Source organism: Miscanthus floridulus, chromosome 17 (genome assembly GCF_019320115.1).
Source record: "Miscanthus floridulus cultivar M001 chromosome 17, ASM1932011v1, whole genome shotgun sequence".
In the NCBI taxonomy this organism is placed as follows: domain Eukaryota; kingdom Viridiplantae; phylum Streptophyta; class Magnoliopsida; order Poales; family Poaceae; genus Miscanthus; species Miscanthus floridulus.
In genome coordinates, this window is record NC_089596.1 from 33,079,079 (window position 1) to 33,150,751 (window position 71,673).

General features: G+C 46.2%; 4 protein-coding genes, 1 non-coding gene and 1 pseudogene across 5 annotated transcripts; 4 read left to right on the forward strand and 2 right to left on the reverse strand.

Moving 5' to 3' along the window:
* Positions 1–6,612: 6,612 nt before the first annotated feature.
* On the forward strand, positions 6,613–6,751 carry LOC136519255 (small nucleolar RNA Z247). The gene has a single exon (XR_010774810.1). It is a non-coding gene; the product is annotated as a small nucleolar RNA Z247 (small nucleolar RNA).
* Positions 6,752–11,032: 4,281 nt separating this feature from the next.
* LOC136519090 (small polypeptide DEVIL 17-like) lies at positions 11,033–11,667 on the forward strand. Its single transcript, XM_066512747.1, has one exon. The coding sequence runs from the start codon at positions 11,133–11,135 to the stop codon at positions 11,421–11,423; it is 291 nt and encodes a 96-aa protein (XP_066368844.1). The 5' UTR covers positions 11,033–11,132; the 3' UTR covers positions 11,424–11,667.
* Positions 11,668–13,274: 1,607 nt separating this feature from the next.
* On the forward strand, positions 13,275–15,906 carry LOC136517274 (large ribosomal subunit protein eL13y-like). The gene is made up of 5 exons (XM_066510811.1): positions 13,275–13,389; positions 13,739–13,872; positions 14,631–14,764; positions 15,220–15,378; positions 15,476–15,906. The coding sequence occupies exons 2-5, from the start codon at positions 13,764–13,766 to the stop codon at positions 15,698–15,700; spliced, it is 627 nt and encodes a 208-aa protein (XP_066366908.1). The 5' UTR covers positions 13,275–13,389; positions 13,739–13,763; the 3' UTR covers positions 15,701–15,906.
* Positions 15,907–37,635: 21,729 nt separating this feature from the next.
* LOC136515511 (protein JINGUBANG-like) lies at positions 37,636–39,063 on the reverse strand (annotated as a pseudogene).
* A 1,836-nt stretch (positions 39,064–40,899) lies between these two features.
* On the reverse strand, positions 40,900–43,140 carry LOC136517097 (acyl transferase 7-like). The gene is made up of 2 exons (XM_066510618.1): positions 42,349–43,140; positions 40,900–42,246 (listed from the first exon to the last, which is right to left on the reverse strand). Exons 1-2 carry the CDS (start codon positions 42,799–42,801, stop codon positions 41,380–41,382), a joined length of 1,320 nt encoding a protein of 439 aa, XP_066366715.1. The 5' UTR covers positions 42,802–43,140; the 3' UTR covers positions 40,900–41,379.
* A 12,643-nt stretch (positions 43,141–55,783) lies between these two features.
* LOC136515512 (uncharacterized) lies at positions 55,784–57,468 on the forward strand. The gene is made up of 2 exons (XM_066509079.1): positions 55,784–56,228; positions 57,329–57,468. Exons 1-2 carry the CDS (start codon positions 55,784–55,786, stop codon positions 57,466–57,468), a joined length of 585 nt encoding a protein of 194 aa, XP_066365176.1.
* Positions 57,469–71,673: the final 14,205 nt, after the last annotated feature.

Below are 71,673 nucleotides of genomic sequence, written 5' to 3' on the forward strand. Positions count from 1 at the left end.
AAAAAGGAGGCTATTAGGGTAGAAGTTACATGGCTTTTAGCAGCCGGATTTATCAAAGAAGTGTATCATCAGGAGTGGTTAGCCAACCCGATTCTTGTACGTAAAAAGAATAAGGAATGGAGAATGTGTGTTGATTACACTGATCTCAACAAACACTGCCCTAAAGACCCCTTCGGCTTACCTCGCATAGACGAGGTCATAGATTCAACTGTGGTTGCGAGCTACTTTCCTTTCTCGATTGCTACTCTGGTTATCACCAGATCGCTCTCAAAAAGGACGACCAGATCAAGACATCCTTCATCACGCCCTTCGGCGCCTACTGCTACACGACCATGTCGTTCGGGCTCAAGAACGCTGGGGCTACCTACCAACGTGCCATACAGGCCTGCCTCAAAGACGAGATAAAAGACGACCTCGTCGAGGCTTATGTTGACGATGTAGTTGTTAAAACCAAGGAAGCATACACCCTTGTCGACAATCTAGAACGTACCTTTGCAGCCCTTAACACATTCCAATGGAAATTAAACCCAAAGAAGTGCATCTTTGGTGTTCTATCTGGTATACTGCTCGGCAACATTGTCAGTCACGATGGCATATGACCTAACCTAGAGAAAGTAAAAGCTATCTTGGATAAGAAGCCACCCAAAAAGGTGAAGGATGTTCAGAAGCTTACCGGATGCATGGCTGCCCTCAGTCGTTTCATATCTAGATTAGGCGAAAAAGGACTACCATTTTTCTAGCTGCTCAAAGCATCCGAGAAGTTTGAGTGGTCGGAGGAAGCAGACGTTGTCTTTACACAGCTGAAACAATTCCTTACATCACCATTGGTCCTCACTGCTCCCAGAGAAGACGAAACCCTCCTGCTTTACATTGCGGCAACTAATCGAATGGTCTCCACTGCCATGGTGGTCGAGCGCGATGAGCCCGACCACGTCTACAAGGTACAGCAACCAATTTATTTCATTAGTGAGGTGCTCAATGAATCCAAGACCAGGTACCCATAGATTCAGAAACTGATCTACGACATAACATCCCGAAAGTTGAAACACTACTTTGACGGATATCGTGTGGTGGTCATGACCGAGTACCCTCTGGGAGACATCATTTGCAACAAGGATGCAAATGGGCGCATCGTCAAATGGGCAGTGGAGCTATGCCCTTTCTCCTTGGAATTTGCAAGCCATACTACAATCAAGTCTCAGGCACTTGTCGATTTAATCATCGAGTGGACAGACTTAAGCACACCTGCCTCTTAGGGGCCCACTGAGTATTGGAAGATATACTTCGATGGCTCTCTCAACATTGACAACGTAGGAGTAGGAGTCCTTTTTGTATCACCATCCAAGGAGCAGCTCTGATATGTCCTCAGGATTTATTTCCCGGCGTCTAATAACGCCGCCGAGTATGAAGCATGCCTACACGGTCTGCGCATTGCGGTCGAGCTCAATGTCAAGCGTCTCTATGTCTACGGAGACTCAGCTCTGGTCATCAACCAACTCAACAAGGACTGGGATACGACCAGCGAAAAGATGGACGCATACTGCAAAGCGATCAGAAAGCTGGAAGGCAAGTTCTATGACATCGAGTACACACATGTGGTCCGGGACAAAAATCAAGCAGCAGATGCGCTATCAAAGTTAGGATCATCCCAAGCCAAAGTCCCACATGGCGTATTTGTTCAAGACCTGCTCATGCCCTCCATCAAAGAAGAAGATCCCATGGTCGATAAGCCTCTAGACCAGCCATTGGTGGCTACGGTTCCAGCGTCAAACACCACCAAACCACCTCCGACCACTAAGAAGCCCGACTAGAGAGTACCTTTCATCAAGTGCCTGACAGATAGTAGCGGTTACACCGATCGGATAGAAAATGAATGCCTAATGCGTCGTAGTAAGCAGTATCTGCTCGTTGATGGCAAATTGTGGCGCAAGAACACGAAGGAGGAAATCTTGATGAAGTGTATAACCCAGGAGGATGGTGAACATCTCCTAGACAAAATCCACTCTGGCTCCTACGGCAACCACGCGGCCTCGAGAACACTGGTCGGCAAGGCTTTCTGAGCAGGGTTCTATTGGCTGTCAGCCATAGCTGATGTAGAGAAGCTAGTCCACCATTGTGAAGGTTGTCAGTTTTTCGCCAAGAGAATCCACGTACCAGCACACAAGATTTAGACTATACCAGCCTCTTGGCCCTTTGCATGCTGGGGACTGGATATGATCGGGCCTTTCAAATCAGCCCCTGGAAAATTTACATGTGTCTTTGTGCTGATCGACAAATTCTCCAAGTGGATAGAGTACATGCCCCTGGTCAAGGCATCTTCAGAAAAGGCTATCGCGTTCCTCGACCAGGTCATCCACCGCTTCGGCATACCCAACAGCATCATCACTGATCTGGGTACTCAGTTCACCGGGAACGCTTTTTGGGACTTCTGCGATGAAAGGAGCATAGTAGTAAAATACGTCTCGGTGGCACACCCTAGAGCTAATGGACAGGTCGAGCGGGCAAATGGTATGATCCTGGATGCACTTAAGAAGAGGATGTACAGAGAGAATGACAAAGCTCCTAGAAGATGGCTCAAAGAGTTACCAGCCGTGGTCTGGGGTCTCAGAACCCAGCCCAGTCGCAATACCAACGTATCACCATACTTTATGGTTTATGGCGCTGAGGCAGTGCTCCCAATAGATATAGCCTTCAGATCAGCATGGGTAGAGAACTTCGATGAAGACAAGGCCAATGAAGTGCGGGAGCTAGAAGTGAATAGTGTAGAAGAGAAGCGGCTTGATTCTTGCATACGTATAGCCAAATACCTTGCTGTTTTGCGCAGGTACTACAACAAGAACGTCAAGGAACGGTTCTTCATGGTCGGGGACCTGGTCCTGAAGTGGAAGACGAATCAGGCTGGTGTCCACAAACTCGCAACCCCATGGGAAGGACCCTTCATGATCAAGGAGGTTACACGCCCTACATCTTATAGGTTAGCTCGCCTAGACGGCACAGACGTACCCAATTCCTGGCACATCGACAAGCTTAGGCATTTCTATGCTTAGCTACTAAGATATGTACCCCTCTTGTACTTTTGATTTATTTCAATAAAGCTATTATGATTTCTCCGACCACTCTAATGTGTCACTTTGAAGTCTATTGTTATTCTAACTCTACCAGTTAAAACCGACCACCATTCCTTCTTGGGTTCTCGGAGCAGGCACTGTCTCCGGTTCCTCCCAATGCGTGCATGGGATCCGCTCTCTACGCTACGGGTGATCGGCAGGTGCTCTCTGGTTTCACTTGTGTGTTTCTACGTGTGCACAAGCTACGCACCTTACACTCTGACCGCAAGACAAACCAGGGCCATACAAACCTTTCAAGATGATGTGTCGACTAAACTGGTACAACTAAACAGAACACCAACACGTTCTAACTTAGTTACATCAACACGATATCCGAGCTTAAACAAGTTTTCTACAAAACAAACAAGCTTATGTTGATATACAAGTACGTTATTACAAGCTTGCCTGAAAAGGTCCAAGTTTACAAAACAAACAAGCTTATCTTGCTTGTGTTCTCAATTCGCTTGCAGGAAAGCCTTCTCAGCGAGGTCAATCGCGTTCACGTGGTTGATAACCAACGGATGAAAGGTCCTAATATGGCTAGAGGGGGTGAATAGCCTATTTAAAAATCTACAAATCAACTAGAGCAATTTGATTAGTATGACAAATAGCGAAATGCAAACTTGCTCTAGCTCTACAAGGGTTGCAAGCCATATATCCAACAATTCTAGTTGCAATGATTACTAGGCACACAACTTGCAATGTTACTACTCACTAAGAGCTCTCAATCTTGCTACTCTAAAGAGCTCCACTAGATGAACTTAAAATAACAAAGCAAGCTCTCAATTCTAATTACACTAAAGAGCTTGCTACAACTAGTTTGCAAGAATATAAATGAGTGAGTAGAGTGATTATACCGCCGTGTAGAGGAGTGAACCAATTACAAGATGAATACTAAATCAATCACCGGGAGAATACCAAAGGGCAAGAGACAACCAATTTTTCTCCCGATGTTCACGTGCTTACCGGCACGCTAGTCCCTGTTGTGTCGACCAACACTTGGTGGTTTGGCGGCTAAGAGGTGTTGAACGAACCTCATCCACACAATTGGACACCGCAAGAACCTACCCACAAGTGAGGTAACCCAATGACATGAGCAATCCACTAGAGTTACCTTTTGGCTCTCCACCGAGGAAGGCACAAGACCCCTCACAATCACCACGATCGAAGCCGGAGACAATCACCAACCTCTGCTCAACGATCCTCGCTGCTCCAAGCCGTCTAGGTGGCGGCAACCACCAAGAGTAACAAGTGAATCCCGCAGCGAAACACGAATGACAAGTGCCACTAGATACAATCACTCAAGCAATGCACTTGGATTCTCTCCCAATCTCACAATGATGATGAAACAATGATGGAGATGAGTGAGAGGGCTTTGGCTAAGCTCATAAGGTTGCTATGTCAATGCAAATGGCCAAGAGAGTGAGCTTGAGCCAGCCATGGGGCTTAAATAGAAGCCCCCACGAAATAGAGCTGTTGTACCCCTTCACTGGGCACAACTCGGGGTGACCGGATGCTCCGGTCAGTTCGACCGGACGTAGGACCCCAGCGGCCGGTCGCCCGATGCTTGCCACATGTCATCGGCTTCAAACGCCGATCGCCCGATCTCAACGGTCAAGTGATGACCGGACGCATCAGTTAGAAAGTGATAGGACACAGGACCCCAGCGTCCGGTCATTTCTAGTAAGGTTCCAAACGCGAAATTTCACGACCGGACGCGTCCGGTCATGCACGACCAGACACACCCAGCGTTCGGTCACTCAACGTTTTCTCTGTGTGCCTCCCGTCAACGTACGTCAGCACTAACCGGACGCACCCTGCCAGCGTCTGGTCACTCTTCGCGCCAACGTCCGGTCACAAGACCGAGACGCGTGCTCACTACTGCTACTAATCGGACTCAGGACCCTAGTGTCCGGTCATAGCGCCACCAGCGTCCGGTCACTCTGTGAACCCCTGTCTTTTCTGTATAGGGCGCCGGTGAAGTTTCCAACCCTTGCTCAAATGTGCCAACCACCAAGTGTATCACCTTATGCACATGTGTTAGCATATTTTCACAAATACTGTCAAGGGTGTTAGCACTCCACTATATCCTAAATGCATATGCAATGAGTTAGAGCATCTAGTGGCACTTTGATAACCGTATTTCAATATGAGTTTCACCCCTCTTAATAGTACGGCTATCTAACCTAAATGTGATCACACTCGCTAAGTGTCTTGATCACCGAAACAAAATGGCTCATACTATTTATACATTTGCCTTAAGCCTTTTGTTTTTCTCTTTCTTCTTTTCAAGTTCAAGCATTTGATCATCACCATGCCATCACCATCGTCATGATCTTTGCCATTGCTTCATCACTTGGAGTAGTGCTACCTATCTCATAATTACTTTGATAAACTAGGTTAGCACTTAGGGTTTCATCAATTAACCAAAACTAAACTAGAGCTTTCAATGGAGCAGTGGTGTAACGATTGCGGGGGTCTGAATCAGTCTTAGTTCGAAGCCTAGATCGTGAACGTCGAGTCTCCACCAATTGACACTATCATACCTTTCAGAAGATCAGGCCTAGTCTACATCACTTGGATGGCTGAAAGCTTTTAGGCCTAGTGCTTTAGTTTCTACTGATGTTTGTGAGCTCTAGATTCCTTTCAGTGAGCTATGAGTGCTAGTTGTTTTAGACTTTCATCCTTTGGTTTGAATTGTAGCTAGCAACCCTAGCAAATGATTGTACCACGCTTGCTTTCTTAAAAGCAGAGTTATAAAATCTTTTTTTTTAAAAGTCTAGGTGCATCTAGGTACATAGCATGAGGTTGTTCCTACATTGTAGGACAAATATCTATTGGATAGAGATCTCATTGATCGATCTGTTGTAACAACTTCACCGTGTAAACGCCACGCTAGGGGTTGTTCCCGTGCTTATTTAACATGGAGCCAAGTGCCTAGGGAGGGCAACTTGTTTAACCCATTTTCACATGGTATCTAGAGCCAGTCTCCTAGTGGACATCCATGGCATTTGCTTCCTCCTCCTCCGCAGTGCATGCTGCTTCCTCTCTCGGCATCTTCCTCCTACCGGTGAGCAAGAAGCTAACCCGTAGCAACCATGTTCTCTGGAAAGCTCAAGTTCTCTCCGCGCTGAAGGGGCTGCAACTCGCTGGGTTCATTGAATCCACGGCAAAACCACTGGAAGAGTTTCTAGAGCCCAAAGGAGATGACAAGAAGGAGCCCCACGTGCTGAACCCAGAGTACGCAACCTGGATCGCCAAGGACCAGACGGTCCTTAGCTATCTCTTGTCCAACCTTGGGCGAGAGATCCTCGTTCAGGTGTCCACATATGTCACGGTGACCACTGCTTGGGCCGCCATTGAAGGGATGTTTGCATCCCAGTCGCATGCGCGTCTAATTAGTACCAGAATGGCGCTTGCGACGGCATCTAAGGGTACGTCCTCCATAAGTGAATACTTTACAAAGATGAAAGGTTTAGCAGATGATATGGTGTCTGCTGGAAGAAGGCTTGAAGATAAGGAACTTGTTTCCTATATCCTCACCGGGCTGGATCTAGAATTCAACCCGATGGTCTCCGCAGTCACCGCTAGGGTTGAACCCATTTCTGTGGGGGAACTCTATACCTAGTTGGTGAGCTATGAGAAGTGGATGGAGATGCACGACGGCGGTGAGCAGTCCTCTACCAATGCCTCCACAAAAGGAGGCCGCGGAGACGGCAACAACAACAACAACAATCCATGTGGTGGCCGTGGCGGTGGCTGTGGTGGTTTTGGGCGTGGCTACAAGGGTGGTCATGGTGGCGGCCGTCTTCAGGAGGGGCGCCTTCAGGCGTCATATGCCAGCTCTATGGCAGGGAGGGCTACACCATCCTACGGTGCTTTAAGAGGTTTGATGCTTCATTTACTGGCCCTCCACAGAAATCTGCGTCCACTGCTATGACTTCATATGGAGTAGATACAAACTGGTATATGGATTTCGGCGCCACGGATCACATTACTAGTGAGCTGGAGAAACTCACCATGCGTGACAAGTATAACGGCGGTGACCAAGTGCACGCTGCAAATGGAACAGGTATGGAGATTTCACATATTGGTCATAGTACTTTGCATTCCCCTTCGAGTAAGATTCATCTTAGGAATATCCTACATGTTCCTCTTGCTAGCAAAAGTCTTGTATCTATCAATTGACTCACTCGTGATAATAATGTATTCTTTGAATTTCACCCCAACTATTTTTCTATCAAGGAGCAGGTGATGAGTAAAACCCTCCTCAGAGGCAGGTGTGAGGGAGGCCTCTACCCCATCAAGTCATCATCGCTTAGGTCGTCAAGGAATAAAGAAGCTCTTGGTGCTATCAAGCCATCAGCGTTGTTGTGGCATCATAGGCTAGGGCATGTTGCCGCTCCTGTAATTCAGCAAATACTTAGCTGCCATAAACTTTCTTTTATTAGAGATGTGAACAATAAACAAATTTGTGATGCGTGTCAACAGGGCAAAAGCCATCAATGGCCATATCCAAGGTCAACTAGCATGTCTACTAGTCCCTTGGACCTTGTTTTTTCAGACGTTTGGGGTCCTGCTCCGGCCTCTAATGGTCGTTTTAATTATTATGTGAGTTTTATTGATGATTACTCTAAGTTCACTTGGATCTATCTCCTGAAACACAAATCTAAAGTTTTCCAATGCTTTCATGATTTCCAAAACCTTATTGAATGTCAATTTAATCACAAAATTTGTGCTATGCAGACGGATTGGGGAGGGGAGTATCAGGCGTTGAACTCCTTTTTCCAGCGTGTAGGCATATCCCATCATGTTTCTTGTCCCCATGCGCATCAACAAAATGGCTCTGCTGAGCGCAAACACCGCCACATTGTAGAGATGGGCCTTACTCTTCTTGCTCATGCATCCATGCCCCTAAAATTTTGGGATGAAGCTTTTCTCACTGTAGTTTTTCTTATTAATCGCCTGCCCTCAAAGGTCATAAATCAGGAAACTCCCTTTTCACGTCTGTAAGGTCATGAACTGGATTACACTTTCCTTAGAACCATTGGGTGTGCATGTTGGCCGAATTTGCGTCCCTACAACTCACGGAAACTTCAGTTCTGTTCCAAGCAATGTGTGTTTCTTGGCTATAGCAATTTGCATAAGGGTTTCACGTGCTTAGATCCTACTAAGGGGCGAGTCTATATTTCTAGAGATGTCGTCTTTGATGAACATGTCTATCCTTTTGCATCCCTTCATCCAAATGCTGGTGCCCGACTCCGCGCCGAGCTCACCCTCCTTCCTGAAGTTCTCCTTAAACCATCTTCTAATTTCGGGGATGCATTGTTACATGATAAACATTTGATTTCTCTTGGATCTAATGATGCTCCATGTAGCTCTTTCTGGTGGTGTATTGGTTGCAGGTGAAAATTCGACGTCTACTGGTGAAAATCCGGTGCAAAATGGTGCAAAAACAGGTGAAGACGCCCCATATTTCATGTGCCTACCCAACGGGAGCAGCACGGGCACCGAGGATGATGCACCTGATGCTACTAACAGATCTGGCAGCAAATCTCCATCGGGATCCGTTCGGCGGCTGTCGACTTCCAGCGCTCGCACGGGTGAGATCTCTAGTATAGGATCTTCTGTGCCGGCGGTGTTGGATCCCTCCTCTAATGGCGGTGGTGTGGCTGCTCACCCTGATCCGGTCGACGAGGGGCAGCTGGATGCATCGACCGAGGCTGATTCGCATGGATCAGGTGTGGCTGGAGCTGGATCAGATGCAGGCGGTGTGCCTGTGCTCCCTCATGATGCTTCACAGCAGTCTTCAGCACTTGGACCTACAACACGTGCATAGAGAGGGATAATCAAGCTGAAGCAGTACACTGATGGTACCGTATGGTGGTGCATGGTGTCTACCACTGTTCCAGAAGAGCCCACAACTGTTGATGAAGCTTTCAATGATCAGAAATGGGTTTCGGCGATGGATGCTGAGCATCAGGCGTTACTACGCAACAAAACATGGCACCTAGTGCCATGTCCCAAAGGAAAGAATGTAATCAGATGCAAATGGGTTTATAAGGTGAAAAGGAAAGCTGATGGGTCCATTGATCGTTACATGGCTCGTTTGGTGGCAAAGGGATATAAACAACGGTATGGCATCGATTATGAAGATACCTTCAGTCCTGTTGTGAAAGCAGCTACTATCCGTCTCATCATGTCCATTGATGTTTCCAAGGGGTGGTCACTTAGACAACTAGATGTTCAAAACACATTCCTTCATGGGATCTTGAATGAGGAGGTGTATATGCATCAACCGCCAGGATATGCTGACAAATCTCATCCTAATTATGTTTGTAAGCTTGATAAGGCCATCTATGGTTTGAAACAGGCTCAAAGAGCATGGTATGCACGGTTGTGTGCAAAGTTGGAAGCTTTAGGTTTTGTTCCATCTAAAGCTGATACCTCCTAATTTTATTATAACCGAGGGAAGCATAGTATATATGTGTTGGTTTATGTTGATGATATTATAGTGAATAGTTCTTCTCCTACTGCAACAGATGCACTCCTTGCTGATCTGCAGAAAGATTTCGCTCTGAAGGATTTGGGTGATCTACACTATTTCCTGGGCATAGAAGTTAAAAGACGCCAAGGGGGCCTGGTGCTTACACAAGAATGGTATGCTGCAGTTATTCTTTCTCGGTCAGGAATGGACAAATGCAAATCTATTGATACACCCTAGTCAAGTACAGAAAAACTAAGTATGGTTGAAGGGAATAGTCTTGGTCCAGAAGACTCCACTCGATACAGAAGCTTAGTTGGTGCTTTACAATATCTGACACTTACCCGGCCAGACATTTCTTTTGCTGTCAACAAGGTGTGTCAATTTCTGCATGCAACGAATTCTATGAAACGAATTGGAGTGCTATGAAACGAATTCTACGGTATGTACGTGGAACCTTTAATCTTGGACTCAAGATAGGGCCTTCCAAGTCTATGATGGTCGGTGCTTTCTCAGATGCCGATTGGGCATGGTGTGTTGATGATCGACGCTCCACTGGTGGGTTTGCCGTCTTCCTTGGAGACAATTTAGTTTCATGGAGCGCAAGGAAACAACCCACAGTGTCCCGATCAAGTACTGAGGCTGAGTACAAATCACTTGCCAATGCGACGGCAGAAATGATATGGGTTCAAAAGCTACTGACAGAACTTGGGGTGCCTCATCCTCCCATGGCTCGGCTTTGGTGTGACAATTTAGGTGTAAAATATCTTTCTGCCAACCTAGTGTTTCATGCTAGAACTAAACACATTGAGATTGATTTTCACTTTGTCAGAGAAAGGGTTGCGCAGAAACTACTAGACATACGGTTTATAAATTCAGGTGATCAAGTTGCAGATGGATTCACCAAAGCTCTTCCCCGAGTAAAGCTATGAGAATTTAGAGACAATCTTATGTGGCTGAGATTGAGGGGGAGTGTTAGACAATGTATTCTTCACGTATAAGTCTAGGTGCGTCTAGGTACATAGCATGAGGTTGTTCCTAGATTGTAGGACAAGTATGTATTGGATAGAGATCTCATTGATCGATCTATTCTAACAACTTCACCGTGTAAACGCCACACCGAGGGCTCTTCCTGTGCTTATTTAACATGGAGCCGAGTGCCTAGGGAGGGCAACTCGTTTAACCCATTTTCACACGCATACGTCATGGATCATACTAATAAACAACGCAAGAGGATTTCAAATGAAATGAACCACTTAAATTTTCAAGTGAAATGCATGGTTTGGTTTTGGTGGGACGAGGACAGAATCATCGGTGGAGGCTCCCCATGTCGGCCTCCCGATAACGAGCCGTCGCAGTCATGTGGGCCCGGGGCATCGTCCGTGCCTGGCCTATATGGACGCCCTTCCCGTTCCGGAGCAGGCCACCTCGCCATCTGCACCCAATTCGTCGTCCTCCTCCTCTTCTTGTACTCTCATCGCCTCACCTGCGCGCCACAACTGCCAAGCTCCTAGCTCCTCCTGTTCCTCTTCCTCCGTCCCATGGAGCTCGCAGCGTCCGCTTCCGCCTCCGTCTGCTCGGCGGCGTACCACCACCTCTCGGCGGCGGCGGCTGACCGCGGTGGCGATAGCGGCGCGCAGGAGGAGACGACGACGACGGCGACGCGGCTCGATCGGCGGCGGAGGAAGCGCGCCGCCGGCAGTGGCGGTGGATGCGCGGGGCTCCGGCGGCGGTGCTACGCGGTGCTCAAGCAGCAGCGGACGCGGCTGTACATCCTCCGCCGGTGCGTCACCATGCTGCTCTGCTGGCACGAGCACGACCTGTCAGACTGAGCGTGGGCCGGGCCGCCGGCGAAGCCGGGGCCCCCTATCCGCGCTCGATCTGTTTCTTGTGTAGCGTAGGCTGCCGGCCTGTGAAAATGATCAAATGCTGGTGGAAATGGCATCTGGTTTTCAATTTGGTGTGTATTTGGACATGAATGAACAGCGCAAATATGGAAGATTTCTGATTCGACGAAACTGCAATCCGTGTCATGCATGTCGGATCCTCCATAAATCCCCTTTGTGCATTTCACCGGAACTGCAATGGCTATGCTTGTCAGCACATGTTTTTGTCGATGAGGGATTGCACTAGAAACTTGCACATCCTTGTGAGTTGTGACTACCGTTTGGAAAAGAAGTTTTTGGAAGGGCGATGTTGACAATTAAAATTGTCAAAATGGGCTGATCCAATATTTTTCTAGGAGCAACAGATTTAGCCGGTTTCCTAAGTCAGTTAAGTAGATTTTGGTAACTTTATCAAAATACATATTGGCCTCCACAACCGCGAGACAATTGAAAAACATATATAGAATGTCCAATTTGAGGTTTGGATGGTGAAAATGCAACTTTGGGAAAATCATACAACAGAAGCCGGCTAAAGACAATTTTGTAAACTTCTCCAAACCGAGGAATGAATTTCACAGTTGTGTTTCTCTCATCGAGATGATCGAAAAACATATATAGAACATCCAAATCGGAGTCCAGATGAAGAAATTTGGGTATCGGGATTTCACCCCATAAAAACCGACTTAGGCTTACGTGACGAAGAATGGCTAGTTTCGTCATAAAGCGATAGAATGCATGGTTATTCACTACATTCTTCGGTCTGTTTTGTGATCCATGCATTCTAGTGCTTTATGTATGGGACCGATATTCACGTCAATAAGTGACAAAGGTTTACCATAATTTTTATTAGGAGCGCTAGCTCAGGGTTTTTAGTAGGAACCGAACCAGGAAACAACATAACTTAGAGCACATTTACAAATGATTTCTAAGCTTCTAAAAATTCCAAAAAGATATCCTAAGGATAGATTAGGACTCGAGAAACTTAAATAAAAATATTTAGAAATCATGAAATATATCTAGAATCTTCTACAAATTAGATTTAGCTCTTTTTTAAAAAAATACTTAGAAACAAAAAGTATAAAACATTCTAATCAATGTCTAAATGTGTTTCTAAAACTTTCCACAAGAAAAATAAGAGATGCAACCAACATAAACACAACATACATTAAAGTTAAAGGTATTCACGCTGGTTGCATCTTGTGTTTTTTGTTGTGAAATTTTTTAACACATATTTAGAATCTTTTGGATTTATTTTAGATTTTTGGATAGTTTTTCCAGTTTTGTTTGAGATGAATCTAATTATGAAACCTTCTAGATGTATTTTCATTATCTTTAAATAGTTTATTTGAATTTATCGTATCTTAATCTATCTCTTGGATTTTTTCTTGAGACTTTATATATTTTTCTAGTTAAAATATTTTTAGATGTTTACTAGAATTTTTAACTACAAAATGACCAAACCACCTTGAAAATCACTTCTAACCTGGCTAGTAAGTTAATTTAAATCATTTTGACTTTAGGGAGGTATCCCCCCCCCCCCCCCCCTAAGGCTTGTGGAGAAAATTGGAGTACAACGACGATAATTAGTACGCAAAAACAACTTTAAATCTTTTCCTTATATCCGAAGAAAACCCAGAAGTAACTGCCCCATTGCCCATTGGGCTGTCACCTTTTCCTCGTCAGAAAAAAACCACAACTAACTGGCCCATTGCGCTATCTCAGCCAACCGTAAATGGGCTTCACGTGTCCAGGATGGCCCGTTAGGCCTGCTCTTACTCAGCGGCCGTCCAGTCTAGGGTTCGCGGCACCCGCGACCCCACAATAAGCACGGAACCCTAGCCCAAAACCCCCTTCCTCCACTTCACGCCCCTCCCCGTCTGCTCCTTCCGCCGCCGCCGCGTCTCCTCTACAGGTACGCTCGCTTGCCACCTTTCCCCTGCGCCGCCGTCCCCCGCACCGTTCTGCGGGTGGATGCGGCGCTCGTTTCTTATGGGTGACGATCCGATGCGCGCGCTTATCTAGCTCCGCGAAGGCTTCGGGTTCTGGATCGACTGGTTAGCAGTAGGCTACGTGATGCACTTGATTGGTGTGCCTGGCGTGTTTACGTGCGTCTACTAGTGACCATGCCTGCTTTGATGCTGCAATCTGCCCGAGATCGTGCTGCTGCGCTAAGGATGGAGCTTTGGCGGCTCGTTAATTCTTGTTCCCCTTTGTTGTTTGGCTGGCTCCTCTGATGGCGTGGTTATTGCACTGACGTGCAGGTAAGAAGGAGAGGAAGAGGGTGAAATGGTGAAGCACAACAACGTTATCCCCAACGGGCACTTCAAGAAGCACTGGCAGAACTATGTCAAGACATGGTTCAACCAGCCCGCTCGCAAGCAGAGGCGCCGCATCGGTGAGCTCTTCGCCCCTTCCCCTCTTTTAGCATTCCAATATGTTGCGTGCTTGAATTCAAGACTTAGTCGTTTAATAATTAGTTTGTCTTGCCCAGCAAATTGCAATACTTTCTCTCAATGTCGTCGACAATAAATCTGTGCATGTATTAGTTTGTTGCAATTTCGTACATTTGGGCTTCTATTTGGTTCGTCAGTTAGTTATTGATACACAAGAAATACATGATTGTATAGTTTGCCATTCTGAAAAGTACTAGTTTGTTGCAATTTCGTACATTTGGGTTTGTATTTGGTTGGTCATTTAGTGCTAAAAGGATACTGTGGTATCCGTATTGATACACAAGAAATCCATGATCGTATAGTTTGCCATTCTGAAAACTGTAACACCAGTTAGCCGTTCCTTGTTCCTACCACAACACCTTCACCTTGTAAGGAGGATGATAGCTACTTATCTGTGTTTACCCTCATTATTTTTGTGTCTTTTTACTTTGTTAGTTTGTGACTTAGTGCATACACTAGTACCAATCATGATGCCACAAGATGCTAATTGGCCTCTGCATGCATCGAATTTGCAGTACACTGGTTTCTTTGCTATACTACTGTTGTGCTATCAATGAACGAATCAAAATAAAAGTTCCCTTCACTTAATAATTGCACTCATGTTGCATCTTTACTGACTACTTGTGTGTAATTTGCCCCCTTATCTTTCACATGCTTATTAACAACTTTCTAATTCGACCCTGCTATGTTCTGTATGCAGCTCGTCAAAAGAAGGCTGTGAAGATATTCCCACGCCCAACTGCTGGCCCTCTTCACCCCATTGTGCAATGCCAGACTCTCAAGTACAACATGAAGTCAAGGGCTGGGAGAGGCTTTACCCTTGAGGAGCTGAAGGTGATGCATTGCTTTGTTGTTGTCTTTTCATTTGAGTTCCTCTTGAGCTTTTTTGATTGTCCTAGTTTTTGTTTTCGTTGTTCTGATATGAAACAATCTGCTGCTGTATACAATTTGTATGGCACATCTTTTTTTTGTGCCAAATGCTCTGCTGAGGTTGATATACACTCTCTTTGCATGATGACAAGTCTACTTATGTTTGCAAAAAAAAAAAATTGTACTCAAGTAGCTTGGAGTTTTTCTTTCCCATTCTGAGTATCAATATGTCGTTTACGTTTTGTTTCAGATGTGGCTTGATTGACACATTTTTTCCATTGATCCTCATTCAGTTACCTTCTGAGTAACAATATGTTGTTTATGTTTTGTTTCATTGGAGATATAAATGTTACTCTTTTCGTCGATGTATTGTGTTACATCCTTGGAGTTGATGTTTAGAGTTATCTTATTGATTGCAGGCAGCAGGCATTCCAAAGAAGTTTGCCCCGACCATTGGCATTTCCGTGGATCACCGCCGCAAGAACAAATCCCTTGAGGGACTGCAGGCCAATGTCCAGAGGCTTAAGACATACAAGGCCAAGCTGGTTATCTTCCCAAGGCGTGCTCGCAAGGTCAAGGTATGGGTAGAAATCTTTTCCTGAATGTCTCGTCTCTTGAAGAAGTACGTCCTGTTTGCTTTGACCTCTAATCCCCGATCACCTACCTTCAATGCAGGCTGGTGACTCTACTGCGGAGGAGCTTGCCACTGTCACCCAGGTCCAGGGTGACTACATGCCAATTACTCGTGGTGAGAAGCGCTCAGTCGAGGTCGTGAAGGTTACCAACGAGATGAAGTCGTTCGCGGCCTACGGCAAGCTCCGCCTTGAGCGGATGAACAAGAAACACCTCGGTGCCCGCCAGAAGAAGGCGGCTGAGGCGGAGAAGGATGAGAAGAAGTGAGGCAGGTATACGTAGTAGATAATACCCTGTTTTTTTCCCCGATGCCGCCACTAGTGGATGATACTACTGTCAAGTGCTTGTTCTTAAGTTTTGTTTTGGTGCTGGAAATAGAGACCAGACCATGTTGCCAACTGTTTGATACCTGGTACTTGGTTGCGAACTCATCAGCTATATTCTTATCTAATGGCTCTTAGGATTCTTGCCAACTTGTGCGTTTCTGAAATTACTTCTTGTTTCATGTACGATAAAAAATAGTCGAGCAAAAGATCTAGTCAACAAAGGTGTTAAACTGCTGCGGTTTCATCTGACGAGGAAAACTGCGGGTCTTTTCCTCTTGTTCTGTGTAGAGAAGACGAAACAGCGAGTCTACAAGGTGCTCCATGGTGTGAAGATATCCATATTCCATCCGTGTTTGCGTCAGAATCTAAATTGTTGGGAAATCTCTAGGCGACGACCCCGACGGTGCGTCGTCGCGTAGGATGAGATATGAGCACATTGCTCATATAAATACATACCTGCGCAATTAGGCAACACAAACTCAATACCACCAAGCTAGTCTAGGAAACTCTTGCTAGCTCTCATTCGGTTCCTTGTGCTCCTGCATTTTGAGCTCGATCCATTGATCATCAGCTAGTGTGATTCTGTCCTCGCCATGGCGGTCACCGCCTCTGGTCGCAGTGACGGCACTCCATCCTCCAGACCGGCGCTGCTCCACCACACATCCGACGACACGACGGCGAACGACGGGAGCTCACTGGCGCTCGCGCTCGACTTACTCCCGGCACTGCCGGCGCTGCTGTTCGGCCTGTTGCTCGCGTGCAGCCTGGTCCGGCGGCAGGTGCACGGCGACCGCCCACGGGACGACCTGGCGTTCGTGGCCTTCGCCTACGCTGACCTCGCTGCGCTTTTCTGGTGCGCCCGCCGTGTAGAGCGGCTGACGGCGGCGGCGCCGTCTCCTGGCCCCGTGCGTGAGCGTGACGAGAGACGGCGGCGTCTTCAGGTCGCCGTGTGGGTCCTCTCCACCGCACTGAGCTGCGCGTTCGCTTACCGGGTGTCCCTGATCATGCCGCCCGCGTTGGTGCTCCTTGTCTGGGCCATGGCGTCGTTCGTCGTGCTCGTCGGTTTCTATGTCTTGGTACTTTGCGAGGATCAAGGGTACCGTCTCGTGGAGGCTGCCGGAGACGGGGAAGACGGCGGCCTCGTCGACAAGAAGAGTGGCGCTGGTGGCGGTGAATTTGTTTAGGACGAAGCAAACAATGGATTTGGAATGTTTTTTGGCTCGTGTTAGCTTGGGTTGTAATGTGCATATTGCAAGCCTGGAACTACTTCATCAATGGTATCAAGCAATAATTGTATTTTGACACGTCCATTGTTCTATCTCCAAAACGCACATCCCAATCACATAGACCTTGGAGAGCCCAAAATGTGAGTTCACTCATACGGACTATGTTGCTATGGCAACGTCTAATTGCCGGCACCATTTGTAAATTAAGCGCGGGTAGATTTCTCATGGTGAAATCTGTCCGTCTAGATTTACATCCTTAACTTAATATGGGTGCTTGTATTTTTTTTTTATTCTGGGTTAAATGGTACTATTCTCTTAGCGGTAAGTTACATGTATATTAATCGCGAGACGTCTGTGGTGACTTTATCAATATATATTGATTTAGAGACGTGCCAGCTCAGTCCAAGTATGCACTATGATTTGGAAAAAATACTGATACCAATTATTTTATAAGTACATAAGATATTGCCAATATGGAATGCAATCATACAATGGTAACAAGTGGGAAGGGAACTCCAACTCGTAGCATCAAAAGCAAGAATTCTCAGACTCAAAAAATGAATATTATCACACAAATCATTTCCAGAGGTGATATATATATATATATATATATATATATATATATATATATATATATATATATATATATATATATATATATATATATATATATATATATATATATATATATATGTTAGCACCTGGTGTCCCACCCGCCTCTATCTAAGTATGTGTAAAATAAGAGATTTACAGAGGCGTATCTAAAAGCACTTAGAAATTGATTCCCAGGAGCGGTTGAAAACATGAACTGCCTGATGGGACATCTTAGAAAATCGTTTATATAACTCTAGTTAAAGTATGAGTGCTCAAACACGAATTATGCCACGATGCCTGTACGTACGTATGACGTATCCGTACGCGGGAACCCGTGACGGCGCACGCGGCTTGGTTCTTGTTCACTGATATGATATCCCTCTGCAATTTCAGAGCTTAATTCATGGCACTGCATTCTGACGCGGTTCCGCGTGGGAGGGAGGACCATGCACGGCAGGTCGGCAGCATCTCTCAGCGTCATGTTTTGCTGCAGAGACCCATACCACACCGCATCAACTCTGTCAGAGATCGATTTGTGAGAGTTTTGTTGAGGCCCGAACGCACGGTGTATCCTCGAATCTGAAGCAAATTGTAGCAGAAAAAGATAGAAACTACAATCAGTCAATCCTAACGGATTCTACACCGTTACAGTCGTAACGTGAGAGCCGGATGTTGATCCAAAGTCGCCTATTTCCGCCAAGGTAGTTGAAAGCAAAGGTGAGAACGAATTGGATGCTGATCCAAAGTAACGACCTCAGTACCCGCGCGGACAAATTCATCTGGTTGATGCTGCGAAAAGCCACAACCGGCAGCACGCCTGGTGGAGATGGTGTTTGGTTAGTGAAGATGTAACATTATCTGATTACTGAGGGAATGAAAAGCGACAAAATACGATAAGACGAGTTAAAGATGGATTGGGGAATCACGTGCAAACAAAAAAAAAGATCAAATTTAGATTAATTTCGACCAAATTGGCATTTTTCAGGTAGGGTCTTCGTATCTGTCAGTAAAAACTAGCCCAAACTCGTATCTGATTACTGCAGCGTGCGTTTGATTCCTAGAGCCAGCAAACCAATAGAAAACAATAAAAGAGTCAAAGTGCAGAGGCTCATCTACCTCTTGTCTCTCTAACACTCCATTCTCTTTCGTCCCTATTATTTATTGAACGGGGCACCGATGCTTCTACTTGCTTTGCTCCCATTTTTTCTGAAGCTGGCATCACATACTGTAGCGTGTCTATTGATGCTTAAATATCCTCCTCTCTTTTCTAGCATCACTTAGGGGCACATTGTGGAGGGCATTGACAATATGCTGAAGCATAACGGTGTTATAATACCCTAATGTACTCCCTTTGATTTTTATATATCGTATTAGCTCGGTCTTACATTTAATATTTATGTCGTTGACCATCGATTTTAAAAATATTGTATAGATTCATGACATAAGATTTATGCTTTCTGAAGTTGTCTTCTCATGGCCTTCATCAACTTGCTAAATTTTAAAAATATTGTATAGTTGTCTTTGTAGATCGTCGAAATGAACATCTCCAACAACTTGCTAAATTTGAAAACCACAGCTACGGAGTATATTTAAACCTAGCAAGGTGCCATCTCATCCAGCGACGGGTAGGCAAATGCTCATCCTGCCTGTGCATGTCACGTCACGGCCACGTGGCCTTCGGTTGCTTGTTGACTTGGCGTTATAATTTCACTGTCTAAATTGGCAAAATTGCTAAATCCTTTTCAGGACATTTATATTTGCAAATAATAAAATATCAAAAATATATAGATCACATATGTATGAATTGTAAAGCTGATGACAGGGCTCTTTGCGGCCCAGTAGACCAAGACACGTAGGAATTGGCCTATCTCGTATATTCCAAGGTAGGAGGAGCACGTCCAGTCAAACGGAAAGGAACAGATAGCGGCCTCAGAGCCTAAAAGAGCCACTTGTGGGGCGACAGTGATTTGGCCCATAGGGCCACTCCTGGGCCAGTCGTACTCATGCTAAAGTGACCTCTCACGAGTCGTGATCCAGCATTTATTGCCCATCACATGAAAGAGATTATTTGTCTGATTTTGCCATCTTTAAAGTGTTGGAAAAATATGCATAGAATCAAGTACGGATATTCATATTTACTTTATGTTTCATTAGGATATGAATACAAATACAAATATTATCGAATACTAATACAAAACTGATACTTCAGATACGGATTCACATCCAGATGTCCATTTAGCTTTTTAGTCTATATAAATATCCACCAAATGGTTTTAGATAAACAAATCATGTAATGTGAGATCAAAATATAATAAATATACTATACTCTACACAGAACATTTATAAAAGCACATTGTTAGTCATATTAACTATATAATTATAAATTGATAATCATATAAATTATACCTCATTTGTATTTAAAATAAAATACGTGCTACTAATTCCTCATGGACACAATTTTTAAATAGCTTTAAAATTTTAAAGTGGAATACCAATTATATATCATTGGTAGTATTAATTAAAATTAACATAATTAGCCTTTTGAAATTAATTTCATTATTTATATAAAAATTAATTACATGTTTTCTTTCATTATATTGATGTTAATATTATTAATCAACACGTTTAAATAGTTTCAATTGTACATATTAGTAATATCATAAAATTAATATAATTAGTCATTAGTGACAACAATAACTTTTGGATAGTTTCACCTAATAGTATATTCATCACGGACACGTATAGTATCGGATATCCATCTATTTTTAATACGGATAAAAAAATCAGATAGAGAATAATAAATAAAAATAGCGTGTCTATTGATGCTTAAATTTTTTTTAGACGAAAGGTTTCCCCTGCTTTATTTGCATAAAGCACTCCACAGCGTTTAGCACAGCGTACCAGGCGCGCCCGCCAGAGTTTACAGTTCAAAGCACAAAGAACAAGCCTAATGGCCAAAACATCATAGACGAGCACCCAAAGAACACTCGCAATGATTATTACACATCTTTTCTTGCGTCTCCTCAGACTGAATCACAGCTATGGAGTCCAGAGCCGAAGATTGCAATGCCAATGTCTCCAACCTTGATCTCCTTCCCCCATCTCAACAATTTCCTGGTGGCTGGCTCGCTTTGCTCTCCAGATCCAGCCTCACTGAGTCCACCATGGTTTCCAGTTCCGCTGCCAACTCCTCCTTCCAATCGATCTGTGCCGGGCGCCTTGACACTTCTTCCATCCTGATTATTCTGTCCTCCAGCAACACTCCAGTGTCCTGCTTGAACATTGGAAGCCAGCCTCTTAGCATCTTTGCGATCCTGATCAGCACCATCTTTGTACCTAGCCAAAACACCCCCCTAAAAGCAAATTTCATTTCTTAACTTCCATAAGGACCACAAAACAGCAGATAAAATCACATTAGTAACCACATGTTTCTTATTCGCAACCCACAACTTAGCTACAGACTCATAATCAGCACCGATATTCTCCCCTAACACCACAGCAACCAAACTCCACACACTCACAGCTACACAGCATTCAAAGAATAAATGCCAAATGGATTCCTGTTCACTACAAAAAAGGCAAGTGGGATCCAAAACATCCCTTCTTTTTTGCAAGTTGTCCATCGTAAGAATTCTGTTATGCGAGAGCAATCACAGAAAGAACTGTACTCTAGGTGGAATCACAAGCTTCCATATGGCGTGAATATAAACCGGAAACACACCTCTACAATTAATCCTAGCATACAAGGATTGGACAGCGTAAGCGCCATGAGAGGTATAGCTCCACACTATCTGATGAGGACATGGCACCTTCGGATACGAACAATGATTATAAGGTTCAAATGTGTTTCATAATGGAAGTTAATCAAAGTTGAACTTTCGGTTCGTCGGCAGCCCGACAGTGCCTCATTGGGAAGGCCATAACTCATCCATCCGGAGTGCGATCGAGGTCAATGAGCACTTGATGGAAAGCTTGTTTGATAAGCTTTCAAATAGATCTTCTATCTCAATATCACATCGGCAAGACCTCCAAATCACCAATATATTCTATCATTGTTTCTGCTGGGAGCTACACTGTCGTTATGGGCTTGTTATTCATCCTTGGGACCCTGGCCCAAGTGGGAGCACACCCCAAGGACTTGGAGAACCTACCAAGAAAGCCCTTGGACGTCCTCCTCCTTGGCCACCACCTTAGGAGGCCAGCAAGGACGTCCAAGCCAAGCCAGAGGCCCAGTCTAATCCGAGTTCGAGTCTGCCTCAGCTATCAGGACCAGTCTGCAATAAAATGGACGTCCAGGTCGCATACGAACTCCGTTTTTGATGATCCACATATGGATGGAAAGATAATTTCATAAGAAAACCAATGGAAGTGGTCCCACATCAAAATTCCATCAGAATCAATGGGAATCGTCGAAATAAGTTGACGTCCAGAATCTGTCACGGCGCTGCGTCGTCGTCTTTTGGGCCGTTGGGCCTTGTAACGTGTTGGGACATCTTTAGGACGTGAAGAGGGATCCTTGGACATCCCTTAGGCTATATAATCAGTAGCCACCACCTACTTTAGGGTTTGGGTTTTGCTTAGATTATTCTGTCAAGAACAGTTTTGCCATTCATCGGTTTGTGAGACCCCAACTCGTGAGATTAATCATTCATCTGCAATTTGGTTGCTTTCTTTCTTGTTCTTGCTTGTGTTCTTCATTGCGCAGGCAGAGATTAGCCTTCTTGGCGAGGTCAACCTGGTCCGTGACTTGGTTGATAACCAGAGGAGCTGTGGTGCTAAGATTACAGGGTTTGATCTTTCGATCTGAAGCCGGATCGGTGTGTCACTCTCCGCCACAACGATAGTTACCATCACCTGACGGAAGATCGGGATCCCCGTCTCCATTAAGTGGTATTAGAGCTTCAGGTATACCGTCAGGTTCACTTTTATTCCCTAGTTTGAGTATTTCGCATTCGTCCCATAGTCCAGTGCCATACTCGTTTTTCCTGTCCTAGAACCTTCCGCGCCATAGCCTTTGTATGATTCAGTTTCAGAGTCTGCTTTGTTGAGTTTGTGTCCTAGGTCAAAGTCTTGTTGCTGGTTTAGATTATGTTCTTTTCTAGTTTGTGTTGATCCCTTCACCCGCCGCTATTCTGTATCACCATCGGTTTGCATCTTGTGTCCACTAAATCCCTGATTCGAGCAGCTTCCTTAAAACAGTCATAACTTTTGCATCCGAACTCGAAACGGGACAAATTTTATATCTACGAAGAACACCGAAAAATTTTAGATCTATTTCATCCCAGCAACGCTGGGTTCACAAAAATTAGATTTGCAAAATTCGATTAGGAAAGTTGAGTTTCTGGACCCACAAGTTTTGGTATGCTTTTTAGAGCACATTCCTAATTTTCTATAGGCCACATCTTTTATTTAATTGAGCTCAAATTTTTTGTGGTTTATTCTTGTGTGCTCCTTGCTGAGAAAAAAATATCAAAAGAGCAAAAGCAAGAAAAAAAGATTGGACAAAAAATAAAAGAAAAAAATAGTAAAAGAGAATAGAAGATATCAAAAAGGAGCACATAAGGAACACTCAATAGCTCTATTGTTTGTGGTATCTTTTGCCTTGTTCATATCCGTTGCTACCTTTAATACTTGTTTCCTTTCATCCTTGTTTCCTCTTTTGTTTATCACAACTGGTGATAGAAACACGTATAGGCCAGCAACTAGGACAAGTGCTCTGGATATTTATTTAATATTACTATCTGTCACTGACTTGTGTGCCACATATATATATATATATATATATATATATATATATATATATATATATATATATATATATATATATATATATATATATATATATATATATATATATATATATATATATATATATATATATATCGTGCCTCCCAAGCTCCACATATATACTTCAGATCAGTACAGAAAAAAGGTCCTTGCAATCTTGGTACCACTGCCTCACAGGTATCATGAACTAGTCACCGGTTGTACCGCCCACTGCTTGCATTGGTAAGAACTTTGTAAGAGCTTGGTAAGACGCTTGCACTTACTGTCAAATGTGACACCACTGCAACCACGTAGTCATTTGGTAGGGATAATATTTTTGTATTGTCTTTTGCTGTCTTCTTACAATGATAGGTTGTTCGTATCCACCGACTTATGATGGTATAGGTGCTGATGAGTACATGGAGTGGGAAATTGCCATCGATAACATATTTGCTACTCGCTTTATGTGTCCAAGGAGAAAGGTAAAAAAATGCAGCTAGTGTTTTGCTACATTCTGCTTTATCTTGGTGGGAGTCTTTAGATCCTTCTGATAAGCCTCAAACTTGGAATGATATGAAACTTCTTATGCGAGAAACCTTTGTTAATCTACCTCCTGTTTTGACTTCATATGATGAGGTGCACCATTTAGAGGAAGAGTCTGTTATTATTCCTCCTACTATGCCTAACCTTTTGTAGGACAATGTAGAAAAGAACAAGGATGACGTGACAGAAAATGAGAAGCTCACAGCCTCATGTGAAAATTCTGAACCATCAACTATTACCCCTGCTGAACATGAGAGCAAAGGTAATGCCCATGATGCTAAACTCATAGAAGGTGAGAGTTCTCTTGATGTGCTGAACTTTTCCACCAATCATGCTATGATTGAGCAAATTTTAGTGGAGCATTCGTTTGATTTACCTTTGTCACAAGATGATTTGCTTGATGTTTCTTATGACGAAGATGACTTGCATGATGATATTTATGTTATACCCATGCAATCATTGAAGAATGATCACGCTATATGTGTGCTGAAAATGAGTACTTGTGCTGAAAATAGACTTGTTATTCATAATGCTAGTGAAGTTGATGAGCTAAAATTGTTGTCTTCTTTAAATACTTTGGGTTACAATGAATTTGATGTTCCGTGTAATCTTAGTTCTTTAGAGTAGAAACTTTATGCATATGCTGATTTGCCATGGTTCTCTAGACATACATATCATTTTATTGGAAAATATAATTGTAAAGGAGAGTATATGGTGTATCATGTCTATATTTGTTCAAATCTGAAATCTCCTTATATTGTGCAAAAGTATGATCAACCAAAGGATTGCAATTGCTATAATCTTGTCATGTTAAGTTCCCCTAGTTTTGTTATAAAGAAACATGTTAAATTTCAAGAAGGGGAGCAATGTTGGCTACTACCGACAACTTGTCCACCAACTAAGCTCAAACCAAGGACGGTTTGTTGTCAAGAAGGGGAGGATGATGAGGACATGGCACCTTCGGATACGAACAATGATTATAAGGTTCAAATGTGTTTCATAATGGAAGTTCATCAAAGTTGAATTTTCGGTTCGTCGGTAGCCCGACAGTGCCTCATTGGGAAGGCCATAACTCATCCATCCGGAGTGCGATCGAGGTCAATGAGCACTTGATGGAAAGCTTGTTTGATAAGCTTTCAAATAGATCTAGTTCTATCTCAATATCACGTCGGCAAGACCTCCAAATCACCAATATATTCTGTTGCTATTTCTGCTGGGAGCTACACTATCGTTATGGGCTTGTTATTCATCCTTGGGACCCTGGCCCAAGTGGGAGCATACTCCAAGGACTTGGAGAACCCACCAAGAAAGCCCTTGGACGTCCTCCTCCTTGGCCACCACCTTAGGAGGCCAGCAAGGACGTCCAAGCCAAGCCAGAGGCCTAGTCCAATCCGAGTTCGAGTCTGCCTCGGCTGTCAGGACCAGTCTGCAATAAAATGGACGTCCAGGTCGCATACGAACTCCGTTTTTGATGATCCACATATGGATGGAAAGATAATTTCATAAGGAAACCAATGGAAGTGGTCCCACATCAAAATTCCATCATAATCAATAGGAATCGTCGAAATAAGTTGACGTCTAGAATCTATCACGGCGCTGCGTCGTCGTCTTTTGGGCCGTTGGGCCTTGTAATGTGTTGGGGACGTCCCTTAGGCTATATAATCAGTAGCCACCACCTACTTTAGGGTTTGGGTTTTGCTTAGATTATTCTGTCAAGAACAGTTTCGTCGTTCATCGGTTTGTGAGACCCCAACTTGTGACATTAATCATTCATCTGCAATTTGGTTGCTTTCTTTCTTGTTCTTGCTTGTGTTCTTCATTGCGCAGGCAGGGATTAGCCTTCTTGGCGAGGTCAACTTGGTCCGTGACTTGGTTGATAACCAGAGGAGCTGTGGTGCTAAGATTGCAGGGTTCGATCTGAAGCCAGATCGGTGTGTCACTCTCCGCCACAACGATAGTTACCATCACCTGACGGAAGATCGGGATCCCCATCTCCATTACTATCTGATCCTCATCATCGTTGAGGATGGTATCCTCTATCACACCACAGAGTTCCCACCACATGTTCATAAGAGCCTCAGAAACATTCTTTCTAAAAGTGAGCATAAGCTCATGCCCATCCCAGACCTAGCTTATAGCCTTACCATGCTGTTCATTAATGACATACAACGGCCAGAACATAATGGCCAAACTTGTATTTCCTACCCATTGATCTTTCCAAAACCTTATCTTTCTCCCATTCCCTACTACCCATCTGACACCCATATGAGCTGCTTGGGCTGCCCAGAGGACCCCTTTCCAAAAAGGGGAAGATCCAAGATCTGGGCAGCAAAAAATGTTCGGATTAGTGGTATTATACTTAAAATCTACAATTTTAACCCAAATAGCGTTCTTATGCAGATGGTATCTAAAGATCCATGAAGCTAACAAAGCTAAATTGAAGCTCCTCAGATCTGGGATACCTAGCCCTCCTCCTTTCTTTTGAGCCACTAACTGCCAGCTGGCTAGGTGATACTTATGCCTATCATCAAAGTTATTCCACAGAAAATGTCCCATCTGAGAGTTTATCATTTTGATAGCTCACTTAGGGAACTTTATAATGGACAGCAAGTAAATTGGAATACTAGCCAGACAAGCTTTTAACAAAACAATCCTCCCAGCATAAGACAGAAGCCTACCCCTCCAACTAGCTATCCTTTTGATAATTTTATCTACCACAGGTTGTAGGTCTTTCCTTGTAAGCTTACTATAATGAAGAGGAACTCCCATGTATTTAATGGGAAATTCACCTTTTTTGCAATAGAAAAGTCTAGCAAACTCATTAGCCTGATCCTCTTCTAAACCCACCGTCAACAAATCACTCTTATCATAATTAATCTTCATGCCTGACATTTGCTCAAAGCAAACTAGAAGCCATTTCAAATTACAAGCTTTTTCTAGATTATTTTCTAAGAAAAGTAATGTATCATCAGCATATTGCAAGCTGATGATACCACCCTCTACCACTTGTGGTAATAACCCAGTAACCAGTCCATGCCTAGCTGCTTTCATAAGCATTCTAGAAAAAACGTCAGCTACTAAGTTGAAAAGCAAAGGGGATAAAGGGTCTCCCTGCCTCAGACCCTTCCCAGACTTAAAAAAAGATACTATTCTCATCATTAATACGAATACAAATAGAACCTCCTCTAACAACCTGTCTAAGCCAGCCTCTCCATCTTCCACCAAAACCCCTAGTCTCAAGCATCTCATCAAGGAAAGACTAGCTGACCCTATCATATGTTTTTTCATAATCTAGTTTCAACACCACACCTTCCTGTTTTCTTTTATTGACCTCATGAATAATTTTATGGACAGCCACAACACTCTCCAAAATAAACCTTCCTTTAATGAAGGTAGTTTGGTTGGTCGCCACTAGCCTATCCGCTACTCTCACCATTCTATTATTCAACAATTTGGAGAAAATTTTAAAACTACAGTTAATTAGGCTAATCGGCCTGAATTTCTTCAGCACCTTAGCCTCAGGTTCTTTAGGGATCAACGTTATCATGGCGTAATTCAACCTGTGAAGATTCAGATCTCCTTGTTCAAACACTCTTGTAAGCTTCATAAGATCCACCTTAATCAGATCCCAAAAGACTTGATAAAAAAGGAAAGAGAATCCATCAGGGCCTGGGGCTCCTTCAGCATAAGAGCTAAAAACAGCCTCTCTAACTTCATTTTCAGTAAAAGGAGCCTCTAACAGTTCATTTTCCAAGGCAGTCACTTTCTCATCTACTCCCCAAAAATCTTGTCCTAACTTAACACCACTATCTTCTTCTTTACCAAACAAATTTCTATAAAAATCAACAGCATGCTCAAGCATGCCTTTATTATCATCTATCCAACCATCAGGGCCTTCCAACCCAGAAATACGTTTTTTCCTATTTCTTTGATTTGCCACAGCTTGAAAATATGCTGTGTTTCTATCACTCTCTTTAACATTTCTATCCCTAGCTCTCTGTCTAGCTTTAATCTCCTCTAACTTCCAAATAGATTCTAGGTCTTTAACAATCTCCTTCATCCTGTTTCTTTCCATCTCAGTAATAACAAAGTTCTCATATTTCAAGTCTAGCAGATCATACTCCTTAAGGAGTTCTAACTTTTGTTTTCTAACTTGTGCATTAATATTTATGGCCCACCCCTTAACCTTCTTTCTAACCAATCTAATTTTAAACTGCCAAATATCTAAAGGGTCCGTGAAGGCACAAGAAGTGTTCCATAATTTTGCAATAAGCTCCTTGAAATCAGGCTGTTGTAACCACCACTTCTCAAATCTAAACATACTAGGTTTCCTTATCTCCTCCAAGCCAAAATTAAGGATAAGAGGAACATGATCACTGCTTGCTCTAGAGCTAGTAGACACAAAGGCAAAAGGAAACTTATGTTCAAAATTGGTTGTGCAGAAAATTTTTTCAATAGCAGCCAAAATAGGCTGCTCTTGATTATTTGTCCAAGTAAACGCTCTAGATGAAGGTTTTAGTTCAATCAAACCAAACTTGTTAACCTAGTCCATGAACAGATCTGCCCATTTGTGGTTAATGACTCCATTACTTTTATCTCTAACATTACAGACTAAATTAAAATCTCCACCTATCACAGTAGGTCCATCCCAATTATCAAGTAAATTTTCAAGTTCATTAATGAACTCTTGTTTCCCTTCATCATAAGGTGAACCATAGACCGTAATCAACCTCCACACAAAATTGTCATGACAATTTCTAACTATTGCAGTTACACTGTACACTCCTATCTTCTAGGCCAAGACCTCAAACTTTGTTTCACTAAAACCAACAAGGATACCACCAGCTGGACCCTCCGCAGGGAGGTAATTCCAGTTAAAGTCTTTTTGCACATATTTTAGGAAAGAATCTTGAAAACTCTCTTTTTTTTTGTTTCTTGAAAGCCAACAAAATCTAATTGATTCTCTTTAACAAAATCCATGATACATTGCAACCGGCCTTCTTTATTAAGGCCTCTAATATTCCATAGAGCTCCTATCATTTCTCAACTTAAATGGACTCTTATCGCAGCTTTTAGAAGCTACTCGCACCCAAGACTGTTCCTTCCAATCTAACTGATCCTTTAGAGGGTCAGAATCAGAAAACAGTGGAGGGAAATCCTCACAACTTAAAACACTATCAAGATTTGCAGGTAAAGTAGTCTCAGGTCTACTTTCCTCAAACTCTCTTCTATTAGCTAACTCTTTCTGCTTCAATAACTCTATCTTTTCTAATTGATTACATGTATTAATACCCAAAGATATATTAGCAATATTAGCTTTTTGAAGTAAATTCGTAGTGCTTTCAAAAGCAAAAGAAATATTGATGCTTAAATATTAATCAACAATTTTAATACGGAGTATATTTAAATCTAGCAAGGTGCCATCTCATCCAGCGACGGGTAGGCAAATGCTCATCCTGCCTGTGCATGTCACGTCACGGCCACGTGGCCTTCGGTTGCTTGTTGACTTGGCGTTATAATTTCACTGTCTAAATTGGCAAAATTGCTAAATCCTTTTCAGGACATTTATATTTGCAAATAATAAAATATCAAAAATATATAGATCACATATGTATGAATTGTAAAGCTGATGACAGGGCTCTTTGCGGCCCAGTAGACCAAGACACGTAGGAATTGGCCTATCTCGTATATTCCAAGGTAGGAGGAGCACGTCCAGTCAAACGGAAAGGAACAGATAGCGGCCTCAGAGCCTAAAAGAGCCACTTGTGGGGCGACAGTGATTTGGCCCATAGGGCCACTCCTGGGCCAGTCGTACTCATGCTAAAGTGACCTCTCACGAGTCGCTATGACGCTATCCAGCATTTATTGCCCGTCACATGAAAGAGATTATTTGTCTGATTTTGCCATCTTTAAAGTGTTGGAAAAATATGCATAGAATCAAGTACGGATATTACTATTTACTATATTTTTCATTAGGATATGAATACGAATACAAATATTATCGAATCCTAATACAAAACTGATACTTCAGATACGGATTCACATCCAGATGTCCATTTAGCTTTTTAGTCTATATAAATATCCACCAAATGGTTTTAGATAAACAAATCATGTAATGTGAGATCAAAATATAATAAATATACTATACTCTACACAGAACATTTATAAAAGCACATTGTTAGTCATATTAACTATATAATTATAAATTGATAATCATATAAATTATGCCTCATTAGTATTTAAAATAAAATACGTGCTACTAATTACTCATGGACACAATTTTTAAATAGCTTTAAAATTTTAAAGTGGAATACCAATTATATATCATTGGTAGTATTAATTAAAATTAACATAATTAGCTATATGAAATTAATTTCATTATTTATATAAAAATTAATTACATGTTTTCTTTCATTATATTGATGTTAATATTATTAATCAACACTTTTAAATAGTTTCAATTGTACATATTAGTAATATCATAAAATTAATATAATTAGTCATTAGTGACAACAATAACTTTTAGATAGTTTCACCTAATAGTATATTCATCAGGGACACGTATAGTATCGGATATCCATCTATTTTTAATACGGATATAAAATCAGATAGAGAATAATAAATAAAAACAGATTTTTATATAGAAATAAATACAGAACAGATATCTATACTATAAATTTTAGCAGATGTTATCGTTATTACTCTTTAAAGGTCGAATGGAGCAGTTTTTATCATGTCACCTAAACTGCTGCACCACCGGTCCACCGTGGTTTTTTTTGGTCATTTCGTTTGTGCATATTATGTATAGAAGCATCCAAAGCAGCCCATACTAGGGCTTGTTTAGATCACCTCCAAATTTCAAGTTTTTTCATTCTCTCTTCATCACATCAATTTTTAGCCGCTTGCATGAAGTATTAAATGTAGGTAAAAAAATAACTAATTGCACAGTTTAATTAGAAATCACGAGATGAATCTTTTAAGCTTAGTTGGTCCACGATTAGACAATATTTACCAAATAAGACGAAAGTACTACTATTCATCATGTTAATATTTTTTGCAATATATGCGTGCACATTGCACAGGAATGACGCAGATCTCGCATGCGCCTAGATCCTATCCTGATCAAGCTGTTCGGCTGGCATTAACTACTCACTGCAGCAGCCGAAAAATATTGTAGCAGCAGATTTTTTTACTAGCGACAAACACTGTTTTGGTAAAAAAAAAAGCTGGCTGACCAGACGAATGTGGGCAGAAGAACAAGCCCTACCGAGTTCCTTGATGAGTGCACTCAATGCAGCCGCGTTTGGCGCCGGGATCTTTGCTGCTCCTTGGCGAATGCATTCTGTTTGTGTGCTGCGTCACGTGTGTCTTGCTCCCATTTTGTCATGTCTCTCTGTTATAATAATATTTTCCATACTAAAAAGAACATGTTAGTATAAAAATTCTAAATTACTAAATACTCCCTACGTTCTGAAATAATATAAGGTATCAATCAAATTTGGGACACAAATAATTTACCTAATGCGCCTAGTTGTTGAAGTGATTTCCTTTAGTGGGCTGCAGTAATTTTGCTACTGTGAAGGCCGATAACAAAGTCTCTATGTTGGTTTCTGGATTACATCGCAGGTACGGGTTATGCTGTTCGGCTGATGGTTTCTGCGGCTGATAAGCCGGCTGATACTGATTTGCTGTGAGAGAAAAACACCGTACCATGACGTATTCCCGTAGACTAGCACACCTAGTATGTCCAAATGTGACTTCACATCATCGCCTCCGTGACCAATTCCCATGATCCTGGTGAGTGGTGAGGCCTCTCAATCAGTTGCAAACTTGCAATGGCATATTTTTTTCGACGAATTTTCTTAGGATGGAGGGAGTAGTCATACAATCCCGTCCAATTTTGAAAAAAAAAAGAATTTCCCTTCAAAGAACTACAGTTGTTATCATATACTCAAACCTTAGCAGCAGTATGTATGCAGCAGTTCTGTTTTTACAAAATAAAAATACAGGATACAGATGCCGTAATTCATAGAAATGCATGTCACCCAGCCACATAGACCCTCACCTATCCACTCCTTTATGGTTTCTGCGGCTGATAAGCCGGCTGAAGCTGATTTGTTCTGAGAGAAAAATACTGTTCCATGGCTGATAAGCTAGACTGATAAGTTCAAACGAACATGGCGACGTTGTATTCGAATAGACATAAGTACGACCATGTTTATTAAGTAGAAATGGCACTGTCATAGTATTATACTACTTTTGCAGTACCTAGTACAAGAACTTGCAATGCATGCTTCTTTAGAGAAGAAAAAAGAAATTGTTTAGGGGAAAGAATAAAGAAACCTTTTGGTCCAATATTAATCCAGGACCCAAGGTTGGGGCTTGTAGACACACCAAAACGGTGTTGTGAAAGGTTGCTTTCATGGAACTAACATTAGGTGGCAAGGCTGGTGAGGAACACCTTGTTCTGTTAGGATGCTTTGGATACCTCAAAGACTTGACTACTACTACTAGCTTACTTGGCAAAAAAGAAGAAAAAAAACTAAATCAATCTCACGGTGTCCATTGCGAACGAAAAGACAGTAACTACGTTTGCATATGCAAATAAGAGTAACAAACAAATAATGCTACTTTAATAAAAACTCGATCAGCTAGACAGCCCCCGGGTTTTTCGGTTTAAAAAGAAGATCTTCTCATACAGACCAAGAAAACCCTCGAACTCCTGTTCCACCTTTACACAGCGGCACTGTAGCTCCGTGAAATGAGCCGGCCACAGACTGCTTTGGATGTGGGGCAGAAAGCCCCCCCCCCAGGTCCTCATGGCCGAAGCCACGAGAGTGAGTCCTCAGGACTCGAACCCTAACTACCCCGGTGAAAGGTCCTAATGGCTAGAGGGGGGTGAATAGCCTAATAAAAAATCTTCAACAACACTTAACAAAAGGTTAGACAATTATGAGGCGAAGCAAGTGTTGCGCTAGCCTACTTAAAATGCAAGCCACCTACCACAATTCTAGTTTAGATAGTGTCGATTCACACAAGAGGTATGACACCACCCTATGTTAGTGTGCTCTCAAAGACTAACTAAAGAGCCACACCAACCAAGCAAGCAAGCTCTCACAACTAGCTACACTAAAGAGCTTGTCAACTAGTTTGCGGTAAAGTAAAGAGAGTGATTAAGATAGTTATACCACTGTGTAGATGAAGAACCAATCAATCACAAAGATGAATAACAATGAAGACCAATCACCTCGGAATCAATGATGAACACAATTATTTTTACCGAGGTTCACTTGCTTGCCGGCAAGCTAGTCCTCGTTGTGGCGATTCACTTACTTGGAGGTTCACACGCTAATTGGCTTCACACGCCAAACCCTCAATAGGGTGCCGCACAACCAACACAAGATGAGGATCACACAAGCCACGAGCAATTCACTAGAGTATCTTTTGGCTCTCCGCCAGGGAAAGGTCAAGAACCCCTCACAATCACCACGATCAGAGCCGGAGACAATCACCGCCTCCGCTCGACGATCCTCGCTGCTCCAAGCCGTTTAGGTGGCGGCAACCACCAAGAGTAACAAGCGAAATCCGCAGCGAAACACGAACACCAAGTGCCTCTAGATGCAATCACTCAAGCAATGCACTTGGATCACTCCCAATCTCACTATGATGATGAATCAATGATGTAGATGAGTGGGAGGACTTTGGCTTAGCTCACAAGGTTGCTATGTTAATGAAAATGGCCAAAGATGTGAGCTACAACCGGCCATGGGGCTTAAATAGAAGCCCCCACGAAATAGAGCCGTTGTACCCCTTCACTGGGCACACTGCGCTCTGACCGGACGCTCCGGTCCACTTGACCGGACCCTGGACCCAGCGTCCGGTCCACAGATGGACGCCACGCGTCATCAACTTCAAACGTTGTTCGTCTGATTCTAACAGCTATGAAGTTGACCGGACACTCTAGTAAAACTAACCGGACGCTGGAGCCTCAGCGTCCGGTCGAGTACAGTAAGGGTCTAAATCTGTTTTTCTTCGACCGGACGTGTCCGGTCCACCTCGACCGGACACAGCCCAGCGTCCGGTGGTAAACCCTAGCCTCTGTACAGCCAGTCAACGCGACTGGATGCAGGCGTCAGCGTCCGGTGCTTTTGGATCCAGCGTCCGGTCACTTGACCGACGCTGGCATCACCTCTGGTTTCACTTCTAACTTCTCCACCCTTGCTTCAATGTGCTAACCACCAAGTGTATCACCTTATGCACATGTGTTAGCATATTTTCACAAATATTATCAAGGGTGTTAGCACTCCACTAGATCCTAAATGCATATGCAATGAGTTAGAGCATCTAGTGACACTTTGATAACCGTATTCCGATACGAGTTTCACCCCTCTTAATAGTACGGCTATCAAACCTAAATGTGATCACACTCTCTAAGTGTCTTGATCACCAAAACAAAATAGCTCCTATGGTTTATACCTTTGCCTTGAGCTTTTTGTTTTTCTCTTTCTTCTTTTCAAGTTTAAGCCCTTGATCATCGCCATGCCATCACCATTGTCATGCTATGATCTTCATTAGCTTCTTCACTTGAAGTGTGCTACCTATCTCATGATCACTTGATAAACTAGGTTAGCACTTAGGGTTTTATCAATTCACCAAAACCAAACTAGAGCTTTCACTCGGGAGATACTGAGCCTGCACTACATTGATCCTAACCTAACAAGGAAAAGAAACCTGTCCTTATTCCGTAGGACAGTACTCTACTAGGAAGGCGACTGCTCCAGTCAAGATGATCCAACGGTCCATATTTCGTTGTCTGCGAATGGAACATGACTAACGCGTGAATTTTCCCTCGTGGCCCTGTTCCATATGCTTACTTTCTATAATTTAAATTTAATTTCTCTATTTTTGTGAATTTTTTAAAATAATATATTAACAAGCACAATATCAAATAAATGCTTGTCAACATATATCTCACGGTGGATTTAATAATACTAATTGGATACATATCGAAGATGTTGGCAATTTTTTTTTACAAATTTAGTTAAAGTTAGAAATGTTTGATTTTTTTATGAAAACATGAGACATTGAGAGAAGTTTGACTTAGCGTAAAGCTAAAGTGAGTTATAGTAATTTGAAAAGGCAGAGGAAGTAAGATTTACCCGAAATCTGAACTAAGTCTAAAAAAATAATTGGAGCCCAACTATCACAAACACATATATACTCCGTCCATACTAGAATATTTTGTATAGAAGCATTCAAAAATTATACACAAATACAAAGAAAAAGGGTAATTCTATATTTAAAAAATTCTCAAATATAATACATGTTGTTTATACAAAGACAAGTAGTTTTTATTTGTTGTACTACTAATCACAAAATTCTAATATATGTGACTTCTAAGGTTCTAGTCGTACAAAGGACTATAGTTTTTAGTTTTAAACTATAGTTAGTAGATATAGACAACGTTTACCACTTGATGATTTTTCAAACCACCTACGAGGGACGAGGGAGGCCACAATTTTGAGAGGGCCACGGATTAAATTAATGTTGATGGCACCACTAGCTGTTGCATACCACCCCATCACATAGCCGACTTTTCTGCAAAGTGTACGTTGTCTAGGAATAGGCATAATTATAAGTACGATCATGTTAGTGGAAATGGCATTGTCACATTACATTACTTTTGCGATATTTATGGCGTATTTGGTTGGTGCCTGGCTTGCAGCTCACCCACAAGCATCAATCTCGATCGTCAAGTGACCGAAATCGACAGCCTAGTACGTGTTCTTACTTGGTCAGCCAACCAAACAAGCCCTGGTACGAGAACTCACAATGAAGACTTCTTTAGGGAACAAAAGGAGTTTATTTTTATGGAAAAGAAAAAAAAAGAAACCTTTGGTCAAATTTTAGTTCAGGACTTATGGTTGGGGCTTGTAGTTTTAGACACACACGGGAAAAACTGTGCCGTAAAAGGTTGTTTTCATGGAACTAACATTAGGTGGCAAGGTTGACGAGAAACACCTACGTATGCTTTTGTATGTATAATAAATAAGGATGCATGGATACCTTGGAGACTTGAGGAGCTTATTATACTTACAAAAACTAAATTAATCTTATGGAGTCAAGTGCCAAAAGACAGTTCGTAACCAGTGTTTGCGTATGCTAACAAACAAATAATGTTACTTTACTAATCGCACTTCCCACGTAGCATTCTCGATTATTACTACATTGATCCTAACCTGAGAGGGACGGCACGGCAGAAAAGAACCCTGTCTGTTTGTCACCCTATTCGCTTGATTGTATCAGTCATGTTTATCAGTCATGATATATTGTTTTTTTCTTACAGTAAAACAGCATCAGTCCGCTTATAAACCGTAGAAACGATCAAGCGAACGGCGTGTGTATTCCTCGATACTAGTAGTATACAGTGTGGGAGTAGACGGTAGCAAGTGGCGTTTTCCTGTCGAGGAAGACGACTCCTCGGTCCAGACGATGGATCCAACGGTCCATATATCGCAAATTTCGCTGTCTGTGATTGAAACATGGATAATACATATACTTTTACATGACTGACGCGTGAATTTTCCTTCGCGGACCTGTTCCAAATGCTTGGTTTCTAAGTTCAATTGATTTCTCTATTTTTATGAAATATGTTAAGTAGTATATTAACATGTAGAACCAAATAAAGACTTATCAGGGTGTATCTGACAATGAATTCAGTAGAACTAAATAGATATATTGGAAAATGTTGGTATATTTAATGGTGTTGTTCTTTTAGTGATATAATTCGCAAAAAAAATATTAGTATAAAAGTATGTATTATTCTTTCGGTGGTGAATATGTAATTCGCAGAAAAGATGTTGGCATACATATTTTTAAATAACATTAGTTAAAGTTAGAGAAGTTTGAATCTTTTTTTTTTGACAATATATAAGATAGGGCGAGAGAAGTTTGACTTAGCGTAATGAATCTAAAGTCACACGTATAATTTGGAACGGAGCGAATAGGATTTAGCCGAGATCGGAAATAAATCGGACAGATTTGATTGGAACCCAACTACCACAAACACACACATACGAATTGAATGAAGATTTTGTTTACACGGAAATAGGACGATGACCAATCTCTCGACCGACCGGCGACACACTGTTTTGGTGTTTTCCCCGTAATGTACGTGTAGATTCCGTGCAAGCTGCTCCTGCTACGCACCAAATGTGCCGAATATGAAAGACGACTAGCGACGACACGACGCTGATCCAGCACTGCTCGTCACCATCAGGATCGCGTGAGTACTCGCTCGTTCGGCGTCGGCCAGAAGCGTCGTCGTTCGTTGCGGTACGGTGGACATGGATGTTGGATGGGAGCCAAGATCCAGCCGTCGGCGGTCGTTACGAAATCACACGCACCGACGGCGACACAGTTTTGGTACTGTTGGACTGACTCACCAATACCAAACCCTCTTGGCAGCAGGTACTGTTGGACTGACTCACCAATACCAAACCCCCTTGGCAGCATCAGGCTAGTAGCTTGACCACGATATGTCACCACGAAAACACTGCCAAATCCTGCTCTAACCTTGGTTCACTTTTGGCTCCTCAACTATTGTGTTAGTTTAATTTTAACCCTCGACTACAAAACCGTCTAGTACCGGAACCCTAACTGTCAAAACCGTTCACTTTTAGCACCTGGGCGGGGGCAAGGCTGTTTTGACCGGTGTTGAGCGGTTTTGACATGTGGGGCCCGCGCGTCACCCACTCATCCCCTTCCTCTCCTTCCTCCAACTCCAGGAGCCGACATACACCACGCGGGCCTCCACGACCACCGCGATGGCCGTCACGGCGTTGTCGCCCTCCCGCAGCACGCACTCCATGGTGTGCCACATGTCCCGTCTCGGTGGCCCTTTTGTTCTTCCCCTGCTTCGTCCCGCGCCGCCACACCTTGACCGTGCCGTTGGCGGAGCCCATGAGCACGAGCGCGTTGAAGGTCGCGGCGGCGACGACGTTAACGACGTCGGTGTGGGCGTACACGGACTCGAGGCACTTGGAGTCGGACACCCGCCACACCTTGAAGGTGCGGTCCCAGGAGGCTGAGTAGATGAGCCCCGCCGCGGCATCCAGGCTGAGCGACGACAGGGCATCGAAGTGCCGCATCCAGAGGCCGCTGTGGCGCCGCCACGTCTGCACGTACTGCGACGGGCGGAGGGAGCTCCGCAGCACGTCCCAGAACCGCAGCAGCGACCCCACACGACGGTGCTGCACGGCGGGCCCAAGGTCCTCATCCGCCGTCGCGCTCCGCCACACGCGCACCTTCCCGTCCTGGTGCCCCGTGTAGATGCGGTCGTCGGCGGACACCACGATGGCCTTCATCAGGCCGCTGCCGGAGCGGAACCCGCCCAGCTCGCGGCGGTCGCCACACGCGCACGTTCCGCGAGTCCGTGCCCGTGTACAGCAGGCCCCCCACCGCTGCTAGCGAGTAGACGTGTCCGCCGTCCTCCTTGACGAGCGAGCCGAGGAGCCCCGTCCGCTGCTTGGTCGTCGCGTCCTCTGCGGAACCACCGCGGGGGCTGGCGCCGAGACCCGGGAGCTGCGTCCACGGGGACGAGGCGTACGGCGACACCGCAGTGCTCGCGTTCGTGGTCGGAGTCGCCGCCGTAGTAGTCGTCGTCCAGCCGTAGGAACTGGAGCAGCTTCTTGTGGTTGCCCATGGCGCGCGCAGTTCAGCAGCTAGCTAGCTAATCGTCCGATCGAGTTGCAGGAGTTGGACGGGAGCAGGAATGACGGCACGTCGGCGGCGGACATCTCGGGCAGGCCCGACAGCGTGAACCGCGCGTCTAGGTTGTCCTCGGGCGGGAACTCCACCAGGCCACGCACGACACGGGCCTGCCGGCGCCCGCCCGCCGCCCGAGAAGCCTCGCGAACGCCGACGGGCCGTCCTTGGCGAGTTGCCGCATGAGGTCGTCCAGGTCGGGGCCAGGGTCCTCGTCGTCCATGAACTCGAACCGGACGCGGCCCCGGCCCACCGGCACGTAGTCGCCACCGGCCGACATGCCCACGAACGCGGCCAGCTTCGCGCCCACGCTGGAGAGCGAGGGGAAGGTCACTAGGAGGCCGTTGGCCGGGGTCGTGGCCGGCTTCCTCTTCCCTGCCACGGTGGCCGTGGCCGCTTTCTCTCCCATGGATCGGACTCGGATCTCTACCACGTCTTCGTGGCCAATCCCGCCCGGGAGGATGCTCGCCGGCGGAGAGGTCCGGCCGCGAGTGGCGCATGGCCAGCGCGAGCACCAGTGAGTACGACTGCATGGAGTGGCTGGACGTGCAGGCGCCGCGCTCCGTGGTGTACGCGTCGGTGGGCAGCGTGGTGCTGCTCAACGCGGAGGAGGTGGGCGAGATGACGCACGGGCTCGCTTCCACCGGAATGAACTTTGCTGAGCTGGAGGGAGGAGAGGGAGGGAATGAGTGGGTGACGCGCGGGCCCCACATGTCAAAACCGCTCAAAGATAGATCAAAACAGCCTTGTCCTCGTCCAGTGCTAAAAGTAAACGGTTTTGACAGTTGGGATACCGGTACTAGACGATTTTATAGTTGAGAGTTAAAATTAGATCAACATAATAATTAAGGGATCAAAAGTGGACTTAATACTATATAATATAGGGGGGAAATTCTCCGGTTTTTCCGTAGACCGTTGTCGGCACTTGAGCTCGAAGGCAGCCTGCACTGCACAGTGGTCAGGTCGTGGCATGAAAACTTGCCTGGACGACGACCATCACCCCTGCTCTCTGGTCCGCACGTAGACGGCGGACCGATGGACTGGTCAATGCGGACTCTCTGCGTCTGCGTGCGTGCAGCGGCTATCCTTACTGAGCCCTTGTTCAGATGTCATCCAAATTCTAAGTTTTTTTACTCTTTCTCTATCACATCAATTTTTAGCTGTTTGTATGGAGTATTAAATATAGGTAAAAAAATAACTAATTACACAGTTTAGTTGGAAATCACGAGATGAATCTTTTGAGCCTAGTTGGTCCACGATTGGACAATATTTGCCAAATAAAACGAAAGTGGTACTATTCATCGGGTTCAAAAAATTTGCAAAGTGAACCAGACCTGGATGCACGAATTGTGCGCTATAATTAACTCGATTTCGTCACCAGATTCTTTGACTCATAAAAAATAGAATGAATTATAATTTAAGACGGAGAGGGAGTAATCTAAGTGTGTTACCGATGATTGGTTTCTTAGGCTGTCCCAATGGTGTATTGATGATGGTTTCTATCATCATTAAATGACTTACCACGTAGGTAAAACGCTGACATGACACCGTAATTAATGAAGAAAGAGAGCAAAAATCATAGAAATTGTTTCCTAATGAAGAAATCAGGTCTTCTCTTGACCCAATGCACCAAGAAACCATGAAATCGCCATTGGGGAGAAACCACAAGTTTCTAGGGAGCTCGTGCCGCATTTCCATTGGAGCAAGAAGATAGAGTTGGGAGAGAGAAAGAGAAAATAATTATTACTCATAGAAACCATGGGTTGGAAAGCAGTACTTTTTTTTGGTACGGTATCCTATGTTATAGAAACTACTAGTTTCTTTCATTGGAACTGCCCTTAGTTATCGTATTGTACACAATTTGAATGAATGGCTTTGGTTCCTTATCAGTGTGCGGAGGAGCCCAAAGTGGTGAAGGCAAAACTGATAGTTCCATCGACTCTCTGTTTAATTATGAGCAAATAGAGAAAACAAGACTTCTCGCTATAATGCACGGAGGATATAGCATGGAGGAACGTAAGTCGAAACCGCTCAGAGCTTACCTAGCACCAAACGTACCCTTAATTGCACACATAGACCATCAACATATCGAAAGTCACAGCTTCACACGCTAAAATTAGAGGGGCTGTCTGTATGCAGTGGGGCTGTCTGTATGCAGTATGTACCCATCACAGCGTTTTTTTTTTCCTTTGAAACTTATAAGATCGCCTGTCTTGTACTACTTCGTATATAGTACTATTTGACAAAAAAGAAAGATTTGAATACTTTATTACAATTAAAATCTTATTATGGTATGATACTTAGGGGCAGACTAGTTGGTGGCTTCCCACCAAGTCCAGCTTTGATCCTTCTTTCAATCAAAGCTCCCAAAGAACGCGAAAGAAGAAGAAAAGAAAAAGGCCATGTACTTGCACCCGACACCAACAAAAGAAGACGACATCCAAAGGAAATAAGGAACCCAATACCAATCCCACTATTGCCAGCTACTACCTAGCCGTCTACCTGTCGTTCCCCATATAGGGCTGGATATCGAGCCAGCTCTCGAACTGCCTCGTTAGGCTAACGAGTCAGCTCAGCTTGTCTCGTTAATATTACGAACTTAGATTAGTAATTATACCCACTGCTAATTACCACAGTAACTGATGAGAGGAGAAAAAAACAAGAAACCCATGAACAAACGGGAGGCTGGGCTGCCGGAGGCGACGGCCGTGGTGGACGCAGGACGCTAGTTCATGTCCACCATGGCGTCGTGGAAGCACTCGACGCGGTCGCGCGTGACGCACTGCGTGATGAGCCTGGCCCCTGGCTTGTGGGCCCAGGGCTTGACGAGGATGCACGTGGCGATGTAGTCCAGGTTCGTCAGCGGCACCACGTGGGCGGGCGGGCCCCAGCCGTAGTCCACCTCCGCGAAGCCCAGGCGGGTCCAGTCCGACACCAGCAGCGTCCGGTAGTCGGAGGTGATCTGGTACGGGTCCACGCCGCCGGCGCCCTCCTCCCCCGCCGCCCACCGCGCGAACTCCGACGGCAGCCGCTTCTTCCCTTCCCTGATGATCTTCACCACGTCGGTGACGGACGACGAGGCCACCCTGTCGGCCGTGGACGCCACGCGCATGATGTAGTAGCAGTTGCCGTAGAACCCCGCGCCGCCACGCGGGAGGCGGGTGGCGCCGAGGAGCGGCCTCGCGTTCATGGCGAAGCAGAGCTGCACGGGGGTGCCCGCCGGGTCCTCGAACCCCGCGGCGCGGGTGCGGCTCTGCCACGCCTTGGCGATGAGCACCTCGAACGCCGAGCACCGCCCCCCGCCCGTGGCCGCCGCGAACTGCGACTTGAAGTGGTCGATGTAGTCGGCGGAGATGTCGATGGCCAGGTACTCAAGCCGCTTGGCGCCCGTGGGGTCCGGGAGGCTGCCCACCAGCGCGCCGGGCGGGTCCGGGATGGCGTCGCGCGCCCAGGTGGGGGACACGGAGACCTGCTCCGCCCCGCGCGCTAGCTCCCCCACCGCGCCCATGAACTTGGCCGCGCCCAGCCCGTCCGCCACCGCGTGGCTGAACCGAAACCCCACCACGAAGCCGCCGCACGCGAACGCCGTCACCTGCACGAAATCCGGGCGGCGGTCAGAGAGCTGGCTGGGAATCCCAAATCCACGGCGAACGGAGGCAATCCCGCACAATGCAGCTGGAATTAATTAACCCACCTGGACGAGCAGGATGAGCTTGCTCTCCCCGTCGTGGCTGGGCCTGGGCAGCGGGTGCGGGAGCAGGTCGTCCTTGGGGATCTGGAGCGGGTACTCGAGGTAGTCCACGTCCTCCAGGCGGCACCGCACGGCGGCCTCGATGAACCAGACGCCCTCGGCGCTGCAGTCGACGTGCAGGCCCCCCGCGGTCTCGGACGCGGCGAGGCGGCCGGCGAGCGGGTAGTAGTCGACCAGCGCCCGCGCGAGGGCGCGCTCGATGGTCGCCGCGGGGCTCACCCCGTCACGCGCCGGGTCGGGCTTGAAGACGTGCAGCGACTCGATGAGCGCCATCTGCGTCGGGTACCGGTCCAGCCACGACAGGCGGTGCGGGCCCGTCGGGGTCGCCGCCGCCGGCGGCACAAGGCGCTGCGCCAGCCGCTCCACCGTCTTCGCCGCCGCTGCCGCCGGCTCCATGGCTCACCGCCTCACCGGAAGGAGAGGGAGAGGAGGGGGGAGGGTCTTCTCCCTCCTTTTCCCTTGGCCTGGGAGGATTGGGATTTGGCCTCCGGGAGGAGAAGCGGTGGTGGTTGTGGGTGGGGTGTGCGCTGTCCTGTGACTGTCGAGGTGAAGTGAACTGCGGGAGGTGGTGGTGGTTTATATAGATGGGTGAGTTCCGACGGAGTGGATCAGCGGCGCGGGGCTCCGGGGGAGGGGAGGATTGGCGGCTTGGCGCACGGTGGTGGCGGCCGGGGGGACGCCGGACGCGGACGTGGACAGACTGCCAGAGGCAGGAGTCGCAGCCCTGCAGAGCGGCAGCGGTGCGCGATGGCCGATGGGTAACGGTAGGAAGGGTGCCCGATTTTGTCGACGAGGACGTGAGTCACATGGACCGGGTCCACGGGTCCACCATGGCCGCACGCGCACAGTCCGTTTTCATTTCTCTCTTTTTTTTTAATACTCGGTAGTGTGTCTGTGCGTTGCTACGAGATAAATAAATTTTTATATTAAAATCACACGGATCATACGATAAGATAACAATACTATAAAACATTAAACTGATATTTAATAAAAAAACAAAGTTTATAAAATTAACAGTCACTAAGAGCACGACACCGCAGGCTCATAAACTCTACTATATAGATATTTCCGTGATACGGTTAAAATAATATTTTATATCAGCAAAAAGTCTTCGATATTACAAACTAAATAAAGCAATCAAATATGTCAGACAAACATTACTTAATCCACATATTTTGAACCTGTTTGACCAATAAAAATGTATAAAATGACTATTATATTAAACTAAATTCATGTCCATCATCTATTCAAAGCGTGTGTCACAAACGTGTAAATAATTTTGTCGGGTTCATAAATTCAGGGTCCCTCGGGGACCGGCTTCTGCGCCAAGGCTCGGTCCAAGAATATAAAAACAACAGGGCAAAGGAACGGTCCAGCAACCGACCGGAAGGCCAGGCCCAAGAAGAGCAAACGCCCGCTCATCAGCTACTTCGGCCCACCTCTTCGACTGGAGCACCCAATTCGGGCTTTAGCCGCCTCCGGATGGCCTCTCAGATCGGAAGGCCTGCCCTAAGCCCTACTTCCGATTCCGACCCCGCGTCCCTCCAATCAGGGCTCGTAGGAACCCTGCTCACCGCTCTTCTCCGACCGGGGACACCCGCTCGGAAGGAACCGAAGGCGTGCGAAGAAAGGTAAGGCAAGGCTCATAAGTCAAAACTACTATACCAGGGACCATACCCTACACGGAACAACACTCTGCGGCCACCCTGATACAAACAGTATTGTAGACGCCGACGTCTCCCACTACAGTATTATTGGGGCCGCTAAAATTCCTATACGGTAAAAACCCTCCGCGTGTCCCTGGACATCGATAGCGGTATGTGCACCAGGATTTACCGTACCGGGTGAACATAGCGAGGCTCCTCACATACCTCTAGGTATCAAACAGTTTTTTGCAGGTACTGACGTCAACCCTTCATGAAGAAGACAGCGCCATCTCACACATGCACCTGACATTCTACAGTGACATCAACAGCGTTGTGGGGGCCTACCACTATCCGATCCTCGTCAGCGTAGGCAACAAGGCTTAAAAACATCCGTACCCTCTCCCTCTTACCTGTAAAGCCACCCCCTTCATCTATAAAAGGGGATAAACTCCCTCCAACAGGAGGGACCGAATGATCGAAGATCGATTCTAGTAGGCTAGAGTTCCTTAGATCGATGACTCACAACCACAGAACCACTAAGTTCCGACCGTAAGCACACGTTTGAACACCTAGCTCATAGCGAAGTTCCTGTCACGCTCGGTCCTTCCGGTCGGAGTCGACCGGACCTCTTGTACACCCCATCTTTCTCCTTCTCGTTTGTAACCCCACTGCAAACTTCGAGCACCTGGGCTCAGAAATAAAGTCACCAATCGACCCCGATTGGACGTAGGGCACGTTGCCCGAACCAGTATAAATCCTGTGTCATTGAGTGCTAGGCCACCTCCGATCACAACGTACAGCAAAACTATAAATATTCACTAGTTGGTCACATTCTGCACCGACAAATTTCAATATTATTTAGTTATCTAAATCGATGAGACGTGACACAGTGTCCTTAGCAAATTCTTGAACTCGGCGACGTCTGGCTTCATCAACAAGCAGACGATTGCATAGCCTATAAACAAATTAGTATAGTTCTAGTGCTAATGCCACGGTTTTATTTCAGAGATGCACATAAAAATAACCAAACAACGATATTTTTTCATACAGTTTAAGTTGCACGCAATTGTATATGATCACGTATGTAATCTGGAAAACACTCGTACAAAGGTACTCGTCGCCCAGCTTTTGGAAACTACATCATACAAAAGTACTATTTGTTGTTAATTGAGTCATTCATGCAACTATACTAATTGACTACAGTCTTGACCTACTAGATTCTTACTTTTAATTTCCTCAATTTGAAGAAATAGCTCTTAAAACTTGCAGGGAAATATTTAAGTAGCTTCTTACGTTCAAGTTCCCCAATTTGCTGACAAGCCATTATTTGTATTCTTCTCCACTTATTTTTTTTCTCACCGTATTCAGTAGCATCTTGAAGTTAATGTGAACATATTCAAAGATATTTGAAAGAGAATTTTACCATAGAACAGAAATTACAAATTATGAATGTTTCAAGGCAATTACCTCAAAATTGTTTAAGCTAAGTGACACATCTTAATATTAGTACTTAAGGCTGATCCTAAGTTCTTGGAAGTCCTGGAAAGGAAATATTTTATAAAAAAGAACTATATCCTGATATGAACAGCAGAAACTTTTAGAATACTGGGGTGATCCTTACTGAGAATATTAGAGGTCATAGTTTTAAGCTATGCCAAAAATACCAAACACCATATGAAATAAAATATAAAGAGGCACACCTTCAGATTTGTGCAGCTATTTGCAACTGAAGTATTTGAGATTCAGGAAAAAAAGGGGCACACCTTCAGATTTGTGCAAACTGAATACAGGGATTCATCTGTGATAAATATTCCACCAATGTTCATGTGCTGTAGGAATTAGCCCTTGAAACTTGCAGGGAGGTTTGAGAAAACCACAATTTTTATGATGGTAATTAGCACCTTGGAAGTAGTAATTTGGATAGAATTGCCAGGCAACTTTTGTCTTGCACACGGCAAAGAAAAAAGTTAAGAAAGTTATAATGGCAACTAATGCCTCAAAGGACACGCCTGAAAGCAATTAGTAAACTTGCATCATTCTGAATATTTTGTCGTTCTGAAAGCAACAACCTAATAGTCTATCTTATATAAATCATATAATCATAAAAACATTTATAACGCCTCAGCCCAAATGCTAAAGTGATCTGCAAAGAAATACTGAGTTCGGAAATGCTAACAACAGATGGAAACCACAACTAAGGCCACGTTCGGATGGCAGAATTTTGGCTAAAACTGGCTGAAAACACTGTTCCGCCTAAAAAAAGAAGTCGAACAAGCCGAATATGAGGTAAGCCGAATGAGGCCTAAACCAGTTTATTAAATAGAGCATGGCATTCCAGTACACAAGCATCGACCACCTATAGCAAAAGCACTCAGCACTAGGTAGCTGACATTGATCCTAAATTTCCAATCAACAATCCATAAAAAAACAGACAATTGAATAGATGACAAGCAAATAAAAAATGGCATGCTTATCTCATCGATGACATTATTTACAGAAATTTGAATAGCTCCACCGGTTGCTGCTGCAATACAATGCAAATCTTATTGACATGACCGGCGTAGAAAAATAGGCGTTTTAAAAAGTGCATATTCAAAAATCATCTCAGGCAGGCACCGGAAGTACCGATGAACTGCTGCTACTGCTACTTCTGTTTCATTATAGTTTCATAGATAATGAATGATTCAAAGACCAAATAAGTAAATGGGAATGCAGGGAATGTAATAGGCGACTAACCTGGAACCAAGTAAACCACCGAATCAGGTTGCTTGCGCTCACTTTTATTTAAGAGTATTCAAATGAGAGGTCATAATAAATATGAGGTTAAAACCATCTTTACAGATCATTGGCATTAAGATCCAATTTAGTATTGTTGATCACTCATCGCTTGCTCTATATCATTTACAAATACAAATGAAAGCCGCTTGTTGACCAATGAACAGCAAAGCACTGTTCTACCTGTAGCAAAGTAAAAGACCATAAAGTTAATGAAACGATGAACTGTGAACTTAGTTTTAATTTGATAACAAAATACCAACAATGCCCATAATTTTTTGTAAGTAGCATTGGCAATGTCCTCTCTATCCTACAACATATTCATTATGTCCTATTTGCGCAATCTGTTGACCCAAAAACACAAATAAAATGAGCATAAGTATTCATTATGTCCTATTTGAGCAATTTGTTGACCCAAAAACACAAATGAAACAAGCATAAGTACGTGTGTTTTTAGAATAAAGGGTGGCTCTGTCCTCACTAACCTCATTAGCTTTTGGTTGATTTAGGAGTCTATATTCTCTCATATGCCCTCTGCCAGTCCTCTTAAGCCTTCTTCAGTGGATGTGTTTCGTTATCTTGAAATGCCAAATGTGGTCTGCACCTTAATCATTAAGAACACATACAGAGTAGTGTATACAGTATACCACAATTTTATAAAGTTTATATAGACGAAAAGAAAATATAAATTAGGACTCCAGTAAACTGAATTAGAAACATTTTTATTTCCCGTGAGTTTCACATTATTGAGGGGATGATGGGTGAGGAGAAGGGGGTGACGTACAATATAGGTACTATAGGAACCGGTGAAAACTCTTTCCTGCTGCTGTGGATCACAATCTCATTTGGATATCTGCAACGATAAATCAATTTTAAATATGAATGAGTTCTAAGCAATAGGAGGAGGGCAGAATCACTTAAGGGAACCATCACACTTGAGTAAACGTGTGCCAGATGCGGGACTAGGTTGTAATAAAATTTATCCATGATGCGGCAAGAAATGGAACTCCGCCATTGTTCGCAACCAATTAGACCCGATTAGAAATCAAGAACTAATTGAAAATAAAAAGAGATGAGTGCGTACAGGGTTGGATCAGAGGAAGGAAGCAGTGCGTACAGGTAAGAGCAAAGCTGGACAATGCATGTGTGGTGGCTGCGCCGCCCCTCCCATGGCGCTAGGGCTCGCCTCGCTCGGCCGACGCCTGACTCCACCGGTCGCCGAACACGTGCATCCTGCCCCCATCGCTGTGCTCCTCCTCCTCCTACTCCGGATCCACTGAGGGCCATGCGCCCATGCTAAGCTCCTGCTCCCCGCCCAGGCCGGCACCTCACCCGGTCGTTGTGGGATAAGGGGCACGAATGAGGCGGCGTTGGAGGAGGGGTGTGCGCGGGCTACGTCGCGGCGAGCTACGGGCGAGTGCAGCGGCGCCGCGGCCAGCTGTGGGTGGGCGACGATGGGGAGGCGGGTGGAGGAATCACGAGATCGAGGCTGAATCTGGACGTGGTCGGGCGGCGAGCGACAGGGGATCGCAGGGGAAGGCTGACCGAGGGAGCGACGGGCGCGGGATTGCAGGCGTTGGCAGACAGACGAACCAAAACAAACGTCGCACCAAAAAATATACACGCTTTATTCTTTTTAGTTGTAGGATATTTATTTATGGAAATTATTTGTCTTACTGTACTTCATTTATCCATTCCATACTTCCCGGCAGAAACCAACAGGTCGTTGCAACGTGAAGCTCCTTTTCTTTCGCCAACGCCCAACATGCATGAGCACATTTCGTGTTTTCACAAACATGTGCAATCACGTTTTTGGCTTGGAGAGCACCTCGATCGGAAGCAATGACTTACTTCTTCCGTTCTATTTAGATGTATAGTAAAATCTTACATATCTAGAAAAGCGGAAACAATTTATAATTTGTAATGGAGGAAGTACATTGTAGCGATTCAACTCATACGAAGTACTAGACATCACAACGGATCTTTTACTAATGAACATGGTAGCGAGTTTGGCTAGAATCTAAAAAGGCATAAATATTAAAATCTATAATTAACCAAAACTATTTCCTTTGGCATTTTTTTTTCATTTTTAACATAATCTATAATATATCAGGTTGTGATGAATCTATCAATTACTCTATATGTTCATGCCATCTATATCCATAACTTTTCCATGTGCACACACTCTATGCTTCAATATGCATTTAGTTAAAAAGTCATATCATATTAAGGTGGCTCTTGTTGCAGCCATTGTCTCATAACGTCACGAATCTAGATTTTGACATTGATCTTGATGGTAGTTATAATTTTTAATCAACATGTTAAGTTGAAACTCTTATACCAATGATAACTTTTATACCTTTCATTTAAAACTTTCGTATTGTATTTTATTAAATATAGATTTTATGCCTTAGATTGCACTTTCGATGACTAGAGCAAATGATACAAGGTTAATAAATATAGATTGCACTTTGGAGCTTCAAGTCATATTATATTTAAGAGGACCACTGATGCAAAACCTCAAGAGCATATTAATATATTTAAACCCAACAGTTATTGCTTATTCCAAACAAACGTAGTGAGCGCGCCAGCAACAGGCGATGAGTCGAGGCAGGGCACGGCAGGCCACATTGTGCGGTGGGGCGGCAATGTTTTTTTTTTTATTTCGTTAATCAATTTGTAGAGGCTGTCAAGGTTTTCAATGTTCCATAGAAATTGATTTCTATGTGTGATTTGATAGTCAGTCTCTACAAATCTTGATTTGTACACACGCTTGGGTAGAGACAGGTAAAAGCTATGTCTGAGTTCTACCCTATCTCTATATGCCGGATTATGCATTCCTTGATAATACCAAGAGTTTATATCATCAACAAGAAGTGAGTAATTTACAGACTTATATATGCTTAGTTTACTGTTATTTATCTTTTACTGGTAATATTTTAGTTTATTTTAGTAATGTTGGTTGGGGAGTTACTTTGAGATATTTTCTAGATGATAGAAATGGCTAGTTGAAAAATAGATATAACCAATGACTATTATTTTCAGTGAACATTAAAGTCTATTTATTTAATGGCTTGATTTTTTTCTATTTTTATGCGAATCTGTAGAACTTTTTGTCCATAGCGCGTTGTGTGAGGGTTCCATCGGGACCCTTTAATTGTAATAATAAGATAGAGAAGGGAACACTATGAAATTAAATCTACTACCACTGTTTTTAAAAAATGTATTTTTGGCTATTCATCTAGACAAGTGCTTGTCTAGTTGCATATCTAGAAATGTGGTTATTTTGGGACGAAGAGAGTACTTATTTACTCTCTTCATCTTTAAAAAGAGTCCACATCTCACTTTTCAAAGAAGCCAACTAATTTTAAATTTGATCAAATCTATATAAAAAATATTAACTGTCGGTGTTTTGGACCGGCAGGCCCTCAACCAACTAGTGAAAATGTACTACGTGCCCATAATCCCAGATGGTGATGCAAAGAGACATAAGGTTTATACTGGTTCGGGCGATAGGTGCCCTACGTCCAGTCTGAGAGATCGATCTTGTATTCCTTGCACCGAAATGCTCGTAGTAGGGGGTTACAAGCAGGGCGAGAGAGGGTGCTAGTCCCAGGTCTCTGTGTGGAGCGGCGTTGATTGCTTGAGATGTTGATCTCAGGCAGCGGGGAAACATGCGTGTTACAGAGTATTGGGCGTGTGTTCGTCTACCTCATGAGCCCGTCTATGCCTGAGTGTGTGCGAGCGTGAGAGTAAGTCTGTCCTCTTCCTATACGTGTTCGTCTATCTCGTGAGCTCGGGGGTCCCCTTGAAATGGTCCCGGTCCCTCCCTTTTATAGTTGAAGGGGGGACAGAGGTGATACACGTGTTAGCTACGTGGCGTCGTGCGAACAGAGGCGGCATGTCCGAGCCCTGTAGCCTATTACTGTGGCGGCATGGTTGATGGAGTGGTCCTGCCCTTGAAGTGCTGGAGCAACGCACCGGTCACATCCGATCCTGTGCGACGTGGGAGCTCCAGTGATAGCTTGACGTAGGGCCTGGTGGGCGACGTGCTGGTCGCTGTGTGTTGACCGCGTGAAGAGCCGAGGCTCAGTTGGTGCCGAGGCCGAGCCATCGTGGGGGGGCTCGGCGGGCGTGAATCTCGAGGTTGCCAAGACCCTAAAGTAGATTGTCGAGGCGTGGGGGGAGCAGTTGGTCTTGTACACTGATTCCGAGGCTATAGTAACCTGGACTTGACTCCGCACGCAGCGTTGTTCCTGGAGCAGGGGTTAGGTAGCACAGTGCAGTACGGGCGCCGGTCGTGGGCACAGTACCGAGCACAGCGGCCGGTAACCCCTGCCCTGTCTTGTCCTAGACAGTATAGTGCTGATGCGACTTCCTGTCTCGTCGGCTGCTCTGCTGTGTCGAGTCGTCGTCCGTCTGATGTTGCGGGAGTGGTTGGTCGCATTAATTAGACGTGACGCTCTGTTGTGGAGATCGGTCGAGGCAGAGGCGACGGAGTTATTGCCGAGCCGGCTTCGAGCGAGACGGAGAATCGGCATCTCGTCCGAGGCTGTACGCGCAGGGCCTCGGGCGAGACGGAGAATCGGTTCCCCAGCCGAGGCCTTTCGTGCGAGGCCTCGAGCGAGGCGGAAAATCGGTAGACCGTCTGAGGCCCCTCGTGCGAGGCCTCAAGTGAGGCGGAGATTCGGTAGGCCGTCTGAGGCCTTTCGTGCGTGGCCTCGAGCAAGGCGGAGAGTCGATGGCCTCGGACAAGGCCGGGGGTTAGCCAATAGTTGTCTCTCGGCTTTGATTCTGACAGGGTCTAAGCGATTTTTTCAGTTTTTTGCTTAGGGGACTCCTTGTGATACCCGATAGTAGCCCCCGAGCCTTAGGGAGAGTGTGAGTGCTCTCCTTGAGGTTTTGATGAGACTCGGCTCGCAGCAGCTCCTGGCGGGATGGCGTTTCGTACTCGAGGCCTTGGTGGGTGCGCACGAGCGCACCCGCCGGATGTAGCCCCCGAGGCCCTGGGGGAGTGGATTTATTCCCCTAGGGGCTTTTCTTACGTCGTGCGAGGGGTTAATTGTGTTTGCCGAGCCCATGAGTGCGAGTTTAGGTCGCTGGGCCTCGGTTTGGTTGCAGAAAGAGCCCTCGAGCCTTTGCGTCGAGCAAGAGGTCAATCAGGAGTTTCCCTGTCTTTTTTGTGCGGCCCTCACGCATCCTTTTCGTTCAAAAGGAGGGGTGGAGGATGCCATGCTACCCTCGGTGGGCGCGAGTAGTGACACCTCTGGTGAGCTATTATCGGGTAAGTTCGAGTGGAGGCCCGTGCCCCATTTGATAGGGGTTGGCTAGCAGTCCAGAGACGCACTTCAAGAGTACCAGAGGGCTTCTCTAGTGGGTGCCGGGGCCGTTCGATGGGCTCCGGTGGCTCAGTGCCTCCCTACGGTGGGATCCCATTTGGAGACCTCTCTGCCGGTCTCAGACACGACTTAGGGCGTCCTGAGCGATCGTTTGCTCAGGCCTTGGCCATGCACAGGCTCACCCATAGTTGTCCCTAACTCTGCTGCCCTGGGGCGGCTGTCGAAACCCTTGGGGGCCCAGCCTTCGAACCCCTAGACCGTAACAGGCTCGGTGCCCTTTATCGCGTTTTCCCTACGAGTTCAGGTTGCTTATCTTCGACATGGTTGCAGGATGAGCCCCCGAGCCTCTGCACGGAGCAAGAGGCCGATCAGGGGTTCCCCTAGCTTTTCGTGCGACCCTTGCGCATCCTTTTCGTTCGGACGGAGGGGTTGTTTGCTGAGCCCTCGCATGCGAGCCTGGGTCGCTGGGTCTCAGCAAGTTTGTAAGAAGAGCCCCCTAGTCTTTGCATGGAGCGAGGGGGCCGTCAGGGGTTCCCCTGGCTTTTTGTGCGACCCTCATGCATCCTTTTCGTTCGGAAGGAGGGGTTGTTTGCTGAGCCCTCGCGTGCGAGCTTGGGTCGCTGGGTCTCGATAAGTTTGCAGGAAGAGCCCCCTAGCCTCTGTACGGAGCGAGAGTGTCGTCAGGGGTTCCCCTGGCTTTTTGTGCGACCCTTGCACATCCTTTTTGTTCGGAAGGAGGGGTTGTTTGCTGAGCCCTCGCGTGCGAGCCTAGGTCGCTGGGTCTCGACAAGTTTGTAGGAAGAGCCCCCTAGCCTCTGCACGGAGCGAGGGGGCCGTCAAGGGTTCCCCTGGCTTTTTGTGCGACCCTCGCGCATCCTTTTCGTTCGGAAGAAGGGGTGGAATATGCCAGGCTACCCTCGGTGGGCGCGAGTGGTGACACTTCCGGTGAGCTGTTATTGGGTAAGTCGAGTGGAGGCCCGTGCCCCATTCGATAGGGGTTGGCTAGCGGTCCAGAGACGCACTCCAAGAGTACCATAGGGCTTCTCTAGTGGGTGCCGGGGCCGTTCGATGGCCCCCGGTGGCTCGGTGCCTCCCTACGGTGGGATCCCATTTAGAGACTTCTCTGTCGGTCTCGGACACGACTTAGGGCATCCCAAGCGTTTCGCTTGCTTGGGCCTTAGCCCCGCATGGACTCGCCCATAGTCGTCCCTGACTCTGTTGCCCTAGGGTGGCTATCGAAGCCCTCGGGGGCCCAGCCTTCGAACCCCTAGACTGTAATGGGCTCAGCGCCTAGTTTCTTCGTCTGAAAGGAATCGGGTGGGGGATATTCCCCCCATCGGCTTGACAACGGCACGCGTGCCTTTTGAGGCGATTTTCTCAGGGAGATGGAACGGCGCCTGCCGCTGTTGCGGTCGGACACGACGCTCTATCAGTGGATGGGACATAACTGTTCATGCATAAAATAAGGAAAGGTGGGTGCGTGGGCGGTTAAAGCGGATCTGGATTAACTGTGCCGGATCTGAGGGAAACTTTCCCGATTTCGTCGCCCGCCTGTTTCACCTCCTTCCTGCATAAATACGCAATGAGCCTCGCCCCTCCCCTCCTTACCTTGCCTGCATTCGCCTTTGCTGCCCTTGAGTTGTTGCTAGGAACAGAGAGCGCCGGGGAGAAGAAGGGAGAAGAGTGAGGTAGAGAGATAAAGCGAGGCAGGCTTACCGCCGTAGTTGTATTCTCCATCGCACTCATGGCCGACACTGTTGTCATTGAGGTAGATCCTTGGGGTCGGTCCGATGTTTCCATGGAGACGCTCTAGTCGCTCGTCGACGACGGCCTTCTCTGTCCGGTTACCGACCCCAATAGGCCAAAGTGGATTGCTCCATTGGGCGAGCCAGAGTCGAGGCCATGCGATGGCTACGTTGTGAGCTTCGTGTCCTTTCACGAGCGCGGCCTTAGCCTACCGACGGACCGGTTCATGCGGGCGCTCCCGCACTACTACGGTGTATAGCTCCACAACTTCAACCCCAACTCCATCGCGTAGGCGGCCATCTTCATCGCCGTCTGCGAGGGGTACCTGGGGATTGCTCCCCATTAGGAGCTGTGGCTCCACCTCTTCTGGGCGGGGCATACCACCAAGCCGACAGGCATGACGGGCACGAGGAAGGCGGTGAGGGCCGGTGGCTGCACTCTCCAAGTGCGCTAGGACCGTCAGCACCTTTACATCCCAGCCCAGCTCGCGTCAACCAATCACCGCTGGTACACCAGCTGGTTCTACCTCCGCAACGATGACGGCGGACTTCCCCCCTACACCAGGCGGATCGTGGAGAGCTGTCCGGAGAAGTGGAGGTATGGCGTCCCAAAGGAAGATCAGCCCAAGCTGCAGCCGCTCCTGGAGGGACTAGAGAGGCTACGCGGCCATGGCCTCACGGCGGCTGTGGTCGTGGCGGCCTTCCACCGCCGGAGGGTGCTACCGCTGATGGCTCGGCGGTGGCGCCTGTTCGAGATAAGACCGGATGAGCCGATCGAGGGCATCCATTTGTCCGCCTCCGCCCTCTCCGACAAGGAGATTCTTCGTCGGGTGAGAGAGACGGTGGAGGGGCAGCTAAAGATCGGTGGTCTGACCCCGTTCGCGATGCGCCCATCGTAGGGGTACCTTTCTTTGGTAAGTCACGTGCTGCTGTGGCCCCCGAGGCCTCCTCGTTCCTTACTGTTTTCCAGTCCCTTATTTGCGTTCGCCATTCCTATAGGGGATGAGAGACATGCGAGCCTCGCCGCCGCCCGTTCCTGAGGACGCAGCGTGGCGGGCAGTGAACCGAGCGCACGTCGAGGCGCAGAAGAGGCAGAAGGACGCTAAGGAGGCAAAGCGCATGAGGAAGATCCTTGCGCGCGAGGGACTAGAGAAGCGCCACCGGCAGCAGAGGCAGGACGGTCTCCCAGTGGAGTCGTCTCCGTCGCCGTCACTGTCGACGGATGCTTCGGACGGAGATGATGAGAGCGAGATGGGGCGGGGTCCATTGGACCATCTCCCTGACGTCAGGGAGACGGCGCCCGGGGCGTCGGTGAGCAACCCAGCACTCCCAGGAGAAGGAGAGGACGCCTCGAGGCCGGCGACTGCCCACCCCAGGGCCGAGGCCGACACGCCCGAGGCACGAGCGTTAGGAAAACGCGTCGTCAGCCCGGTGGGCTCGGCGGCAGAGGTGGAGCAGGTGGCGATGGGGGCGACGCAATTGCCCCCACAGAGGATCAAGGGGGCGCTGGAGTCCGGCGAGAGCCGGCCAGCACCAGCGGACATAGAGGCCGTGCCACCGCCACCGCCACCGCCGTTGCAGAGGAGGGTCACGGTGCCAAAGCGGTTGCATCCCCGCTCGAGGTAAGCGTTTTGTCGGTGGAGTTGCAGTATCTCCCGTTCGTTCTTCGGTCGTATGCTGACCCCGTAAGTATCTTATCTTTAGCCAGAAGTGTCTTGTGGAGGTGCCCGCCTTGGCACCATGTAAGGCGCTTAAGGTGAGCTCCAGCTCCACTGCCCACCGGGTGGTGGAGGCGCAAGCTACCATACAATAGGCGATTGCCCAAGGAGAGGCTGCCGAGGCGGCCCCGACACAGGCGGGGCAGGGTGCACCCATGCCCCGTGAGGCTGAGGCCCGTGAGTCAGATGGGGCCGAGGCGCCCTTAGTTGTCGAGGCCATCGAGGGCGAGGCCGAGGCCCCCCGGATTCCCGAGGCCATCGAGGGCGAGGCCGAGGCGACGGAGGTCGGGGCCTCCAGGTCCACCGAGGCCGAGGCGGCGAAGGCCGGAGCCCTCGGGTCCATCGAGATCGGGGTGGCAGAGACTAGAGCCCCCGGGACCACCGAGGCCGGGGTGGCAGAGGCCGGAGCCCCCGGGACCACCAAGACCGGGGTGGCGGAGGCCAGCGTGAGCGTGGTGAAGCTGGCAGCCCAGGAAGCGGAGATGAAGGTGGCGGAGGCCTCAGTACCGCCCCTGGTCCAAGGCCCATCACCATTGTGGGAGAGCGTCCGGGAAGTGGAGGTTCATTCGATCTCCTCCGATGATACTTCCCGGGGGGAAGGTGGGGGCGGATGCCGAGGCGGCCAGCACCATGGAGCTACCAGCTCCGAACTCTGGCGAGGGAAGCTCGACCCTTGTGTGGGTACAACCTAAGCCCCACGGGTGGGATCACCCGCGTGTCTTGTGGCAGAGCCGAGACGACCCTGAGGAGGAGCCTCTGTTCGCCCTTGAGGACCCGAGCGAGGGGGGGCGCTGGGACGCCTTTGAGCAATACCGCCAGCTGGCAGAGTGGTCGCTACGGACAATGCTGTCTATTGTGACCGACGATCTACCCGAGGTCGCCCAGGTACGCGCCTTCTTTTCTCGTGCGGTGTTGTCTTTTTCTGAGTTTTCTTTCAGTGCATGACCCCTGTCCTGCCTATCTAGGAGCTCGAGACCCGATCCCTCAGGAAGTCATTGTTCCTCCAATGGGAGAGGGACATCTGGGACTAGCTCCAGCGGCAGAAGGGCTTGCTCGCTGACGCCAACGAGCTTCTGTCAGCGCGGAGCACAGAGGTGGAGGACCTCTACCTTCGCTGTGCCGATATGAAGGCCAAGGTGGCCATGGCTCAGGAGCAGGTCGCCCCTTTGGTGGCGTAGGTCAAGGAGCTAGAGGAGGAGCTGACTCGGGTGGCCGGCGATCGGGACGCCTTGTGGTCTCGGGCTGAAGAGGCGACGACCTCTGCCAAGGCCCTCGTTGGGCAGCTAGGGGTGGATCAGGGTGCGCACCTGCTGGCGAAAGGCGCCCTGGCAGAGGCCCTCAAGGTAGCCGAGACCTCCCGGACTGATGCTGTGGTCTGGAAGGGAAAGGTCAAGGGTGAGTCCTGTTCTCCTTGTTTTATTTGTTTCTCTTGTGTTCGACTCCTAACTCCCTGGTGTGATGCAGAGCTGGAGAAAGAGGCTTCCAGGGTGGCCGAGGCTTCTCGGGTCGAGGTCCAGGGCTGGAAGGAGAAAGCCGAGGCCTCTCAGGTCGAGGCCCAGCTCTAGAAGGAGAAAGCCGAGGCCTCTCGGGTCGAGGCCCAGCGTTGGGAGGAGAAAGCCGAGGGTGAGTCCCATAGGCCTCCACCCCTATTTGGCTTATTTTCCTTTGCGCTCAACCCCATTTCATTTGTTTTGGTGCAGGGTTGGAGAAGGAGGCTTCCTGGGCAGCTGAGGCTTCTGTCGCGGTACAGGTGGTGCTCGAGGCCGAGATCGAGGGGCACACCGCGCTGCGGAGCGCCGCTCGTACCGCCTGTGAGGCCCTAGAGGTCGAGGGGGTCTAGTCGGGCAGCTCCCTTGGGAGCTGCCTGATTGCGTTGAGCGGCCAAGTGCGCGAGCGACTCCAAGGGGCGCTGCACACGGGCGTCAAGCGCGCCCTGGCCATCATCGCCTCGCACTACATCGGCGTCGACCTCGAGGCCATCAGCAATGGCTATGTCCTGCCCGATGATGACGAGGAGGTCGATGAGGAGGTCACGAAGCTGATGGAGGCGGCTGAGGGCCCCGGCATGGCGCTGGCTAAGCTGTTCGAAGAGGAGGTGGTCCCTCCCACGCTGTTCGCCGATGCTGGAGACCCTGAGCCTTGACCTAGGACCCAGAGGCCATGTAAATAGATTAGGGATTACGTTACCATATCATAACGCTGGTGACCGTCGAGGCCTTTTTAAAGTATTTGTGCGTCTACATTTCTTAATCGTTTTTCTTTATTGTATTTCTGAGCCTCTGTCCTCTGTCTTATTTCTAAACATATCATTTGCAAAAAACTTCCTCGGAGCCTAAGTTGTCCCTAGGGCAAAAAGGTGGTGAGGGAGTGCCGTAGCCCGAAGGCGTAGGCCGTCTCATGACTCGTCCGGCCTTTTGGCCCTGAGACAGACTTTCGGTCCTTAGGTTCTTTATAATTGATTTGTCAGAGCGTGCTAGAGGCCTGGCGTGGAATTTTTTTTCGAAAAATGACTAAAAAATGATGCGTGGAACTTAGGGGGGAGTCCCCCCTTCTAGCCCCCGAGGGAGGCTCGGTTCTACAGAGGCAGAGCCGTGTCTCCCTAATGGAGTTATCGTATCGCTGAGGCCCTTGATGGGCCCGGGGGTTTCTCGAAAGATTAGAACAACTAAAGAACATTTTTTAATTGTATTTTGAGAAATAATATATACAATGCTTGGAAATTTAAGGGTAAAAGCGACGTAGTTGTTCTATGTTCCAAGCATTGGTGAGGATTACGCCCTTCTCGTTTGCTAGCTTGTAGGTTCCGGGCTTCAGCACTTGGGCGATGATGTACGGTCCTTCCCATGGCGGGGTCAGCTTGTGGCGGCCCTTGTTGCTCTGCCTTAGCCTCAGCACCAGGTCGCCCACTTTCAGGTCTCGGCTTCGAATGCGCTGGGCTTGATAGCATCGTCGGGCTTGCTGGTACTTGGCCGAATGTAGCAGCGCAACGTCTCGGGCTTCCTCCAGTTGGTCGAGGGAGTCTTCGTGGGCGGTGCGGTTACTTTGCTCATTGTAGGCCTGTAGCCTCTGGGGCCTCGGGGATTTTTGCGCTCTGCGACCACGACTAGGTCGGCCTCGAGGACTTCCTGCTTCCCCTAGCGACCCTTCTTCTTTTTCTTGGAGAGGTGGGGAGCCGAGGCCCCAGGGGCCTCGTCCCTCCGCTTCCCCTTGGCGTCGTTGTCGGGGAAGATGGCCCCAACAGCCTCTTCGCTCGAGGCGAAGTTGGTGGTGATGTCGAGGAGTGCGGCCACCGAGGTCGGCACGTTTCGGCCTAATTCTCGGACCAGGTCTCGGCAGGTGGTGCCGGAGAGGAAAGCCTGGATGATTTTCGAGTCGCCAACGCTTGGCAACTCAGTGCATTTCTTGGAGAAGCACCGGATGAAGTCTCGGAGAGACTCGTCCGGGCCCTGGCGACAACTTTTGAGGTCCTAGGAGTTCCCAGGGCGCATGTATGTGCCCTAAAAGTTCCCAATGAAGACCCTTACCAAGTCGCGCCAGTCATGGATCTGTGAGGGAGGGAGATGTTCAAGCCAGGCTCACGCTGAGCCTAACAGGAACAATGGGAGGTTGCGGATGATGAGCATGTCATCATCCGTGCCACCTAGCTGACAGGCCAGGCGGTAATCAGCCAGCCAAAGTTTGGGATTGGTTTCGCCGCTGTACTTTGTGAGGTTGGCTGGTTGCCAAAACTGGTTCGGAAAATGAGCAGCACGGATGGCTTTGCTAAAGACTCGAGGACCAGATGGCTCAGGGGAAGGACTGCGGTCTTCCCCGCTGTCGTAGCGGCCACCTCGGTGCGGATGGTAGCCCCGGGCGGGCCCCTCATTATCGTGGCGCCGTCGCCTACTGACCACCTCATGGTCGCCCTACGCCTCGCGTCGGTTGCCGAGGCGGTCGTGCAGCAAGGGGATCCTATTGATTGTCGATGCCCGAGCAGGCTTGGGACGAACCGAGGCCTCCCTATCCTATTGAGGCGGTGCCGTGGGAAGGTCCGAGGCGCCTCTGCGCCGTCGGGAGGCAGAACTCTTGGCCTGCTGCACCGCGGCGGTCTCGAGGAGATCCTGGAGCTCACCGCAGACCCATCACCCCTCCATGGTAGAGGGATCAGGCATCGTTCGGACTAGCATCGCCGCAGCCGCGACGTTCTGGCTAGCGCGATTGAAGATTGGGGGTTGCTCACCCCCTTCGTCATCGTTGATGCGGTGGTGGACGTCGCGGGCCCTCCGCTGGGCTCGTTCGCCATCACCGTGACCTTGCTGCTCCTGCTCGAGAGTGTCTTGGAGCTGCTGCAGAAGGAGTCAGTCTTATTCGGCCTTGGCTTGAAGCTCATGGAGCCGCTCTAGGTCCGGGCGTCAAAGTTGTCCGGGGGCAAGGTTCTCGTTCTGCACTGCCGGTGGGACAACGCGTGAAGGTGTGGCATCGCCTGCTCCCTAGCGAAGCGGAGAACGGTTGCCTACCCCCTCGTCCTCATCGCCTATGCTTGGTATCCTGAGTCCGACATGGAAGCACTCACGAGTGGGATCGTAAGTGCCTTCGTTGTCAGAGTCGGAGTAGCCGAAGCAGTAGTCACTCGCGGCCAGGAAACGACGTATGGCTTCAGGGTCGTGAAGTCCAGAGAAGTCCGCTCCAGCCCACGCCTCGTCCTCCTCCGAGGAGTCAGCGTGGGTGTGAGTCGAAGTCATGGTGTCGAAGTCGAGGGCGAAGCGTTGGTGGCGTCCTGAGGGCTCTGCGTGAGCAGAAGCGTAGGCAGAAGCATAGGTGGCGGCGGCATTTCTCAACCCGAAGGGGTACGGGGATGGTGCCATTGCCAGGCTTTGCTCTACCGAAGTCGACTCCTCAGGAGGTGGCGGGGCAGAGCTTGATGACGGGGCATCGCCGCACGCCACCGGCGTCTTTCCCTTGTCCAAGCTCAGGCTAGACAGGTCCCCAACCAGGGACCTTGTGCCGATAGCTGGGCGTGGGATACCGGTGGAGCGCGGCACGTCACCCCAAGCTTGCGTGGTGTCGGGGTGGTCCTGCCCGTGCCGCGCTTGGCGAGCGCGACGAGAGCGGCCGCCCGGGCATCGTCTGCGCCTGGGCTGCTGGGGTGTGACGTCATCAACGGTTAGCGGGACTCTGGGTGAGAGGAGTACCATATCATACTCATGTCCTAGAGACATGAACTCTAGGCTCTTGAACCAGATTATCGTGCCGAGACACAGTGGTCGCACGGGGTCTGCCATCCGAAACTTGTCGGGACGACGAAGATGACACGCAGTAGATCCCCTACCTAGCGCGCCAACTGTCGGTGTTTTGGATCGGCGGGCCCTCAACCAACTAGTGAAAATATACTGCGTGCCCCTAATCCCGGATGGTGATACAAAGAGACACAAGGTTTATACTGGTTCGGGCGATAGGTGCCCTATGTCCAGTCTAAGAGATCGATCTTGTATTCCTTGCACCGAAATGCTCGTAGTAGGGGGTTACAAGCAGGGCGAGAGAGGGAGCTAGTCCCAGGTCTCTGCATGGAGCGGCGTGGATTGCTTGAGATGTTGATCTCAGACAGCGGGGAAACGTGCGCGTTACAGAGTATTGGACGTGTGTTCGTCTACCTCATGAGCCCGTCTATGACTGAGTGTGCGAGCGTGAGAGTAAGTCTATCCTTTTCCTATACGTGTTCGTCTATCTCGTGAGCTCGGGGGTCCCCTTGAAACGGTCCCGGTCCCTCCCTTTTATAGTTGAAGGGGGGACATAGGTGATACACGTGTTAGCTACGTGGCGTCGTGCGAACAGAGGCGGCATGTTCGAGCCCTGTAGCCTATTACTGTGGCGGCATGGTTGATGGAGTGGTCCTGCCCTTGAAGTGCCGGAGCAACGCGCCGGTCACATCTAATCCTGTGCGACGTGGGAGCTCCAGTGATAGCTTGACGCAGGGCCTGGCGGGCGACGTGCTGGTCGCTGTGTGTTGACCGCGTGAAGAGCCGAGGCTCAGTTGGTGCCGAGGCCAAGCCGTCGTGGGGGGCTCGGCGGGCGCGAATCCCGAGGTTGCCGAGACCCTGAAGTAGATTGCCGAGGCGTGGGGGGAGCAGTTGGTCCTGTACATTGATTCCGAGGCTATAGTAACCTGGACTTGACTCCGCACGCCGCGTTGTTCCTGGAGCAGGGGTTAGGTAGCACAGTGCAGTACGGGCGCTGGTCGTGGGCACAATACCGAGCACAGCGGCCGGTAACCCCTGCCCTGTCCTGTCCTGGATGGTATGGTGCTGATGCGACTTCCCGTCTCGTCAGCTGCTCTGCTGTGTCGAGTCGTCGTCCGTCTGATGTTGCGGGAGTGGTTGGTCGCATTAATTAGACGCGACGCTCTGTTGTGGAGATCGGTCGAGGCAGAGGCGATGGAGTTATTGCCGAGCCGGCTTCGAGCGAGACGGAGAATCGGCATCTCGTCCGAGGCTGTACGCGCGGGGCCTCGGGCGAGACGGAGAATCGGTTCCTCGGCCAAGGCCTTTCGTGCGAGGCCTCGAGCGAGGCGGAAAATCGGTAGACCGTCCGAGGCCCCTCGTGCGAGGCCTCGAACGAGGCAGAGATTCGGTAGGCCGTCTGAGGCCTTTCGTGCGTGGCCTCGAGCAAGGCGGAGAGTCGATGGCCTCGGACAAGACCAGGGGTTGGCCAATAGTTGTCTCTCGGCTTTGATTCTGACGGGGTCTAAATGATTTTTTTGGTTTTTGCTTAGGGGACCCCTTCTTGTGGTACCCGACACTAACGTTTATGATACTAAATAAGTATCATTAGATTAATTAATCACTTAATAAGACTTCATGGTAAATCTATTTCAAAGCATAGATGTTTGTACTATTTTTTTTATTAAAAAAATAGTCAAATTTGATATTGATTTTACCTCTTGGAAAGTGAGACGTGTAGTCTATTTTTGGATGGATGGATAGGGAATAGTGTACATGCTTATTTAATGTGGAGAGAAAAATGGTGGAATATATTATTATGAAAAAAAAACCATGTCGAAACGGAAATCTCCGTGCAATTTGAAACCTGAGTCCGCATTAATTGAGCAGGCAAGCCTACGGCATACTATACCGTACCCCGTGGAGAACGTTGAGAGCGACAGTATTGCCTGTTCCCCGGACGGCGGGGCTGCGGGCCATGCATGCATGATGAAAAAGCTCAGCTTCTCATCTCGTTTCTGGTCTCACGGATCACACTCACCGCGCGCGCACGAGGATGCATGCAGAGCCTGCGTTTGCGGCTGTACTACATGCCGCCGCTCTTGCTCATCAGGACCTCATCCATCAGGTGTGTGGTGTGTGGTGTGTGAATGTGCCCCGTGCCAGCGTCACGCCGTGATCCATCATCTGCTTTGGCTTTGAGTTGCATCCTTGCATGGTTGGATGAGAACGTACGAATGGTGATCTCACTAGTCACGTACTACTGAATAGTCACGATGATATCAATATGTGCATGCGTACATCCTGCTAAACGTTTGCCACCGCACCTCTATATATATATATATATATATATATATATATATATATATATATATATATATATATATATATATATATATATATATATATATATATATATATATAAGTTATTCCATAGCCACCTCTATTTACGATAATTTTATATACTAATTTACGATAATGTCAATACATATTTACGATAGTTGGGTTACTATAACATATAGAGATATTTACCATAACGTTATAGTAAACCACTTAGTATGGAGTTACTATAATCTCGTAAATTAATATAGTAATTATCGTAACTCAAAGTGGCTGCAGAATAAGTTATTTTTTTTTTTTGTGTGTGTGTATATATATATATATATATATATATATATATATAGAGAGAGAGAGAGAGAGAGAGAGAGAGATAGTTAAAGCAATGTATTAAAGAAGCTAAAACAACCTATAATTTAGAATGGAGGGAGTAGTACGTTCTTTTCTAGTCACAATCCTTGTCAACCAGAAACCTCTAGGAAGAATTAATCTAGAAAATTATCCTTAGGATAATCTCGTAGAAAATCTTATGAATCTTAATCTTGCGTTTCGGATACTCAATTCAGTCCCATTCGAAGCTTTAGACAAGGGTGCTATTGAGATATTGGGCTCTTATGGTATCCCGTACACATTCGAACGATTGGCTGAGCCAATAAGTCACCAACCTGGTTGATGGTAAGTGTGGAAAATTTATTTGCGTCAAGACTCTCTTTTCTATTGCTTTGCCCCTCCACCGTTCTTAAATCCTATATATATATATAATAATAATAATTAGTACTCCCTCCATTATAAATTATAAGACGATTTGTACTTAGATATACAATTACGTCTTGATATATAGTTAAAGTAATGTATCTAATTAACAAAGCCAAAACAACTTATAATCTGGAATGGAGGAAGTAGGATATTCTTTTCTAATCACAATCCTTGCCAACCAGAGACCTCTAGGAAGAATTAACCTGGAAATTGGGATAATCTTGTATGAAATCTTATGAATCTTAATCCAACCTAGTTGATGGTTAGTGTGGAAAATTTATTTGCGTCAAGATCATACTCGCTAGAGATGTTTCAAAAAGGAAAAAAAACTCGTAACATTCACTGGAATATTGTTTTGCTAATGTGTAAATTACGCACAAGGTGTAGAAAAGTTATCGGAGTGTGAAAAGATGTAGAGAGCTATTTTTATCCAAATGCATCTCCAAATGATATGATGATTTAGAGAGTGAGATTAAGAAAAGCTGTTTCTTTTGCGCATAAGATTAAGAAAAGCTGTTTCTTTTGCACATAAGATTAAGAAAAGCTCTTTAAAATGCTCTAAGATATACCATGTAAATGCTCCTAGCCATGAGCTATATTCGTAGTATTTATATATTACTAATATTTTCCCCTCAAAAAAATAATACTAATATTTTGTAATCAAATACCTTGGCGCGAAACACGCATCCGAAACTTAATTAAAACTCCTTGTACAAGCAAGCAAGCAAGTAGTACTTCGTAGGTATAGCCGCACGCGTAGAAGTTGGCCTCATACTTCAGGTAACCACAGCCACTTATTTGGTCGTCCTCGAAACGAAAAGGAAAATAAAAAACAGCGGCACCACCCATTGTGTTGTGTGCACGACATGCATGCTTGGAGGGGTATATGGATAGATACGGCCACTCCAAAAAAGTACACCTTGTCGCATTCATGTGAAAATCGTGGTGCGCTAGGGCGCGCGCGTCTCTCTCTCTATATTACCCGGCTGACTATAAAATAACTTATTCTGTAGTCACTTTGAGTTACAATAATTACTATATTAATTTACAAGATTATAATAACTCTTTACTAAATGGTTTACTATAACGTTATGGTAAATATCCTCATGTGTTATAGTAACCCAACTATCGTAAATATGTATTGACATTATTGTAAATTAGTATATAAAATTATCGTAAATGAAGGTGGCTATAGAATTTTATAGCTGGCTACTGAATATACTCTCCCTATATATATATATATATATATATATATATATATATATATATATATATTTAAATACATAATAAAAACTATATATCTAAAAAATACAAAACGTCTTATAATTTACAATAATGGAGGGAGTACTAATTATTATACATAGGATTTAAAAACGGTGGAGAGTCAAAGCAATAGAAAAGAGAGTTTGTTTCGAGCAGCTTGCTTAACCCGATAGACACGTACGGCAACTATTGGAAGTAGTTCCAGCGGTGGATCTAGAAAAAATTTTATGGGGGCTAAACAACACATATCTTTGACTATTACTCGATCTTAAGTCTCAGCCCCTGCTACACTATAGAATACTATAGAACTTTGCCTAAAAATTCATGGGAGCTCCAAGAGGTTCCACTGCTCCGGTTTGGGTAGGGGGAGCTCGAGCCCCCTGCCCCACCGTTGGATCCGCCTCTGGATATAGCAGTAGAACAAACCAATGATTAGTGCCCTGCACGTTTTAATAATGAGTATTGCATATAGACTTTTTCGTTGCAAAGGGCAAGGTGTCTTTTTTTAAAAAAAAAAGGGGCTAAGTACGTGTTTGGGTAGGACTAATAACAATACAAAACGAGAAGGTTCCTGTACACCGCGTCGCAATGCAACTGCTGGACAAGCACGCAACAACACTGCATACAGCAGTCGTGGAGTAGTACGTGGTCAAGGAGCAGCTGAATTTTTTATCACTTGCGTTTGGACTCCTGACGGCTAGCTTATTAAATTTCTCAAATAGCCTTGTGACGACTCATGTCGTGGATCCTCGTCCTGTTCACTTAGTCGTAAACGATCGTAAATTTTCAATTAGAATAGTATTTCTCTCATACTAAATCAGTCAGCAGTAATAATTTATGATCGTTTCAGCCCCAGCCGAACGAGCTGTCTTTTGGCTTGGATTCATAATCATTTTTCTTTCCTTCTGTATCAATGCATCAAGTTGCTAAGCCGCCAGTTCATACTGTCGCATACATGCATCGACCAATCATGCATGAAACATATGGATCAGACTAGAAAAAAAAATGGTTGATGCCCTGGCGTTGAAAGGATTCTAACAGAAAAGTTGTATTTAATGGCACCAAGTTGGAGAGGTAGATTCCATCAAGGACACCTTGAACAATAGAATCAATTTGCTAGTTGATATGAACTTAAAAAAGATTAAAAAAAATAGAGTAACCTAACGTGCAGTGACGGAGCCACGATCTCAACCTTGGATATTCGCACGTTCAGAAAAAAAAAACATCTTGCCCTGCTTGCCTCTGCTCTGTTGACTGTCGCCTGGTGGGTCGCTGCTAGCTCCTAGCCGCAGCTCAGCCACTGCCTCTATCCTCATGTTCAGGGGCGGATCCAACGGTGGGGCGGGGCTCGAGCCCCCCCCCTATCCATACCGAGCAGTTAAACCTCTGTGGAGCCCCATAAATTTTTAGATAGTTCTATAGTGTAGGTGAGGCTGAGACTTAAGATCAAGCAGTCGGAGATATGTGTTGTTCAGCCCCCCCTAAAATTATTCCTGGATCCGCCGCTGCTCGTGTTCGCCGTGTAGGGTGCAGCCTAGGCATTGAGACCGCGCCCGCGCCACGCGCCCATGCTGTCACCACGCCATGCCGGTCGGCTAGGGTTAGAGTGGGGATTGGGGAATTGCCTCACACTCATGACTCACTCACTTGCATGGTCGGATTGTCAGAGGCAAGGCTGAGGGTGCTAGGGACCAAGGCGGAAAGGGTGGAGAGGCTTCATGGACCTAGTGGCCCATCCTGTGAGGTGGGGAAGGTGGGAGCCATGCTGACACGCTGTCTTTTTGCCACTATGGGCTAGAATCAGCGAAAATACCTCAGAATACTTCATTATATATTTATATATAAATAAAAGTATACTTAAGAGTGGATTAGAAAAAGTTATTAGGTATTCTCGGAAATACCTGTTAATGCTCCCGGATGATCCGTCCATGCTAACATGCTAGTAGAGAAAAATATATGGACATAGACACACGAGTCATAAAAAAATGTGACCTTAGCTCTTCATGAAGAGCTGCTACCTTATCATCCTCTCTTCATCTTATTGAATAAAATATTTTATAAGCTAGTTGTTTTAATACTGTTAGAGCTGACCTAAGGGCACCCGCAATGGTTACTAGCTCTAAGCCAACCTCTCTAATAGTGCTAACTTTTAGCACATAGCTTTTAGCATGAATTGACCCACATGACACTCTCACATAACCTTGAAATGTGTGCAAGAGCTTAGCTCTTGATTAAGAGCTATCTCTATCTTCTATTAAAATATAAGAAAAATGCTTAGAGCCAGCTTAAAAGCCAATTGTTGGAGCTGTCCTAAGATCCAAGTTTGAGAGGGAGGTTCTAATAAGAGCTGTCCTAACTCCTAAGAACCAAGTTGAGAAGGAGATTCCAAATAATAATAATGATGACGTGCACGTTTCTCAGGGCTACAGAAGTTTCTATTATTCTTGGACCTTATTATTGAGGACCTCCATGCACGTTTCAAGCTTACATGGGACCATGCATGATGTGCCCTCGTTCTTCCATCCTGCATATCAGATATTTTTTAGAGGCACTCAAATCTTCAAATTAAAGTCCAGTTCTTGACTTCTTGTTGGCTGGTGGCTGCTTTATTTAAGATTATCTAAAGAACTTAAATGCTTAATACTGCTAGATAAGTACTTTTCAGTAGAACGCTTTGTGCATACTTTTTATCTTTGGGCCAATAATCATGTCCACTAGCTGCAAATAAAAGTGTTGTTTGGGTAACGGAGACAGGCTCCCAGCTGTCTAGCACTATGGCAAGAGGTTACATCGTGGTGCAAACTCATTTTCCTTATCTGTTTCAGCCTTTGGTTTTCACCTCTGATGTGCTTTTGTAATTGTACCTAACTTAAGTTGGCTAGGACTGCATATGCTTCTTTTGCAACCTTTGACAACTGCAGAATATCTGAATATGTGTGTACCGCGCGATTTTGCGTGGACAATCTTCACACCAACTCCTCTAGCTCTTTGTAGTTCATCTCTGAAGAAAAAAGAACCTTCTTTTTGCAATATATGTGTCCGAAAAACATTTAGCAGCATTTCAGTATGAGCTAGCTTCTCCAAGAATAGTAGTGTGGACGATAGTGGAGGCACACGTCAACTGACCAGAGATCGAACCAAAGTAGTACACGACGACATGTCCTAATCTCGCATTATGTTGGATTAGCGTAAATGTAATATAAATGAGGTAGCAACAGTATATATGTATAACGTCTTGTTTGAATGTGCATGTATTCATTTCAATCCACATGTATTGAAGTGGATTAGAGTATAATTAAACTAAGTTCCATTCCAATCCACTCCAACACATGGGATTGGAGTAGATACATATGCATCCAAATAAGGCCTAAAAGAATATGATATGCATGACATACATACATACATACATACATACATATATATATATATATATATATATATATATATATATATATATATATATATATATATATATATGTGTGTGTGTCCATTTTGAGGGAAAAGAGATGCCAGCTTGCAGTGATGTTTGCATGCGAACTACCAGACGTGAGGGCTCAGCAAGTCAAAATCGCCCCGCCAAATTTGCTGCCAATCACTCGGCGACTTGCCGGGTACTGGGACTGGGACTGGGAGCTTCTTCTCCAAACAAAACTTGGACCGGGCGGCGAAAGCATCCACGAACGGAGCACATCCAAGCTAGGGACCCAATGAAATGTCCAAATCCAAGTTGCGTTTGTGATGCTAAACATCTTCAATCAGCAAGGAATGAATCGACGACAAAGGCTAGCTATTTGCCTTCTAACGAACGATCGATCGTTGCAAGTCCCTGTCCTTCACACTATGCATGAGCATGACGCATCCTAGCCTAGCTACCTAGCGTAGCTAGCGCTAGCACTAACAAGCAAGCAATGCAAACCTGCCCTTCAAAGTCTGGTAGTGTTCAGGCACAATCGAGAAGTTTGCCACTTGGGCCTCCGTACGTGTTATGTGCTGTGAGCTGACATGCATGGTTAACGTATGTTTAGTGGAGTGGTTGGTGGTCACTGGTCAGTACAACTGTAGCTTTGTTGGTTTCCTTCTCTTTCAAATGAGGAAAAAAAAAAGACAAGCTTTGACTTCGGACCATTTTTTTTCCTCTTCTTTTCAAATTTTGCATGGATATGTGTTGAGCGAGGACGAACCGACGAAGATGGCGTCATCGTCAACCACACAGCTAGCTGTGCAAAGTTTCAATATGTTTGGAACGAAGCTTCTAATACGTACTTTTTATTTTTGAAAATTTATATTTTTTAATTTGCACGGCATCTTCTCTCTCTCTCTCTCTCTCTCTCTCTCTCTCTCTCTATATATATATATATATATATATATATATATATATATATATACACACACACTCCTGGGAGTAGTTACTCCCATAATCAATAAATCACGTTGTGTATATGTACATACTCATTTATCAGTTTGAGTATGTTAACATACTAATATTAAGATACTCCAGATCTTTACTATGTGAAATTTTTTTCAAAAGAGCACATATTTTTAATATATTATATAATACTATGATAGTAGCATATAAAATAAGTATAACCATATACTCTAAGTATACATACATACTTGTCATACATAATACCCTAGATGGTCTAGTATGATGATATACTCCATCTACATATACTTCGTCGGGCCATATACGTCCTAAATCTAGAAATATACACATGGAAAGTAACTACTCCCTGGAGTAGGAAATAATTTCCATATATATATACACACACACAACCTGGAAAAGCATGAATTTCATTACAAAAAAAGGAGCACATGGAAAACAAAAGGGCACCATGTTAATTTCCATGTATTGAAGACGTTCGCTGACCAAATATCTTTAGGCAAATTGTTTGCAATGTGGCCGGGAACGAATTGAATGTGTGCTAGTGACCCAAGGGAGGGCGCTTGAGAGCGAAATGTGGTGGTTGATTTCGAGTGTTGCCAATTCTACACGCCAAGAATTTTGATCCGGCGCATCATTCGCTTTCTAAGATAGAGATTGATCGGTTTGCGGATCCAATTAGTGATTCAGTGGGCTGATAAACGACGGAATCTGTCATCGCGTTGCTGTGCTTGCTTTGCTTACCGCTGCAGTTACATGCAGCTACTGACCGACGAGATTGCGTTAGCAATCCTAAAAGAGCCGACGAATAGTGTAGTTTTAGCTTTTTTTAGCTGCTTGGCCTCTGCCTACATGGTATTCCTGATTTTTGTATCTTCCTATGATCCATGCTACTAAGGTATAGGGCTAATTTATTAGCCAAGCCTTCAACTACTTGTCAACCAACTAGCTAATCATCATCCTCAACTAGTTTAAGCTAATTTTTAGCGTAGCTAATAATTAGCCCTAACTGATCCAAATAGGCACCGAGTCTACCACAATTTCGTCTTAAGATTTATCTGCCCATATACACAGGGGCGAAGCTGTATTGTTTGAAGGGGGTGCAAATGCAACCCCCCCCCCCCCCCCCCAAATTACGGAAATAGTAGATTTGATTAAGATTTCACCATATATACACCACCTATAATATATGTTTATGCACCTACAAGCCATGTGCACCCCCTTCTAATTTGCTCTAACTTTACCATTGATATATATACATGCGGTACAGAGTGCTTGAAAAAAGCACATGAGACCAGACACAAGAACCAACTTCAGAACTACCGTGCAATCATTCTGTGTGCTAGCACATAGGAAATATCCTGTGTGCTTTTGCGATTTTCCGCTCCAATATGCTCCTTGCACACAACAAGAATAATCCAAATTGACGAAATATAAATGAATTGTTGTTATTTCTTTTATACCAACTTAGATTTTGAGGTCAAATAGTTGGTGCATAGTAAAAGCTCAATCATGATAATTGTAATAACGCAATTAGCATGGATTGATGTCACCCATCATGATTTACCTAAATCTTGATATAATTGAGATGGTTTAAAAACACAAGCACTTGTCATCGGATCCGATAAGCTCAAGTACTAAACATATATATTGGCACATACAATTTTTTTTTACTTTTAATTTGTAATATTAGATCACTAATTTTTTTTGTATGAAGGTGATATTTGAAGTGGGGTGATCAAGCACTCAGGTGGCCAGAGTGAGAGCATGCCACCCAATATGCATGGTAACTAGTTTTCGCTTTTCGGCTGATAGATATTTGACGCCACACTATCTTTGCAAAAGCTGCCCATGTGTGTTTACCTTTTCATCGTGATGAGAGACAAATTTACTGAGTCTACCGAGAATTATATGGACACTTAGGGGGGGTGTTTGGTTGCCCCTCCTAAATTTTAGTCGCTGTTCTATCGGATATTTGGATATATGCATGGAGTATTAAATATAGACTAATTACGAAACTAATTACATAGTTTGCGACTAATTTGCGAGACGAATCTTTTGAGCCTAATTAGTCCATGATTTGACAATGTTTTGCTACAGTAAACATGTGCTA

Excerpts from the sequence above, each read along its gene's own strand:
- LOC136515512 (XM_066509079.1), top strand. The coding sequence starts at position 55,784 with ATGCCCCGTGAGGCTGAGGCCCGTGAGTCAGATGGGGCCGAGGCGCCC. Across the intron at positions 56,229-57,328 it reads TGATACTTCCCGGGGGGAAG|GGTTGGAGAAGGAGGCTTCC; the intron begins GTGGGGGCGGAT and ends GTTTTGGTGCAG.
- LOC136517274 (XM_066510811.1), top strand. The coding sequence starts at position 13,764 with ATGGTGAAGCACAACAACGTTATCCCCAACGGGCACTTCAAGAAGCAC. Across the intron at positions 13,873-14,630 it reads CAAGCAGAGGCGCCGCATCG|CTCGTCAAAAGAAGGCTGTG; the intron begins GTGAGCTCTTCG and ends TTCTGTATGCAG. Across the intron at positions 14,765-15,219 it reads TTACCCTTGAGGAGCTGAAG|GCAGCAGGCATTCCAAAGAA; the intron begins GTGATGCATTGC and ends TATTGATTGCAG.
- LOC136519090 (XM_066512747.1), top strand. The coding sequence starts at position 11,133 with ATGGAGCTCGCAGCGTCCGCTTCCGCCTCCGTCTGCTCGGCGGCGTAC.
- LOC136517097 (XM_066510618.1), bottom strand. The coding sequence starts at position 42,801 with ATGGAGCCGGCGGCAGCGGCGGCGAAGACGGTGGAGCGGCTGGCGCAG. Across the intron at positions 42,247-42,348 it reads AGCTCATCCTGCTCGTCCAG|GTGACGGCGTTCGCGTGCGG; the intron begins GTGGGTTAATTA and ends GATTTCGTGCAG.